This window comes from Rutidosis leptorrhynchoides, chromosome 8 (assembly GCF_046630445.1).
Source record: "Rutidosis leptorrhynchoides isolate AG116_Rl617_1_P2 chromosome 8, CSIRO_AGI_Rlap_v1, whole genome shotgun sequence".
NCBI classification, from domain to species: Eukaryota; Viridiplantae; Streptophyta; class Magnoliopsida; order Asterales; family Asteraceae; genus Rutidosis; species Rutidosis leptorrhynchoides.
The window spans coordinates 126705231-126777319 of NC_092340.1; the positions used below are offsets into that span (position 1 = coordinate 126705231).

General features: G+C 33.1%; 1 protein-coding gene across 1 annotated transcript; it reads right to left on the reverse strand.

Annotated features, from left to right (window-relative positions):
* Positions 1–24618: 24618 nt before the first annotated feature.
* LOC139864772 (anthocyanidin 3-O-glucosyltransferase 5-like) lies at positions 24619–26209 on the reverse strand. Its single transcript, XM_071853340.1, has one exon. It carries the CDS (start codon positions 26189–26191, stop codon positions 24770–24772), a length of 1422 nt encoding a protein of 473 aa, XP_071709441.1. The 5' UTR covers positions 26192–26209; the 3' UTR covers positions 24619–24769.
* Positions 26210–72089: the final 45880 nt, after the last annotated feature.

The following is a 72089-nucleotide window of genomic DNA, read 5'->3' on the forward strand; positions in this document are numbered from 1 at the left end:
GTACAGTTTTTATTTTTGTTTTTATTTTTGTTTTTATTTATTGCTTTTAACCTTTTGATAATAAACGCTGAATCGTTCGCTATAAAGTATTAAATTGATTTCAATAAAATTAGGTATGCGTAACCGAAATTATTGATATCATACAAAAATTTATTACATCACTGCGAAATTTACCGTTTATTCTTAAGGTATAAATATCTTTAATCAATTAACCCAAAATATTTCAGAAATTCGTCAGGAGTAAAACTAGGTTATGGAACCGAAATTACTTTACCGAAAAGAGGGGTGTATATTTTTGATAATATTTGATTGATTAAAGTGGGATAAAAGACCAAAAAGATTTTTAATTTTAATTTTTACCTTGTTTTTAAAATTAATATATAAATATTAAATTAATATTGTAAACTTTTTAAAATCAATATATTTAAGTTTGTAAATATTTGAAAAATTAATATTTTTAATATAAGTTTGTATGTATAAAAATATGAATGATATTTATATGAATTTTTAATTTTATGCATTTAAGTTTGGTGTGAATTTAAAAACAAAAATGTACTTTATTTCATTAAGTTAAAAATGTGATTTCTAAAAATTCTTCGTGAGTTGAAAACTAGGTCGTTGAACCGAAATTGCTTTACCCGAGGGCGGGACGAGAAATTTTATTATCATTATTTTTAATCTTATTGAATTAAAGTATGCCAAAAAAAAAAACCCAAAAATCTTTGCTTTTAAAACCACGCTTAAAAATGACAAATTTTAAAATTTTGTCGAGGGCCCTAGGACAACGATCCGAAACGCCCTCATTCTAAAAGAAACAAAATTTTAAATAAAATTAATTATTTGTTTTAAAAGTATAAGGTTTTTATAAAAAAAAAAAATTATCAGACCCCATGCGATCGCATGGGGTTTCCTTGCAAAATTCATGCGGTCGCATGAGGCTCAAAAACTGAGCAGGAACAAAAGTCCATCGAGCTGCTCTGCCTTCTCACAAAATATACACACACATACGAGCAAACACACAAAAATCACCCTAAAATCATCAAATTTTAACCAAATTCAACCAAATCTCTTGCTATAATCCGCTTTAATCAGGAATTTGTTAAGAAGTTTTTCAAGAAAGGTAACAATTACATCTCTAAAACTCTTTAAATTTGAATTTTAGTGTTTTTGGGCTAATTTTTACCTAATTTAATTTTGATAATTTCTATTGTAATTAGAGTTAAATTGTTAGTATATTATGCATGTATAACCTAGATTGATGCTATTTAACATGATTTAAAGCCAAAAACTTCAAAAATTTTAAAAATCTAGGGTTTGCGTTCTTGAGCAATTTGGGGCTTTTTGATACAAACAGGTTATGACCGATTTTTGTCATGAATTATTGCTAAATTAAGTAGTGTAACATGTTTCGGGAGCTAAATGATCCAAACTATGATCCTAAACATAATTTTTGAGAATTAAAGTGGACTTTTTAAGTCTAAAATTCATGAACTTGATTAAATTGATGTAAATGTCATTTGAAACTTGTTTAATTGCTAGTAATGGTTATTTTAACATGTTATTTGAGTTGAATGCTTATGAACTTTGTAAACATTTTCATAAATGCTTATTTGAAAAAGTGTAGAATTGTTAAAATTGTGAAAATATGTATAAGTTTAATTTTGATTGAACATGTTATTGTAATTGTTTCAAGTTGTTATTTTGCTAACACTAATGCATATTTGGATGCACAAATTTTGTGTTTAATGTGTTTTGTAGAGATATACCGATACTGATTGTGCATCATCATCATCTAGGCAACCTACTCCGGAACCTGAACCAGAAATGCAATATGAACCAGAACCTAAACAGGAACAACAACAGGAACAACAATATCATAATGATCAACACATACCATATTATGATCCGCAGCAAGAATATGTTAATGCCTACGTACAATTTCTGATTCATCCAATAATAGAACACCCAACGATTCATGAAGAACAGTTGAATCCTAATTTGAGATTTGATCGAAGCTGGAGAGATTACCCAACGTACCAAAGTAATAAATTTAAACTGGTAACGAAAAATGTAGAAGTACCGAGGGTAATTGATTGGGAGCCTTTAGAAAGGATCCAACTAGTTAACTCAGTTAAACAGCATCTGATCCAAAGGTATGGCAACTCTTCTTTTCCCGATTGGGAACGTTTATTCACCATTCGTAGGCCTGTTTATAAGGAATGGTGTGTTGAGCTTATGAGTACTATAGCGTTAGATACGGATGTAGTTAGGTTAGATGATAGGAATTTTCTTAGATTTTTACTTGGCCGTAGGATGTATAGGATGTCCATGTTGGACATGGCCAGGGCTTTACAGATTTACACTCCTGGTGAATTACTACTACCTGATTGTACAAATCTGATTTATCATGGTGAAAGGGTAGATAGGAATTTTGACGCTGACACCGTCTGGAGACGTATGTCAAATTATAATGATTTTACGCTGGGAGGAAGACACTCCTATTTAGATATTAACAAAGCAGAGATTCGTATTATACATAGATTTTTAGCTAATTCGATTACACAAAGAGGTAAAAACAAGGAGAAGGTGACCTTACATGATTTATTTTACCTTAAGTGTATTCGAAACACTAGAAGCTTTGTTAATATCCCCTACTGTGTTGGTTTTTATTTGTCCAAAATGGTGGCAGGAATACAGGACGGGGGAATAATAGGAGGGGGTATTTTTAGTTACTCTCATTGGAGAGTATTTGGGTGTAGATAGGGATCAAGGGGGTCTACTGATGGTGTGTAGGGAACAGGTTGACACTTTAGGATTGAAGGTCTATCAGGGTGCAAAGGTATTAAAAAGCAGACACAATCAGGTAGTACCATATGATGGTCGTCATCCTCAGGTAGAGAGAGGTTCAGATGAGGAAATGGAGGAAGCGGATGACATTAGGGATGTCATTAGGGAGGCTATGACTAACGTTTACCAGTGTATAGATGTGGTAGAAATGACAAACGAGGCTTGACATAGTCGGTACGAGCAGTGGCAAGCCGAGAATGTTTACGAGCATTTCAGGCAACGACAGCATGATAGATGGCACTATCATCAGCATTAGATCATGAGCCAGCTATCACCTCAGGTACCAAATAACTATGTACCGACCCGACCTGCTTACTATCCTCCACACCAGCCCGATATGCGACCACCGTTTACTCTCTACGACCCCAACCAGGCCTATCAGTACACCTATAACCAACCGTGGAACCCGACCGATGACATGAACTGGAACCCCTATCCAGCTTGATACAATTCCCGTTGGTGATTTCTATGATTTTTATATTTTTATTATTTTTATTTATTTATGTTTAAACATATAATATTGTGATACTTTTATGTAAGTTTTAACATTTTTATTATGTTGTACTAATATTTCATATTTGATTTGAAAGTGGGATGTTAAGTACCATTTCAAATTACCATGCATGTTATTATTTGTATGTATGTATATTGTCAATTGTACACAACAGGGTAAAACAGCGAACTTTTAAAGACTGGCATTAAGTTCAGCAAAAGCTACTAATTTTGACGACAAAATGAAAAACAAATGTGATGTAACAACAAGACGAAATGAACAAATGATGTGCACCATTTATCATTCAACAAACAAACGCCAATATGTTTGGAAACTTTGGTAAAATTTAATCATTTTTCTACGCTAATCACCCTCAATAATTTAAATTGTACTGATTTCTTGCAAATGAGGGCATTGCAAGATCTTAAGTGTGGGAAGGGGTTAAATTCTTTCGAATTTTTAAAAAAATTTTAAATTTAAACACTTGGTTACCATTAAAAATACTAGTAACACATTAGTTGTATTAGAATCTAGTGCTCTCTGATAATAAAGAACAGCCCTAGTCTTATATACTGACTACCCAATTCTAGTAAAAAATTTTCAAAATTTTCAAATAAATGAACTCAAAATCATGTTTATACATATTTATGAGCGATAAAACTAGGTGTTAACACCGAAATTAAAGAACATAAATTGAGAAACAACTTAAAATGTTAGAATTCATTTAAAATATAATAGAGGAAAATAAAAAGGCAAAGAAAGGAAAATAAAAGCCAAGTGTGGGAAAAATTTACCAAGTTATTTAGAACATATGACACATATTTTTGTACAAATAATTGAAAATATTTTTGTTTTGGACAAAATTAACTGTTTTACCCGGTAAATTGTAATATATTTGAAAGAAAGATGGATCTACACGATGAATCAATTCCATCATTAAAAGGAAGTAAAGTCTTTCGAAAAAGACACGTGCTTCTTGATTTAGGTCAGGAAGTTATCGTCCAGACCAGTTGTAGAGTCTACGAAAAACCTTGAAAAGTTTTCTCGAAAATCAGCTGGAAATCCACGGACCTCAGCATAAAACAGGGTCGCCAAGTGGTCAGACTTATCCTAACCATGAGAGGATCTGTCTCGTATAATGGGGGGCACCGTGCAAATTATCTTATAAGACTAATGAATCAGATCCCAGAAAGGATAATCTCCTTAAAGATCAAAAATAAGCTTTTAAGACTGATATTACTCAATCCTTGAGATTGACCTTAAAGATTGAGAATTCAAACTCATGGAATTCGATGATATCTAAACTCGAGCTTGAACGAGAAAATATTTTGATCAAATTACAAACCGATTTGTTTTCTGAAAACCCTATTTTCAATACGTTCATTACCATTGAACGTAAAATCCTAGGAATTCACCTGGAATTCATTAGGTCACCTGAACCAAATCGGGTGTCAACCGTAAGAACCGTGGTTGCATGGTCGAAGACAGGACCTTGTGCCAGACAAAAAAAAACTATAGGGTGATCTTTACTATTGCTCCTAAAAAGGATAGTAATTGCATCCGACACGTTATAGACCATAATCAAAAGTATGTCACGGGACATTGCCTTAACAGTTGCTTGTTCAACGCTTTCCTTTACAACCGGACGGTAGTTTACCGAAAGGTAATATACGGAGCAAGTAAATTGGACGTGTTGCTTTCCCAATACAAGGTTAGCAAGTGGCTGACACAAAACCGCAAGCTTTGAGCTAAAATTTTAAATATGAAACCCACACAACCCACAAAAAAAATTTGCAAACACCGGTGAAGGGTTATTCCGGAAAACTTATTTAGAGTAAAAGCTAGATTAAATTTTCAAAAGATCAAATGTTTTCATAAAGATCCAATTTCCTAAAGGATCTAAATTTTTATAGTCATGTGGGACTGTAAACCACAACGTTACTATCATTGTTTATACCGCCGTATAGAAATCACGGATGTACAAAGTGTGAAGAATATAGAAGTGATTATAGTATTTTTATTTCAAGACTATATTGCTTGAGGACAAGCAACGCTCAAATGTGGAATATTTGATAATGCTAAAAACGAACATATATTTCATAGCATTATCCCTCAAGAAAGACAAGCTTTTAGTTGCAATTGTTCTATTTACAAGTGATATTCGTTTAAATAATAAAAGGTGAAGACAAAAGACAGATTCGACGATTTGAAGACGCAAACAACCAAAAAGCTAAAAAGTACAAAATACAATCAAAGTGGTTCAAATAATTGATGAGAAACGTCTAAAAGTTACAAGAATACGAGCCGTAAAACGCAAAGTACAAGATATTAAATTGTACGCAAGTGTGATGACCCAGGAATTTCCGACCAAATTTAAACTTAAATCTTTATATGTTTCCGACACGATAAGCAAAGTCTGTAATGTTGAGTCACAAAATTTTTGAACTGTTTACATAAACTCATTAACCTTTGACTATTCTCGACGATTCACGAACGATTGTTGTAAATATGTATATATATATATATATATATATATATATATATATATATATATATATATATATATATATATATATATATATATATATATATATATATATATATATATATATATATATCAGTTATATAATAAATCGAAATAATAAAATAAAACTTAATCAATTGAGTTAAATATGTAAAATAAAATGCAAGATAAGAAAAGTAATATTAAAATAAACCTATGAATAGATATATATGATTTTCTGTAATAATTATTATCATTTGGATATTGGAAAAATATACATATATATATAAATTATAAATACTATATGTTTAAATTTATTTCTATGATGCAAAAATATTATATATATATATATATATATATATATATATATATATATATATATATATATATATATATATATACATATATATAAGACAAGTACATATTCACATTTAATATGCATACACATATTATATACAACACATGTTATCATATAATATATAAGGTATAATTATAATATATAATCTAAAGATGTGAATTTGATATATATATATATATATATATATATATATATATATATATATATATATATATATATATATATATATATATATATATATATATATATATTAATAAAGTAACATTATTATTAATATTATAATTATTAATAATATTAGTATTATTAGTATTATTGATATTTATAATATTATTGTAATACATTTTATAGTAATTTTTATCATTATCATTAACAATATTATTATTATTATTATATCATTAAAGAACTGTGTTATTATTATTAGTATTATTATTATTATTAGAATTATATTTATAAGATAAATTATAATCTATAAAACTATATATATATTTTATAAAAATAAGGAGTATATAAATATGGAAATAAATACAGAAGTATTAGAGAAACAGTATTAATATTTTTATTTAGTGATATTACAACCTAATATTATTAATGTATTATTGTTTTTATAGATTATTAATTATATATATATATATAAAATAATTATATAAACTGTTAAAAATTGTCAAGTAAACTTTATCTGATTTTGTTCTCATCTAAACTCTGTTATAAGTCGACTTCAGCTTCCAGACAGGATCCAAAAATTCATATACTTCGATTTCCAAATTTCTTAACCTCATCCGAATCAGTTATGGGTCTTCATCGAATTTTATTTTTATATTTGTTTTTCTGTCCTTTTTATTCTTGCTGTCGACGTTTACTTGTTACAAAATTGAACAAATTAGTGGAAAACGAAATCAAAACGAGTCACCATATCAATTATCAGTCGCCAACTCCCTTAACAAATTCCAATTAAATCGAATTTAAACTGAAACGATTCAAAAGACAGGAAGAACTCTGTTTTCTTATCCATTTTTCAAAAACTTCAAAAACAAATTAGATTTCAAAATCCACTAATGCCATCTTGTTAGGAACCTTTTGTTTAAACTATCTGTAAACTATCATGGTTCAATTATTCCTATCAATCGAGAATTTTGGAGTCAATGTTATTTTTTCAAAGAGTCAAACAAGTGTTCTAGGATCGAATTGAAGTAATAGAGGAGGTTTCTGATGAAATAAATGATTTCAAAAGTTTCCATGAGTGATTTATAAACTTTTTCGTGTAGAGATCAGAACCTAAAACGATCTAGATTTTTTAAATTGATGTGGTGTTCTTCTTCTTCATTGCATCGAACAGTATATTTGTAATTCCATTTTTTTTTGTTTATCGAATTGAACAAAAGAATTCAACAGGTTATTTAAAAATTACAATTCAAGTTTTAATTCAGTTGCAATGAGTTGATATGATTGCTGTTTCATCTCGGGTCGATTTATGTTTGAAGAAGATAAAGAACATAAATAAATACGGGTTATATAAATTTAGAATAGGGATTCTAACAGAAAAATCGAAGCAGCTGAGTGGTATGGTAGGTGTTCGGGTTAACGAGAGGTCGCGAGTTCGAGTCCCGGCACAGGCGGTTTACTATTTTTTTAGCATTTTAAAGGTAGTTCTTTTATTAACTTCTTTATTATTATTATTATTATTATTATTATTATTATTATTATTATTATTATTATTATTATTATTATTATTATTATTATTATTGTTACTAATATTATTAAATATTGCTATTGTTATGTTAATTGTTATAAGTAATAATCTAAATTCAAATTATTATTATTAATAGAATTAATATCACTATATAATTAAAATACCATGGTGATTAGCATTATTATGAATATTACTATAATTAATATTAATGCGATTAATAAGATTATTGTTATTATTATCATTTTAATTATTATTATGTAATGTCATTAAGTATTAATAGTATTATTGATATAAGCGTGATTATTATGAATATGATTATTATGAATATTGTTATTACGAAAATAACGCAAGGTATTATTATTAACATTATAAGTATCAATATTATAATTTCATTAAAAACTAAGTAGTCATCATCATTAACAAAAGAAATATTATTAAACTTGTAATATTATATAAAAATTTCATTTTTATTAAATCTGATAGTATTATTACCCATATCTTAATATTCACATTAAAATAACTAACAAATGATATTCATATAACAATATATTTACTACACAAAAGTAAACTATATTAATATATTATTTATTAAAAATGAATAAAATGAATATAATGAAACATATAAGTATTGATATTAAAATTTATATTACTAATAATATACATACTTGTTCGATTACGATTAAATATTTTAATACATATACAAATGATATAGGTTCGTGAATCCAAGGTCAACCCTATACTTGTTCAATGTCGTCCTATGTATTTTTACTACAAAATACAGTATGGTGAGTTTCATTTGCCTTTTTACCCTTTATATTTTTGGGCTGAGAATACATGCGCTGCTTTTATAAATGTTTTACAAAATAGACACGAGTAAATGAAACTACATTCTATGGCTGGATTATTAAACCGAATATGCCCCTTTTTAGTCTGGTAATCTAAGAATTAGGGAACAGACACCCTAATTGACGCGAATCCTAAAGATAGATCTATCGGGCTCAACAAGCCCCATCCAAAGTACCGGATGCTTTAGTACTTCGAAATTTATATCATGTCCGAAGAAGGATCCCGGAATGATGGGGATATTCTTATATGCATCTTGTTAATGTCGGTTACCAGGTGTTCAATCCATGTGAATGATATTTTTGTCTCTATGCATGGGACGTATATTTATGAGAACTGGAAATACAATTCTTGTGGTCTATTAAAATGATGGAAATGAATATTTATGTTAAACTAATGAACTCACCAACCTTTTGGTTTACACTTTAAAGCATGTTTATTCTCAGATATGAAACATGTATGCCTTTGTTATTTTTATATATAGAATATCGCAAATCGCTATCCTCCTTCCGCGTTGCACAAGGGCGCTTGTTTTGTGGAAACGTGTTAAATATTTGAAATCAATTTTCGAAACAAATAATGAATCAACCTTGATATTCTTATGTGAACAATGTATCATAAAAATGATAAGTTTGTGTAAAATATGTTGTTAAAGAATAATCTGTGTGTTTAGCTTGTCGCGCTTAGGCATTGTGCGGCTTCCAAAATACACTTGTATTTTTACATTTGCATTTAGACGGATTTATGCAATTGAGATAAACTATTTTGTATGTCATGACATTTAAGAGATATCATATTTTTGCTTGGTGCTCTCTAGCTCATGCTAGCTGATCCCTTGTATCTATAATGTTGACACAAGAGCCTCTACCATCGGGGAAAAAAATGCCTTGCTTTATGTGGGTTGGTAAGAATGCCATGTCTACATTTATAACACGTATCGCTTTGCGTGTAGAAAAAAGAGAAAATATCATTCATGTTTAACTGTTGCACTTATAGTATTTTTGTGTAACATTTTCTTATTGATAGGGTGATCAAGCCTATCCAGAAAACTACAAAAAATTGCACTGTATTTATTTGAACTGATAAGATAAAAAACATGCTTAACAAACTGTGTTGCACTATTCATGTTAACAGTATGTTCTCCGCGCAGCGTCTTGCATCATGCCTCTAAGGCTCCCACATTTTGTGTGATTTGAAATACCCAGTCACATCATTTCTGCTAAATAACTGCCTTGACGATCCTCCCATAACAAAGTTCTCCTGTGCCTCACAAACAACTGATCTTTCTCTTATCAGTCCTATGTATTCTGAGTGCACCACAACGATACCATTTGTAGTTGGAAATCGCAATTTTGCATGTAGTATTGAAGTAATTGCTCCAAATTTTTGTAGAGTTCGTCTACCAAACAAAGCATTAAACCTCGATCTGCCATCAAGCACTGTGAAGTATACAATTTCTGTTTGAGTCAGACGGTATGTTCCCATCATTACATCCAATTTTACCTTACCAATTGCCTTTATCGGTTCTCCCGTGATGCCAGCAATCTTCAAGTTTGTGCAGCGAAGTTTGTCCTTTACGCTGAACGGATAATCTTGAAAACAATGCAAATAAAAGATATGTGCTTCACTACCTGTATCAGTATAGATTCTGGTGGTGTTCTTGTTTGCAATTACAGCTGAGATAACCACAGGCTCTTCTGACAGACACCAATTTGGAATAGTATGAAATACAATGGGAGCATACATCCATTACTCTGTCCTGCATTCTCCGTCTGACTCATACTCGTTCCCCTCATTCTAAATAACCGTGATGTGTTTTTCAGGGTTTGGATCCCTTTCATCTTTTCTCTTCTCTCTTCTGTTCCAATCACGCCGTCCACCGTGACGCACCCTTCCTTGCCAAGCAAAATGCTTATTTGGATCATTCCTCCTGTATTGCTTTCCTAGCAATAAGTGATTCAGTTCTCCTGCTTGGATCTTAACAATATTCTCCCTCATCAATGACTTGCAATTGTCAGTGTCATGTCTGTATGCCTCATTGAAATCACACCATCTATCACTCTGTGGTCCTTGTCGCTCCTCCATTGGTGGTGGAGGATTAAAGGTTTCTTTAATAGGCTCGGTGAATAAGATCTCTTTTGGAGTTTTTGTTAAAGCCATGATGAGTGGATGCTTGTCTAATGGTTTTCGATAATGGTAATTGTCGTTCGGGTGATTATTGCCCCGCCAACCATGTTGTTTCCTTTGATAACTGTTGTCAAACTCCCGTTGTCTGTTAGGTCCGATTATGTATGAATACCGTGTATATTGATATGAATGTTGAGAGAATTAGTCAAAGAGTCAAGATTGACTAATTCCACAACTCTCTTGAACTCACTTATGTACTTTGGCTATATGTGATGGCTTACATCTAAGGTTGCCTTATGGGATATTTATAGCCCTCTTCAATATCCCACCATTCTAAGGCTTGGCACACTATCTATGCAATTCCTGGGGTCCTAACAATCTCCCCCTTTGCATTGATAGTGTGCCAAGCCTTAGAATAGTGGAATATTGAAGAGGGCTATAAATATCCCACAAGGCAACCTTAGATGTAAGCCATCACACATAGCCAAAGTACCTATGTGAGTTCAAGAGAGTTGTGGAATTAGTCAATCTTGACGCTCTGACTAATTCTCTCAACATTCATATCAATATACACGATATTCATACATAATACACGTGGTATCAGAGCTGGACCTTCAACGAAACGAAGGAGATCCCTACGAATATCGTGTGTATCTTTAAACCATCTTCATACTCATCTTTGAATATTCATCAAATCTTCATACTCATCTTCGAATCTTCATCCAATCTTCATACACATCTTTGAATATTCATACCGAATCTTCGAATCTTCAACTCAAAATTTACCGAATCCGAATTTACCGAATCTTATAAAAATACTTTTCATATTTCATTTTCACAAAAATAAAAAACTCTTTTACCGAATCTCACACTGACACCTACAGTACATCAACAAATCTGTCTCTATCCTCTAAACAAAAACACATGCTCGCATTTTTCTTAAACTACTGTACATCTGTCAGCTACAATTTAAAAAAAAAAAAAAAAAGAATACCGAGTCTTCTTCTTCTCTTTCCTATAGCTACAATAAACTTACCTATGTCTATCTACATCGATCTGTATCTCCTTCTTCAACCTCATATTCAACATAAATTCATCAACAAGACCTAGTATTAGAAACGCATTCATCTTCATCATCAATTTGTCATCGAACATCAAATAACATAAACAATAATAATCTCAGATTCATCAAGCTTAAATTTCAACTTCTTTTGCGATGATTGTTACAAGGAATTAAAGCTAGATCCACGATCGGCAACCTTAATCTAAAACTCGACAACTTTTGGATTTAGTTTATCCTTCAGATTCATCAATAATTCATAACAGTTTGACTTTAATGAAAAGTCAAAGATCTTACAATTGATGAGATCGAACTGATTTCAGATTGTAATGATGCTTGTCGAGTGTTTATGTGATGATTATGAGTAATTTTGTTGAAGGAATTGCGGCCTAACAGTGACTAAAAATGTGAGATTGATTATCGTGATCATTCATCTTTTTCGGTCACTGTTCATCAGATTCATCACAATTTTCTGTTGTTTTGGAGCTTAATCTTCATGAAATTTGTTAATCGCTGCCTAATGAAGGTAGCTAAATCAATTTTAATCATTAATTTGATCAAATTGATAGTTTGAAAAATCTCAGAGGAAGAACATATTCGGTATTCATTCGATATATTCTGGAATTGGATACACATTCGGTATCTAAACTTGATTCACACTCGGTATTGGTTACACGGTATATCATTCAGTATTGATCTCGGTATATCATTTTGTGTTAATCTAGGCTTGGTCAACCGAGTCTTATTTGCAAAGGAAAATTAAGGCTTACTAGCTTCGGTATATTTGATTGGACTAACAGCTTACTCGTTGGGCCAACCGAATCTAGTTTCCTGATTCATACAATTCACTCATTGGGCCTATATACCAAATCTGCCTAAGGCCCAACCGAATTTTGATAGTGGACATAATAAATCATAAAGCCCAAATCTTACCAAATCTGAGCCTACTTAGTAATCAGGAGACAAAGTTTCAGTTTCAGCCCCTGATAGTTTCAGACTTTTGCAAGACAAGTCCCATACCGAATCTGAGGAATTATTTGACACTTTTGGTCCCTGACAGAATCTGATTCCTTGCAAGCTTAGTCCTTACCGAATCTGGACTAACGAAAACTTAACGAAAGTCAACGAAACGTTTAAAAATAAAATTTGATTCACCGGAATCATATTTTGAGGGGGAGAAAAGGCGATAATACTTCATATTATTCAACATTTCGTGATGATGAAGCATGTTACACAAGATTTACCTTTGAAACCCGATTTCATTGAACGATTCAATCATCGAGACAAGAGATGTTCTTGTTATTACAACACTCCCAGAAAATGTGCTTTTATCAAATATGTAGAAGCAACAAAAGCTACTCCACTTGAGTTGATTGCTTTGTTAATGACTCTACGAGAACCATCCAATGTTGAAGAAACTGCACATTATGAATATGGTTGTTCATGCCACAAAGGAAGTACACGTTCCAATTGTATCTTTATACAACACAAACTTCATCAACAACTTCAAACAGAACTTCAACAAATGAGAGAACAAGAAGATCAAACGCCATCTTCAGAAATTTCAAGGTTATAAGCTCAAATCAAAGAATTGGAATCTCTTGTTGCGTGTAGTAAATCTGAATATGAAAAGCTTTAAAAGAAAGTGACTACTCTTCAAAGTGACTTAGAGAGTCAAGCAAAGACTTACAAAGAAAAAGATGAGAGTACCGCTCACATCATTCAGGATCTTCGTTCACAGGTTGTTGAAAAACTAATACTTTAGAAGGAACGTGAGCTTGATTCAAAGATCATTACTCAACTTCGCAATGATCTTGATCATGCTCGGATTCAAAATGGAACATTAACTCGTGACCTTGAGAAACGCATCTCTGAGTTACCAAAGGAGTTAGATGTTAAATCAAGACCAATTCTGAAACCCAAAATGGTGTCACTAGGAGTTAATACTGATCTGATATCAATAGTGGATAAATCAACGACTACGATTTCAGATTCTCCTCAAACGGTTGAGAAGAAGGTCATCAAGACGGAATCCACTCCTCCTACAGTTTCCAAACCAAAGAAAACATTTTCCTCAAGCAAAAAGATTTATTCCGGTTACGAAACCAACATGAATCGTCCTTTTCTGAAAACCATATATGGGGAGAATGGAGAGATTACGGGTTATCGCGATCAATATGGTTGGTTTCCACACAAAACTAAGAAGTCATCCATAGGTTCGAGAAAAACCGCTCGTACCAAAGTTGACCTAGTTTCTCAAACCTCAAAGCTTCAGTTTTCAAAACAAGTGTCAATCAAAGCTGACACCACACCCATTTCTTCAACAACAAACAAATACTCTTTTCAAGAGTTACTCAAGTTTAAGCCAAGATCCGTGAATATGGCTAAAACTTCATTCCCTTCAGTACCACCAGAATTATTCTCAATAGCTAAACCAAGTGTCCCAATAAATTGGAGTGAAAAATCCATAAATGTAATTGATAATACCTACCAGTGGTATTTCAAACGAAGATGATTTGACTTCACTACAGTTTCCATATACTTCTGTATGGGACCCGGTCTTTAAAGAGATGTTAAACATCATACCATGACTGATGTAACTTGTCAAGGGGGAGAAAGTGTTCTTACTTCCTGGGGGAGTACCGATTATTCTTTCCAGGGGGAGTGAACACATGCTTACCACTATTCCTGACTCTGATACCTTGATTAAGTTTCTGCATTAGTCAAGGGGGAGCTATGCATGAAGATTCAACGTCAATTATCTTTGCGTAGGCTCTGATACCCTTTCCCTCTCTTATCAAAATATGCTTAAGAGTCAATCACATTTTGAGGGGGAGATATAAGGGAAAGTACGAGGTCTTCAGCAATTTGCAAATTCGAAGAAGATTATCAAGAAGTCCGTTGAAGTTCCAAGAATTCAAGAAATTCAAGATCGTCAACAAAGGAAATATACATAAATCGAAAACTAGACTAGTAGTTTTAGATTTTTTGTATGTAATTAGTAAGGTTGCTAAATTTTTGCACACTATCAATGCAAAGGGGAAGATTGTTAGGACCCCATGAATTGAATAGATAGTGTGCCAAGCCTTAGAATAGTAGGATATTGAAGAGGGCTATAAAAATCCCACAAGGAAACCTTAGATGTAAGCCATCACACATAGCCAAAGTACCTAAGTGAGTTCAAGAGAGTTGTGGAATTAGTCAATATTGACTCTTTGACTAATTCTCTCAACATTCATATCAATATACATAGTATTCATACATAATCGGACCTACATTGTCTCTGACAATTGTCATTCGTGTTTCGTCCTCCGCTCTGCTGCCTATAATTTCACTGGTAATTATCAACTCTTGGATGTCCCATTTCACCAGCCCTTAAATGCTTTTGTGCAACAATCAATGCTTGGTGCAATGTTTTTGGGACATCATATTTGAACGCATGAATCAAGCTTGCAAAGCGGCGCTGATCAAGGCAAAAAATGAAACCTGAAACAAGCTGAGATTCTGGTATATCAGGTATTTTTTGACACTCTATGGTATAGCGTTTCATAAAATTGCTTAGTGATTCATTATGATGCATTGTGATTTCATGTGCATCAAGATGTGACAGCGTGCAACTTCTCAGACATTGGTATTGCATCACAAACTTTGCTCTTAAATCAAGGAAACTGGTAATACTCCTAGGTGGAAGACTTGCAAACCACTCTCGTGCCATTTTCTGCAGCACCATAGGAAACATATGACATGCAGTTTTATCTTCCCAATGTTGCAATTACATAACACCCTCAAACATATTAAGAAAATCCTCTGGATCAGTTGTTCGATCATAAACATCAATTGACGGAATCTCCAAATTTCTTGGTAATTGATATTCTGCAATTTGAGTGATAAAACATTGAGTTGACTCCGCCATTGCCGGCAGTTTGATAGCTTCTTCTCCTGTAATCAAAGCAAAAAAATTGTACACAGCCATTGCACGGATAGCGGGTTGTGCCAACTTCTATTTATACTTTGATGGCGCCGTTTTGGTTAAAATTCCATCTAATAACTTTCCTGCCATTTCTTCAGTCATAAAGAATTGCTCTTCTTCATCTCCATAGTCCCATTCATTCTCCACAAAACCTTCATCATTACGTTCATGCTCAGTATCATCCGCCAAAGTGTTCAACTGATTGAATAGTTTGAACAATTTATGTTTAGAAATTGACTTTCCTTTACTAGTATGCTTCACATCAAATGTTCTCTTAAAAGAAACATTATGCGTTCCTCGCTTAGCTTTCCACATTCTTCCATTTGAATTCTCAAACAATGGTTTCTTCAATCGCGGTATAGTTTCATTCACTTGTTCTTCTGCTGCACCAGTATTCAATTGATCTTCTTCTTCGACTGAAGTTTCTTCCAAGGTTAATTGATCCACTGGTATATATTTTCAATGAGAGTTTCATTGATTAGTTCGAGTGTTGTTCGTGCTGAAGTCATGTCAGTTTGCTTTGCGTTCTTGGTATTCTTGGTGGTCTTTGAAACGGATGGCACCATATGTTGGTACGATTTTCCGTATAGCGGGTGTAAGGTACCAGTACAGAACAATATCCGCCTAGCGTAGAGTGATTGTATGTTGATTGATGTTTTCCCTCGGGAAATAATCCCTGCCGACCCGAAACACGGATAGGAGATCCGTGGGGTGGCCTCAATCAATCTGTGGATCAATCTGTATTTTATCCGTCTAGCATTCTGTTGCTAAGCGGTTAATGTTTTAGAGTGAGAAAGAACTGTGTGAGAGAGAAAGTGTACTTCTCTCTGACTGAAGTTTAGATTAGATGATCTGAAATGTGGGGACCCAGGGGTCTATTCATAGGCGTAGAATGTCCGAAATTCTCGGGATACACATGTCAATCGCTGATTAATTCAGTTATGCAAAATATCCGGAATGTCGATTGCATGTGCTGACGTGGGTACGTGCTGCTCACGCGCCTAGTAAAAGGGCTTTAGTATAGAAGCTGCCTGCAGGGCTTACGCATGACGCTGAGTGGCCTGCTGTACGCAGGACGACAAATGCTAAAAACCGCCAAATATTGTTATCTTTTATGCTCTTTGATCCATTTTTCTGTATAAAAATGGTGTTTTTATGCGTGTATCCCCTAGGATACACCATTAAGACTGAAGAAATGCACACTAGATTTGCGAGTTAGCAATAGAAATCAAGCTTCGGTTGAAGCCATTAGTCACTATGTGCTTACTCTTCCAAGTGGTCTTATTGTTTTGTTGGAATAATGCTATTATGCTCCTAGTATTAAGAGCAATATAGTTTGAAAGATGTTGGTTTTGAATTTGCATTTGCGCACTTTCATTTTTCAGTTTCTAAGGATAATATTTTTTATCTGAATGCATATCCATGTGATGGTATTTTTGAAATTGATATACATGATGTGATTTCAAATGATAAATTCTGTGTATACCTGTACCGCCAAATAATTCAAGAAAGACTTGAATAAAACCTATCTATGACATTGTCATCTTGGTCATATAAACAATGCATTTCAAAAATCCATTCTGTTGAATTTTTGGTATCATCTGGCTATGAATCATTTGATGTATGCGAGTCATGTTAATATGGAAGATGACAAAGGCTCATTTATCCAGTTTAGATGAAAGAGCTAAAAATCTTTTAGGACTAATACATACTGATGTATGTGGCCCTTTTAGAACAATGTCTAGAAATGGTGAATCTTACTTCATTACATAAACTGCTTCTTATAGTAGATATGGTTGTGTTTACATGCTGAAACATAAACATGAAGTATTTGAAAGGTTCAAAGTCTTTCAAAATGAAGTAAAGAATCATCTTGGAAAGACCATTAAATCACTTAACTCCGATGGAGGAGGTGAGTATATGAGTCAAGAGTTTTTAGACTACATAATGAATCATGTGATTATCTCACAATTCACTCCACCTTACACACCGCTACCCAATGGTGAGTCTGAACGAAGGAATCGAACTTTGCTTGACATGGTTCGATCTATGATGAGTCTAACTACTCTATCACAGTATTTTGGGATATGAATTTGAGTCTGCTGCAGGCATACTCATTATGGTTCCAACCAATAAGGTATAAAAGACACCATATGAGCAATGGCATGGGAAGATTTCCAAGTTGTCTTATTTAAATGTCCGAGGTTGTGAAGCGATGCGAAACATGACATTTCAAACAAAATAAAACCCAGAAGTATCAATGTCACTTTTGTGATACCCAAAGGAAACAATGGGTTACTACTTTCACTGCCAGTCTAAAACACAATGTGTTTACTGCTTGGTCTACTTAGTTCTTTTAAGGAGATCTTCTCTTACAAGAATTTAGTGGAGGTAAAGTAGATCTTGAAGAAATTCAAGAACTACATAGTAACATACCTTCTATAAGCACTAGCTATCCACCTGTTGAATTTGAACGCATCATTGGTGAGCGAAAACGTGTTACACCTGCACTTCAAAAATGTAATAGAACTCCTCATGGGCATAAGAGGGTTGATTATCTCATTAATTCAGATGAACCTCACCTAGAGGATTATGATGAACCATCTAGCTACCGTGAGGCCATATGAGATCCTTAATCTAAAAAAATGAGACTAGATTGATCTTCCACCCAATTATGAGACAATGGGGTATAAATGGGTCTTCAAAGGAAGACTGATATGGACGGTAATGTAAACATTTTTAAGGTTCGGTTGGTGGCAAAAGGTTATGATGAAACTTTTTCACCAGTTGTGAGCATTAAATCAATTAAGATACTTATTGTCATTGATGTTTTTCATGATTATGAAATATGGCAAATGGATGTCAAAACCTCTTTTCTAAATGGCGACTTAAGCGAGGACGTATATATGGTTCAGCCGAAAGAGTTTGTGAATCTTAAGAATCTTAGTAAAGTATGCAAGATTCTAAAATCCAATTATGGATAAAAGCACAATGGAGCTGGAATCTTATGTTTGATGAGAAAATCAAAGAGTTTGGTTTCTCTCAAAACCAATATGAGCTATGTGTTTACATTAAATCTAGTGGGGGCAAAGTAGTCTTCTTGATCTTTTATGTTGATGACATACTGCTTATTGAAAATAACATTTTTAACTTGCGAGATGTCAAGTCTTGGCTTAAAAAATATTTTTTCATAAAGGATCTTGGAGAAGATACTTATATACTTGGAATCATGATCTATAGGAATAGATTCAAATGGCTTATTGGTTTAAATTAATGCACATATCTTATCTTGCAGAGATTTAGCATGCATTACTCCAACCTTGGAGCATTGCCTGTGCAAAGGTCATAACCTTGAGCAAGTCTCAAAGTCATATCACATCTGATGAGATAAGACGAATGAAATGTATCCCGTATGCTTCGGTTATAGGAACCAAAGTTATGTGCTAAAATGATGTCTCGTTATCTTTAAGTTTGACGAGTCATTGTCAACAGAGTCTAGGTAAAGAACTTTGTATTTTTGTTGAGAATATTCTAAGGTATTTGCACAGTACTAAGGATATGTTCGTGATTTACGGTGGTTTGGTAGAAGAGTTGAGTATTAAGTTTTATATTGATGCTAGTTTCTAAACTGATCAAGATGATTCTCGATCCAGTCACGTTGTTTCTTTTTCATGATGGGCAAGACAGTTAATTGGAAGAGCTCCAAGAAGAGCACGGTTGAACAATGTACAACAAAAGCAGAATACATTGTTGCCTGAGAAGCTGCTCAGGAAGCTGTATGGATTAGAAAGTTTGTTGTTCAACCCGTAGTAGTTCACAACATTAAATCTTCTATGAAAATGTAGCATGATAGTTCGAGTGTTATTATACTTACGAAAGAATCACATGTACATAAAAATATGTGACACATTCTTCGAAAGTTGACTACATTCATGAAGTCGTTAAGAAGAATAATATTAGTATTCTTAAGATTCTTACAGATGATAATGTGACTAACCTGTTCACGAAGCCCATGATGCACAAAAAGTATGATGATCATGCTATTAGTTTTAGAGTTCGTTACGCTACATCTTTTTCATATGTAATTTAGTATTTGGATATTTCAGGAACATTAAGCAGTTTTATTTAAGTGAATTGAGATATTCGGTATCGTTGTTTTTATTTATATCATTGTGTTCTATATTAGCATGTTTAATCCATGAATAATTGTCGATTATTCAAAATCTCCATAGTCGGTCATGTTATGGGAATAACATGAATTAAGATTATTGTGAATGCTTGGTTATATTCATTAATGATGAATAGTTAACTTGTTGAAGCCAAAATTCATATGTATTCATTGATGATGAATATTGGAATGACCCAATCATGAGATGTTACTTCATGGATCATCGTCAATAGTGAATCTCATAATGGTTATGTCTTTATGTCCTTAGACCTGAGATGTATATATTTGTTTTGATTGTATGACATATTATACTTTGATATGGTTAAACACTATCCTGAACAAGGTAGTTATAAAGGCCATCATTGAGTATGATGTGAAGTATATGAGGAACGAATATAATCAAAATGTGATTTATTCCTCTATGTGAGAGTATGTTACTACAAGGTGCCTCGATGAAAGTGAATGGATATTTACACAGTCGTGTCCAAGCTATATTGATTGATGATCAATTCTAACTTGGTGATCGCATTCAAATTTTCTAGATTGAGAAACAGATTTAGTTGACAAATGAGAATGACTAGACCATGTGTCATGTCAACTCGGTATCTGGAATAAAGGGACAATAGACACTCAATCATTAAATCATTTTTAATAATAATGATAGTTCATTTAGCTGAAACAAACACTTGTATATTTTCGGAGGCATTGACGTGTTGCTAGACGTCAATATATGTCTGTATAGTAATCTAGATGTTATGTAATGCACAAGTGGGAGTTTATTGATTTAGTGTGTACGTCATAACACAAATCTATATTACCGTTTATATACAAGCCTATGTGGTCACACACAATAAGCATTTAGACACCAATTATTATATATTGTTGATATATAATTATAACCTATAGTTCAAAAAATAAGTTTAATTAAATATAAAATGCTCAATGAGCCGTTGAATCATTAAATATTATATGGACTTATTAGGGTTGATTAAAATAAATTTTATATTATATATAAATCATCCCATATGTTAACTCTGGCCCCAGGTAACAAAAATATACCATCAAAAACTTAACAGCGGCAATTCATACTTTTTCTTTTGATAATTTGCGAAAAGAAGAAGAAAAAAAAACTTAAGAAGTAATAAAAGCTCTTTTTGATTGTTGCTCATATGCAACAAATATATAAATGAGTTTGGCTGTAGAGAACATTGAAAAAGTCGGGATTTAGCTTTACGGTTTTTATTAAGGTGCAAGAAATAACAGAAAACATTTTTGATGCTGTTGGTTGTCGCAAGAATTTAAGAAAACAAGAGGTTATTGACCTCTTGTGTCACCTACGAACTAGAATAAAAAGAGTTTCCTTTTTATCCTTTTTCGTTTTCTTTGAGCATCAATCAACTAAATAATACTAGATATTATATTGGGTTATATTCGGAGTAGCATCCGATTGATGTTGTCTGACGTGCAGATCAACCATAGAGATGTTCATACACTTTGAATATATGTTTCAATCTAGACGTGAATAATTTTTCTACCGTTCTTGCATCACTCGCGAAGATATATCTAAACTTTACTTTGTGAATTTATTATTTGACAATTATTAGTGGTGTAATTGGATCTTGTTGGGAACCGTTAAAGTTTATAATAAAATAAATGATGTTTATTTTAATGTTAATAAAAGATGTTAATGAATGAAAATATATTTATTTTTATCGTTCCGCTGCGTTTATAAAATTTAGAAGTATACACGGTTTTCCATCACTTTATAGAATTGCCTCGTTATATAAATTTTGCAGTTCAAAAAAAAAAAAAAAAAAAAAAAAAAAAAAAAAAAAACTCGACGAATTAGAACCTACAATAGCAAAATTAATTCTGTCCAAGACCTTCTAGAGGATGCACACCCAAGGACAAAACAAATAAGGGAATATATGAATTCACTGATAAAAGGATCTGTACCCATATTGTAAAAATTCACATAGAAGGAATGCCGAGTGTCGAGGAAACAAAAAGTGACCGCGACGCATCCAAGTTGAGTGGTGTTTCAACGAGGTATATGACGGATAGAAGGAAAGTAATCTATGAAAATCGAAGAGAAACATAGAACATGAATAGTTTATAAATTTTTGTACGGATCTTTATGTTTGATTTGACTCTCGCTTTGTGAACTTCCAGGCATTTGAATGATTGATATCGCTCAAAAAGTCAGTTACGTTACGGGAACACGTCTTCTTTGAATGAAAGTACATACTCTGGTAATTTAAGCCATTACAATAACCAACATCACGACCTAAATCGGACGAGATACCTAAACAATTATCATTTTGAACGCTTTCAAAGAACTCTTAAGTCGCCTCCCCAAACGAGAGGTCATATTCATCATCCGTAAACAAAAAGGATACAATACCCGCCGCCTTGTTCATGTTCTTCCTTGACGCCTTGCTCCCACTCCTTTGCCACCATTATAACTTACACCCTTGGAAGAAACCAAAGAAGTCCAATCTTTACGCTATTGTTCCAAATCTTGCGACATGAGTCATCATAAGGCCACTTGCAGTGGACCGTTAGCCACTTCCGTGACCCACCGCCACCAGCTCATGGCTACCACCAGCAAATTGCCACCTGGTTCGCCAGTGGTACCTGCAACGAGCTTAACGGCTGGAAAAGTGGGCCCACTTGTTTTTTGTTTTTCTAACGGCTAGTATGCAGTTTTTTTTCCTTTTAATACACTTTACTTATACTATATATATTATTACTTTACACAAACAAAAGTCACACACTCAATAACAAACACTCTCAATATCATACACTCTCAATCTTCCATTCTTTCAATTCAAACAAATGTCTCAACCAAATAACAACGATTTCTTCAACCATATGTTAAACAATCCAATTCCGTCACCGAATCATTCATCATCGATCCAAGCTAGCAATTCGTCTCCAAGTCAAACTAGTTTTTCTCAACAACATCAATTTATTCCATCACAACTACCACAATTTCAACAACAATTACAATTTGTTCAACCACCTCCACTACCATTTCAACAACAATTACAATATCAAAACATGAATACATATTATTCACAACAACAATTTCCCATTAACCAACAACAATTCTTTTCACAATCACAAAAACAACAACTTCCATACATACAACAACATTTCACACAACCGAGTCTTGAAAGCGTACCCAAAACACAACCCGAGACCGAAAAACCAAAAGCTAAAAGAAAGGAAAAAGGTAAATTAGTCGAAGGAAGTGAAAAGCCGAAACGTCAAATTATGCATTGGACTCCCGAAGAAGGAGAAATTTTTGCCAAACGTTGGCTCGATGTGACGAAAAATTCGAAAATAGGAACCTCACAATCGGCCGATTCGTTTTCAAATATATGGTTGTAGCCAACTATAATCAACTCGCTGATCGCAAAAGGAACAATGATCAAATAACCGGGAAATGGGCGAAAATGTCAAGAGATATCAAAGTTTTTATTGGTGTTTACAATCAACTAAAAAGAAATTTTCGAAGTGGAACTAATGACTCGGTGTCATTGAAGCAGCGCGTGAAGAATAACGGAGGCGTCAAGGTGTTCCTTTTACGCATTACAAAGCATGGCAAGTACTTCGTAATTGTCCGAAGTTTTGTACCCCAGAAGGCGTATTGGCATCTCGGAGGCGTCCACAACCGGAGCCACCGACCACTTTGGTGGACGATGAACCTTTAAGGGTTGATCCAAACCCTGATCACGCTTCTTTATTCAGGGACGACCCAATCCGACGTCCAACTGGTCGACTAGCTTGTAGAAAAAGCCAAAAGAATTCGGGTTCGTCCGACGCTGCCTCATCTTGTTCATCCGAAGAAGTTCGTTCTTAAATCATGCTCGCCCAACAAGAAATTGCTTTAACTCAAAAACAAAAATGTGAGTCGTCTTTAATGAAAGTAATGAATCGCGCCTTTCGAATTTTCAACACAACCGTCAACCCGAGTTTGCCAAAGAAAGACCAAAAAATTCTTCAAAAGGTTCGACAAAAAATGAAGACGATCTTGTTATCCGACGAAGACGCAAAAAACGAAGACGAACAACACAACGAAGACGAAGACGACGACCCGACACCACTCGAGTAGTTTTATTTTTATAATACTAAGTTTAATTTTTTTATTTAATTATGTAACGTTTTTATTTAATTATGTAATGTCTTTTATTTTTAATTATGTAATGTTTTTATTTTTAATAATGTAATGTTTTTATTTTATTTAATAAAAGGTTATTTGTTTTATTTAATAATTTTAAATTGGTTAAAGTTTGAAATGGAGTATAAGATAGTGAGGGTTTAGTGCAAGGAATGTGAAAAAAAATGTTAAAGTGTTTGTGCGAATATAACGCTGTGGAGGAGAAACTTTGTGTTAAAGTTTACTACCATTGCAAGTGGCCTAACCCTTTTCTAAGCATGGAGGTCATAAAACTCTGTGGAAACTAATTGTAAGTTACTCTATTAAAAACCAACATGTTACTATTAATAGTTTACTTTGTTACATATAGATTCCAACAAAATTTCAGTACCACCGATTTTCTTTAACTTTGATTCAATACAAGTACTTACTCTGATTAAGTAAGAAACAAAAGAAAAACTAATTAATATATAGTGATAATTTGATTCTTCGTACGTATTTCTAAATACGAGAGAAAATGTCCAACTTTCACACAGAATGACTAATAATCAAATTCGTGACCAACAATCCTCGATAAACTTGCGAATCGAAATGCCTGACGAACCTTTTATAGCCTTGTCTGAACTTTCTTGTAACATCTTCGCGTTGTCTCTTATTGTCTTCCCTTTTCTGCTCTCCATTAAAACCCTAATCATTTTCTCTATCTCTTCTCTCCCAACCACTTTCTTCGTTGGCAACACAGCTGGTCCCACCGCCACCTCCAACTCGTCCGTCAACATGGTTGCGTTCATCCTCTGCTCTGCATACAACGGCCACACTATCATTGGTACCCCACTTGTAATGCTCTCCAACGTTGAATTCCATCCACAATGTGTTAAAAACCCTCCAACCGATTTATGGTTCAATATCTCCACTTGTGGGGCCCATGATGACACCAAAAACCCCAACTTTTGGGTTCGCGTCATAAATCCATCAGGAAAATAATCGGGTGGAACTGGTGTTCCACCCATTTGACTAAAATAAGACCCGTCCGAACCTTTCCCCGTAGGCGGTTTCACCACCCAAACAAATCTTTGTTGGCTCATTTCCAACCCCCATGCCAACTCTTTTGTTTGCTCATGGGATATCGTTCCGCCACTTCCAAACGACACGTATAAAACTGAATTTTCCGGTTGTTTCTCGAGCCACTCAATCACCCCACTCTTCACATCAACCGGTTCACTCCTCCTACTTATCGGTCCAACTGTGTAAACCGGTTTATTATTCACAACAGACCTCAAAATATCATTATTTCGTAAAGCATCAAGAGACTGAGGCTCAAGATCCTCCCATGTGTTAATCAACATGCCATCTGTCAACGTCACACGAACCGCCTGATCCAAATAAGCCCGATACGAATCATCAGCCCGGTCCATCATGGGATCAACCACATCATCCGGGCTGACATGTCTACAACCAGGTATCTCAAACCCCTGAGTCTGGTCAACGTATTGACCAACTACTTTTTTATCAAGCACAGGGGAGTAAACAAACAATCCAGTAAACCACGCATTACTAGTTACAAATACAAACTTTTGCATCCCAAATTCTTCAGCAACAACCCAGGACTCGTAAGCGAATATATCGCCAATTAGGACATGTGGACGATGTTGATCCATGGCTGATATGACTGAACGAATTGATGGAACTGTTTCCTTCATCATGACACAAAGTTGTGTTACGATTTTCGCGTCTGGAGCAACGATGGAAGAGATGTCTGCAGCGGGGATTTGGATGACTGAAAGGTGGTTGTTGGTGGTGATAGAAGAAATTAGTTGGGATTGGGCTGCTGACGTGGAGGTGGTGACAGCGATGACGGTGACATGGAGGTTGTGGTTGTTGACTAGACGATCAGCGAGTAACAATACCGGGCTTAAATGGCCGATGCCGGGACTAGATACTATTGCTATATGAAGTTTGTTTGTAGCCATGATGACAAATTGTGTAGTATGTACGTGTTTTTTGTTTGGTTAATTAAATTTGAATTAGAATAAATAGTGGAGTACCACACACACGTATATATAGTTATACATGGCCACACTATTCTATGGCCACTCTATTCTATAGTTTTTATTTGGGTGGAAAGGAATCTAGTTGAGCGGCTTAAAAATTAATAGCTATTCTCTAGTTTTTATTTCAAAAAGTGAAAAGGAAATAATATGAGAGTATTAAAGGATACGGAGTACTACATATGGTTTTGCAAACAACTCTTTCTATCTATTTAACCGAGTCATTTTTCTTTACTGTTTCTCGTGTTGAATAATATAATTATCATAACATATTCAAAACTAAGAATTAAATACTGCTAGATGTTATATACTGATCATATAATTTATTTATAAATTAATTTAGCTTAAATATTGCATATAATATAATCGCAAAAAATGTTTATTTTTTGCATATATTTTTTCTTCATTCTTTTACTATGATTTCAATTTAAGAATACATATATCGTATTCTATATTACATTATTTTTCATCATTTTTCACTTTTTTCCTTAAAAAAAAAAAGTTTGAGAACACAAGTGGCACTAAAAGTGATTCGGAATGATATCCCAAAAAAGTCCCTTGAAGTGTCGTGATACCAATGGAAAAATAAATTATTTTAACAGTATATATTATACCTAACATACGAGCTAGTTGAATCGGTTTGGACCAAAAATTAAATTGGTTTGAGTCGAAACTGATCAACAAGTCTTATCAATTTCGCATCTCTATGTTCAATTTCACATTTTGCAATTTAGTTTTATTTCACGTTCCAGTTTTCATTTTCACGTTCCAGTTTTCATTTCTCATTTCAACTTCACGTTTCGATTTTCAATTTCACGTTTTAGTTTTCATATTTGTGTTTCAGTTTTTAGATTCACGTTTAACTTTTCAAATTTGTGTTTCAGTTTTTAGGTTCACGTTTTAGATTTCATTTACGCGTTTCAGATTTCAGTTCTGCCTTTCAAATCTTAGTTCCGTGTTTCTGATTTTTGTTTCAGTTTCAATATTAACTTATTAACTCAAAAATAAAAAAATATATTATTTTTATAAATGCTTTGAATATAATTATAATAAGATTGATATTGATGGAAACAAATGTATTGAATGGCTAAGAGACTATCTTACCTCCGAAAATTCAGCACACAGTTCAAAATCATTTTCTTTCTAACATTACTAACAAACGCACTGAATTGACCAATTAAGACGCAATCAAGTGCACCCTTAATGAGTTATATTCTATTAGAAAGATAACTAAATTGTAAAAAATGACAAAATTGTATAGAGATACAGTCGATCATAAAAGTTATATCTTGAGGGAAGCAATTACTATGATGGATGACACACACGCTGGTCACGTTATACATACACGTATGACGTACTGAGATACGTTCAATCACGCCAGTTAAATCTTATTAAAGGTGCGGGCAGTTATATGATTTCTTATTTTTGTATGCGTTGATGTTATGTTTTTATCAGAATAAAATAGAATGAGGAATCTATGAGTAACATGTTGCGACTTAATATGTTTTGTCTCGTATCGGGTTTAAAAATAAAAGTCAACAAATCCAATGTGTATTGGATTGATACGTCTCATCTCAAACTTGAGGTTATTGCAAATTGTTTGGGCCGTGGTTGTTGGTACTATTTTTCATCTAACGGCTAAAAGATAACAGTACAATACTAAAACTGCTCAACGTGGTGAGATGTGTTGCCGACTGATGTTTGCCCTCGGGATAAGATCCCTGCAGACCCGGAACACGGACGAGATCTCCGTGGGGTGGCCATATCAGTCTTCTGGGACTAGACTGTGAGCTGTTCCATCTAGCGTGGTGTTGCTAAGCGGTGAATTTCTAGAGTGAGAAAGTATTGTGCGAGAGATAAAGTGTGTTCTCTGTCACAAGTGACTGAACTGGTAAATGTGGTGACCCGGGGGATCTATTTATAGGCGTAGATCCTCCGAATTTTTCGAAAACACGTGTCAGATGCCGATTAATTTGATTATGCGAAATATCCGCAACCAACTTTGGCTTGGGCTGACGTGGTTGTGTTTCGCTCACGCGCCTATTCAAGGGCTTAAGCATAGAAGCTGCCTACAGGGCTTACGCATAACGCTGGGCGACATGACTGAATGCTGAATGGCTGTTAATAAAAACTGGTATATTGTTGTCTTTTATGCGTTTCGAGCCTCTCTTTTGTGTACAAACGATACTTTTATGCGTGTATCATCTAGGATACACCATTAAGTCCCCCAGTTTAATGTCTTTATTTTTGCAGAAAATAAAGTCATTAATTAAACTATAAAAATAAGAAGTGTCTTTTTCCTCGGGAACTTAAATCTGTTGTAGCTGTCTGTGTCTCTGAATTGTCAGTTACCTTTTGATGATTACCTCCAAAGTTTACCTTTTTACATTTTGAATATCGTTTTTAATTTTTTCAATTGCCGCATATTCTTTTAACCTTACACGTGGCTATTTATCAACCGCTTGATTTTCATCAACTATTCAACTTCTCATCTGTATTTAAACCCCCTTTTCACTGTGTTGTATTTACTTCAAACCCTAATTACTTCATCTACCTTAATTTCTGCAAAAAAAAAATTACTTTATTGTACGATCATGCCTCCCTTAAATGTAGAAAACATTCGTAGTGGTGTCATATTAACGTATTTAGATCAAGTCAGAAAATTTTTCCCTAAATTTTTTGGGGCTGACGCTGTTATACCCTTACCTCATAAACGTGCTTCAAAGCCTCCACCTGGTAAAGTCGCCATTTATGGTCATGCCCTGTTTTATTCTCATCTCCGTATCCCTTTTACAGATTTCTATTTGAAGGTTTGCAGTTATCATGGTGTTAGCGTTGGCCAATTTGAACCATCATCCATTCGAAAATTATGCTTTTCGAGATGTACTGTCATGCTCGTAAATTAACCCCGTCAATTCGCATTCTTTCCCATCTTGTCCAAGTTAAATCCTGCGATAGAGGTTGGTTTTATTTTCATAAGTTTGAGGTTGGTTTTATTTTGATAAGTTTCACGGACTATTTCGTACTGCCAGTGACTCTCCAGGCGAGTGGCATAACTCCTTTTTTTTTTTATCAATAGTGATGTAATCCCTAATACCTCAACCAAAGCCCGATACTGGCGTACTTCTATTGAGCATCCTACTATTACCCATGGGAGATTGTTACCGGATGAGCGAAAGCTGTTGAACGCTATTATTAACGAGAAAATTTTTGACCGACGATATCCAGAGCATATGTTATCCATGTGCTCTGTGAACGATGAATAGGATGAAGCGGGTCGTGGTGTCCCCATCGTTATGCTGAGAAATAGAGGTATGTTTAGTATAATAATTGCTTTTTGTTATATAATATGTATGCTGCTGATAATTGTATAATTTTGTTTTTTTAGAGATTAGTCCGCTCTCCGCTTTACGCCATGAAAAGTTTGAAGATTTGAAATTTTCATCAGAAATACTTGTTGATGAAAAACTTGAGGAAAATATTTTTGTTGGTTAATGCACTAAACGATAAACTTAAGTATGATTAACCAAAGAATATATTTTGATGATGACACATACATATGCATAAGTAATGATTGACATCTTAACATAAAAAACGCAAGATCACTAATCCATACTTTATCTTGCAAACGACCAAGTCAAACATAGGTTAAAGAATGAAATTAAAAGTTCAGCTAAACACACGGTCGAGGTACGATCGACCGTATAGTCAACCGTGAAACCCCATACTGAATTGCAACGCAGTTTTGTGAAAACAAGTTGCACGGTCGCCACCACGGTCAACCGCAGTGCGACCGCAGTTTTCTCTGTTACCATTTTCGACCAAATAAAGTTTGACTAGTTCCCGACATCTATAATTCATGAAACCTTTCTCAACATGCTTAGAATAGATGCCTTCTCCATACTCAATTGAGTTTTGGTCATAAAAACACTAATTGTGATTAATTACGCCTAATGACACTTTAATGACAAATTAACCAAGATTAGGCATAACAGATAAGTGTTAATCAACAACTTGTAATCTTAATTCTTATCTAGATATTCTTAGTATGATCATCAAGTACCAACACACTTAAGCCAATGTCACTAGAACAATAATTGCTATTAGAAATGACTTAGTGATTAATTAAGGCTAAATGAAAACAATGCTCTCAAGGTTAACTAGTAATGACTTGTAATCCTAAAACACACTTAGATACATTTAGGATGGTAACCAAGTCCCAACTAGAGATTGCTCTTCTCTTGTACATGTGTTGGACATTAATGTGTGCTTACACATTAATCAAGCAATATGTTATATTGCACTTAAACTTGTTAAATCTTGAATTATAGGTTGTGCAAGTATCTATATGATTGATCCTAGAATAACTATCTCTTGCTATGTGAGTATTACTTGCTACTTGCCAATATGATTAATACTCATAAACTTGTCAACTTGATTAATATGTTTGCTATGTGCTCACTAGTTAGGATTCAAGTAACTAACCTACTCAAATACATTAAGTGTAAAGTGGTTCACAATGAAAGTATAGTCAATTGTCTATGTGGTCTAGTCTAAGTAACTAAGGATGATTACTTAACACTTAACTTTGATGTCTCTACATATTTCATGATTATCTTATAGAGACATTATTCAATTAATCTCTAAACTAAACTAAAAAAGAACATGACTTGTGATTAATTGAAACTAGGAAGTTAATGACATAGTGACTAGTCTTTAGAATTGAACCAAGGGCATTAAAGTGACTAACTAAGTCTTGATCAAACTGAAATTTCCCAAAATATCAATCAAGACACTTCTCCAAGAATGTTGGGTTTGCCACTTTTGGAATGATTAGTCACTTTCATGCATTAAGACCAAATCTCACATACTTAATGCATATAGTACTTGTATAGGATGTTTGGTTTCTTTTGCAGATGCTAGAAGGAGTAAAGGTGCCAAAATGTGGTGTTCAAATTTGAGTTAAACGGCTATACAACGGATACTAAATTTGGACTTAAGCACGCACGGTCGCACCACGGTCGACCGTGATAACAACTGTGTGTCAACGGCTACTTTTTAAATCCCACTATAAAAGGAAAACATTTAAGAGCATTTGAAGCTGACCCTCTTGCGTATTTCAAAAGCTTATTTACAGTGATCACAAGTGAAACGACTCGTCCATATTACTATAAACGTGGTACGTTATTCATTGGTCCTATAGCGAGGTATTTGACCTATATATGATACGTTTTAGAAAATATTGCATTCGTTTCATAAAAAGGACACTATTATTATACATAATGCATGTTTTAAACAAGTGGGCGATTATTTAAGAAATAATTCCCATAATACATCGGTTTCCAAATACTACACACGTGACATAACAGTCGAATATAATACATGACAAAAGTTTTATTGAATGGAACACTTCATTTAAACAAAATCATGAGACTCCATACACAGCTTGGTCAGATAATGCAACAACGAAAGACTTTCTTAAGGACCCGAGAATAAACATGCTTAAACAGTCAACACAAAGGTTGGTGAGATATATATGTTTAAAGCTAGCATCGATATAAATATAGACCACAAGATTTCATAGTTATAAATATTTCAATAAAGATATTCTATAAATTGTTGAGCGCTTCGGTAACCATACTTAACCATTAATGTGGCATATTCCCTTTATTATGAAATCTCCCTACACTATACCAAGTGTAGTAAAAATAAAGTACTATGCAACCGTTTACGAAACAAGAGCGACTAGCCCGGTTGGGGTTATCAAACCCGATAGATCTATCAATAGGATTCACGCTTACATGTTCTTACAACATGTAAATATTAGTTACCAAGCTATTAGGGAAGATATGCAATGTGGTACAACTCAACGTAGAATATATTTTAAGTACTTGTGTCCATGATGTAAAACATAAAATGCATGTATTCTCATCCCAAAATATTTTTAGAGTTTAAAAATGGGACTATATACTCACTTTCACAGATTTTCACTTCGTCGAAAAATAAGACTTGGCCACGGGTCGATTCACGAACCTATAACAAATATATACATATATATATCAAAGTATGATCGAAATATATTCACAACATTTTTATTACGTGTTGACGTTTTAAGTTGTTAAGTTAGCAATCCAACGTTAGTAGTCCACAATTAGTAGTCCACAGTTAGTAGTACATAAATAAATCAATATATTATCTCGAATCAATCCACGACCCAGCGTATACAAGTCTCAGACTCGATCACAACTCAAAGTATATATATTATTTTAGAATCAACCTCAACCCTGTATAGCTAACTCGAGCATTACTGCATATAGAGTGTCTATGGTTATTCCAAATAATATATATATATATATATATGACGTCGATATGATATGTCAAAACATTGTATACGTGTCTATGGTCTATCAAGATTACATAATATATGTATAATACAATATAAGTTAGTTGAGTTATGGTTAGTATAGATTTGTTATAAAATTTACGTAGCTAAAACTAGTAATTTTAACCAATTTTGTTTTACCCATCATTTCTTCGTTTTAAATCCGTTTTGAGTGAATCAAGTTGCTATGGTTTCGTATCGAACTTAAATTTATGAAACTAAACAGAAAAAGTGATGGTTTATAGTCGGAGTTACAGGTTACGAGTCGTTTTTGTAAGAGGTAGTCATTTCAGTCGAAAGAACGAGAGTTTAACCATGATTTTTGGATATAGTTTCATGTTCATAAGAAATATCAATTACCCAGAAGAAAAACTTTTAAATCAAAGTTTTTCATAGTTTTTAATTATCTAACCCAAAACAGCCCCCGGTGTTACTACGACGGCGTATGCCCGGTTTTACGGTGTTCTTCGTGTTTCCAGGTTTTAAATCATTAAGTTAGCATATCATATACATATAGAAAATGTGTTTAGTTGATTTTAAAAGTCAAGTTAGAAGGATTAACTTTGTTTGCGAATAAGTTTAGAATTAACTAAACTATGTTCTAGTGATTACAAGTTTAAAACTTCGAATAAGATAATTATATATATATATGAATCGAATGATGTTATGAACATCATTACTACCTCAAGTATAGTAGGTAAACCTGCTAAAAGTGACAAGAAATGATCTAGATTCAAAGGATTCTTGGATGGCTTGAAAGTTCTTGAAGTAGAATCATGTCACGAAAACAAGTTCAAGTAAGATTTCTATTCGAATTAAGATTGTTATAGTTATAGAAATCGAATCAAAGCTTGAATATGAATATTACCTTGATTTAGGATGATAACCTACTGTAAATAACAAAGATTTAGTGAGGTTGGATGATCACTTGAAATGGATTTGCAATATTGGAAGTAAGTTAACGAACTTGGAAGTGTTCTTGATTTTATGAAACTAGAACTTATAGAATTTATGAAGAACACTTAGAACTTGAAGATAGAAGATCAATTAGATGAAGAAAATTGAAGAATGAAAGTGTTTGTAGGTGTTTTTGGTCGTGGATAATGGGTTAGATATAAAGGATGTGTAAGTTTGTTTTCTTGTAAATAATTCATGAATGATTAGTAATATTTTTGTAATCTTGCTAAATAATTCATGCTACTTGACAAATGGTTGGTTCCACATGTTCCTTAATCATTTAAAGCTGCTAAAGAGTAGATTTTTATTGGTATATACCAATAGTAAATACATCTAGAAGCTGGGTATAATACGAGTGGAAATACCGAGCGAATACGAGTAGAATTCTTGATGAAAACAAATGAGAATACAATTGTGATTATTTTTGTTAAGTACAATTATTTTGATATATGTACTTAAGCCTTTCAAAAGTGTATTAATACATCTTAATACACTTCATATATATACATTTTAATTAAGTCGTTAACTCGTCGTTAGTCGTTATATGTATGAGTTGTTTTGAAGCCTATAAGTTAACGATCTCGTTTAATGTAATTAACCTATTGTTATTATATCTAATGAGAATGATATGTTAAATTGTTATATTATCATAATAACATAGTGTATTAATATATCTTAATACGATATATATATATATATATATATATATATATATATATATATATATATATATATATATATATATATATATATATATATATATATATATATATATATATATATTAAGACGTTAATGCAACGATAATCGTTACATATATATCGTTTCGAAATTCTTAAGTTAGTAGTCTCATTTTATGTATATAACTTATTGTTAATATATTGAATGAGGTACTTAGTTATCATTTCATCATGTTAAACATATATATATGTTCATATATATATTATCATGTCATTTACAAGTTATAGCGTTCGTGAATCATCGGTCAAACTGGGTGATCAAACATTTACATAAATTCCTTTTCAATTAATCAAGTCTTAACAAGTTTGATTGCTTAACATGTTGGAAACATTTAATTATGTAAATATTAATCTTATATATATTAACGAAAAAATCCGGGTCGTTACATTACACACCCGTTAAATTAAATTTCGTCCCAAAATTTGGAATAGTACCTATTCAATGGGCGGTGTTTGTAAATAGATGTGGATACTTCTGTTTCATCTGGTCCTCTCTTTCCCAAGTGAACTTAGGACCTCTTCGAGCATTCCAACGAACCCTAACTAAAGGTATGTTGCTTTGTTTGAGCCGTTTGACTTCACGATCCATTATTTCTACAGGCTCTTCTATAAAATGCAGTTTCTCGTCGATTTGGATTTCTTCAATAGGAACAGTGAGGTCTTCTTTTGCAAGGCATTTCCTTAGGTTCGAGATGTGAAAGGTATTGTGTACTCCAGCAAGTTGTTGTGGTAGCTTAAGTCGATAAGCCACCGGTCCAATACGTTCGATGATCTTGAATGGTCCTACGTATCTTGGGTTTAATTTACCCTTCTTACCAAAGCGTATCACACCTTTCCATGGTGACACCTTTAACATAACCATGTCATCAACCTAAAATTCTAACGGCTTCCTTCGAACATCAGCATAGCTCTTTTGATGACTTTGGGCTGTCTTCAATCTCTCCTTGATTTGCACAATCTTTTCAGTGGTCTCCTGTATGATCTCGGGACCAGTTAGTTGTCTGTCACCTACTTCGTTCCAACAGATAGGGGATCTACACTTTCTTCCATAAAGTGCTTCGAATGGTACAACATTAATACTCGTATGATAACTGTTGTTATACGAGAATTCTGCCAATGGTAAATATTTATCCCATCCGTTTCCGAAATTGATCACACATGCTCTAAGCATGTGTTCAAGAGTCTGAATGGTCCTTTCACTTTGCCCATCGGTCTGAGGATGATATGCAGTGCTCATATCCAGACGAGTCCCTAGAGCGTCATGTAGTGATTGCCAAAACTTTGACGTAAACCGACTGTCGCGATCGGATATAATGGAGATATGTACTCTATGTCTTGAAACAACTTCCTTCATGTATAATCATACCAATTTCTCCATCTTATCCATTTCCTTCATAGGTAGGAAATGTGCAAATTTGGTGAGACGATCGACAATTACCCTAATGGTGTCATAACCCCATGCAGTCTTTAGTAGCTTCGTGATGAAATCCATAGTAATACATTTCCATTTCCATTCCGGGATTTCTGGTTGTTGAAGCAAACCTGATGGTTTCTGATGTTCTGCCTTTACTTTGGAGCAAGTCAAACATTCTCTAATGTATGTTGCAATGTCACCCTTCAAATTCTGCCACTAAAAGTGTGCTTTTAGATCTTGATACATCTTTCCTGCTCCTGGATGTATCGAGTATCTCGTCGTATGTGCCTCATCCAAAACCAATTTTCTTAACCCTTTAAACTTCGGTACCCAAATGTGTCCAGCGAAGTATCGGGTTCCGTCTTCCCGTGTAACGAGCTGTTTATCTAACCCTTTAAGCATCTCATTTCCAAAGTTTTCTTCAAAAAGAGCTCCTTGTTGAGCCTCCTTAATTTGGGTAGTGAGGTTCGTACGAATCTTCATATTCATTGCTCGTACTCGAATCGGCTCTCTTTCCTTCCTGCTTAAAGTATCTGCTACTACATTTGTTTTCCCGGGATGATAGCGAATTTCACGATCATAGTCGTTTATCAGCTCGACCCACCTACGTTGCCTCATGTTAAGTTGTTTTTGATTGAAGATACGTTGAAGGCTTTTATGATCGATATACACAGTACATTTAACCCCGTACAAGTAGTGTCTCCAAATCTTTAATGCAAACACCACTGCTCCCAATTCTAGATCATGAGTCATATTGTGATGACCCAGAAATTTCTGACCAAATTTAAACTTAATCTTTAACGTTTCCGACACGATAAGCAAAGTCTATGAAGTTGAATCTCAAAATTTTGAACTATTCAATTACCCTTCGATTGTTCTCAACGATTCGCGAACAATTATATGTAAATAGATACATATACTATAACTTGAAAACATAACAAAGTGTTAAGTAAATGATACTGTGCATTAAACTTATAGGTTGGATTATCTGATTGATATATTCAACTACGGAGTTAAAAGATTTTGACAAACGATTCAAGTAAAAGATATTTACCGAGTCTCTTAAGGATTATGATATTATTACGGGTCTCTGTTGAGAGGTCCACGTTGATTTGAGAAATTATTCATATTTAACGGTATTCGGAAAATGGTAAAGTGTTAGATAATGAAAGTTAGATAAAAGTTAATGGAGAACTAAACTGCATAATATTAAATTGGTTTTGTTTCAAACGTGCGAGAACGTGTTTTGATATAATAAGATTGGTTAATTAAGTGTACTTGTTTAAATAACACATACGATAAATAAGGAATATTAACTGTTAGAATTAGTTATATGAATAATGTGCGATGTGCATTTTATAACATGTTTATTAATATTGAAATTATATATAAAATAATACGATAAAATATAATATTAACTTGGTCATAAAACGAATTGTTATTATATATATATTAACAAATAGCGAGACGATGATTTATAGAAGTAAATGACCAAAATACTCAAATGTATAAGTTGTACTTTGAGTGGTATAGTTATGGATAATTTAAGTTTATATTTTGACAAAGGTACGAGTCACGAAACGAAAAGTACTAGTTTTCTCAGCGTACGAAAGGGCGTTCGAAAAACCGGAACCGGGACATAAGTCGAGTGACAACGTACGACTTATCGGAACAAAAATTACAAGTCAACTATGCACGTGAATTTAATATAATATATAATTAATTATATAATTTAAATATATTATATTTATATTATTAAAACATGTCGACAAACAAGAAAACAAAAATTTGTGAGCTGGAATCTGAGGCCATGCGATTGCATGGCCACAAGCTTAGAAATCCATGCGATCGTATGGAGGCAAAAATCTGGCCTGATGCTATAAAATGGCATTTTGCTCGACACTTATCACACATATATTCTTATTATTACTCCGTATGAAATATATATATATATATATATATATATATATATATATATATATATATATATATATATATATATATATATATATTATTATTATTATTATTATTATTTATATTATTATTAAGATTAATATTATTATTAATCTTATTATTATTATTAATCTTATTATTATTAGTAGTATTAGTACATAAAATACTACGACGAGGTCATGAGCGTGTCACTTTCAAAATGGGTTTCGAGCGAGATAGAGCTAAGGAAATTATGGGTTATAACTATGGAAGTTATGGGTAATGTTCATGGGTATTATTTCGCAAGTCAAACCTAGTGTTTATCATCTCCGTTACGTCTACGTACTTTTCTGAAATATTGAATCACAATATTGATACGTAAGCATTTATATTTTATCTTTTATAAATTAATAGTGTATACATGTCTAGTGCTCGAGTATATATATTTATACATGTTTGTATGCTAAATTTTGTCGTTAAACAGTTTATAATGAATCCCGAATTAAATACAAATATTACTGGTAAAAGGTATATGATATACATGTTTTTGAAAAGCTGGCGAAAAATCAGTAACTTTTCATTTAGACACCGAATAGCTTCGATGAACGGATTAAAAGATATGATCAACTGAATTATGACGGACGTTAATTGAAATTGCTTTTGAATCTGCAATTAAGATTTAAACAACTTGTTTACGAGATTGATAAAATGGATTTTTGAATATTACCAACCGAGTAAATGAATCCTTATACAAGTTACGTCTCGTTTTGTTGAACTATTGTCAAAAATGACTTTTTGAAATGACTTTTGATAAACTTTTGTATGTCGATCTCGAGCATTAGGATTATGATACACTATGACCTGACCTAGCTTGATAGACATTTATTGACCAACATATGTTCTCTAGGTTGAGATCTACGATTATTTGATATTTCGAGTTTCGGTCACATTACGATGAACAACTTTATGTGCTGCTAATGTGAGTTTCATTTGCTCCCTTTTTAATTGCTTTTACAATACATTTTTGGGCTGAGAATACATGCAATTTATTCTAAACGCAATGGATACAAGTACATACTTAATTCTACACTGAGTTTAAACTGAAAATCCCTTAGCTTTGGTAACTAGTAACTGCCGGTACATAGGATATGGACTGGTGGGCGCGAATAACAGTATATGGATCCATAGGGCTTGACATCCCCGTCTGAGCTAGAGTGCTAGCCTTTTAACGGACGTGTGTTATTTGAGTTTAGGACACGTTGGTTTGCTTGTATTAAAATGAATGGGGTATTTATCATTATAACGTTAAAGTTTAGTTACCATGGTGCTCTGTTATGTAGAATCTTTTGATAAACGTTTCTGAATGAAACAACTGAAATCTTGTGATCCACTTTTATATACAGATTATGCGAAACACTAAAACTATGAACTCACCAACCTTTGTGTTGACACTTGTTAGCATGTTTATTCTCAGGTTTCCTAGAAGTCTTCCTCTGTTTGCTTATATGTTAGACAAGCTATGTGCATGGTGTCTTATATGGCATATTTTTCAAGGAAACGTTGCATTCACCAAATCATCACCATCTATCTTATTTTGACTGCATGGTCAACGGAAGTATTGTTGTAAACTATTATATTACGGTGATTGTCTATATGTAGAAATCATCAGATGTCGAAAACCTTTGATTTAAATATTCATTTATGGTGTGCCTTTTCAAAAGAATGCAATGTTTACAAAGCGTATCATATAGAGGTCAAATACCTCGCAATGAAATCGATGAATGACGTGTTCGTCCATATGGATTTAGAGCGATCGTCACACGTATAATTTTGTTCATGAATCTTCAGCTGTCAGGATGCATATGCAATAACCTTCTTTTGTTGCATGAGGACATAACCAAAACCTTGTCGTGAAGCGTCACAATAAATTACAAAATCATCGTTTCCTTCAGGTAACGATAGAATAGGAGATGTAGTCAACTTCTTCTTCAATAATTGAAATGCGGCTTCCTGCTCAGAAGTCCATTCGTACTTCTTCCCTTTGTGTGCTAATGCTGTCAATGGTTTGGCTACCCGTGAAAAATCTTGAATAAACCTTCTGTAATAGCCAGCAAGACCCAAAAAATGGCGAATTTGCGTCGGAGTCTTTGGGGTTTCCCATTTTTCAATGGCTTCGACCTTTGCGGGATAGACCTGAATTCCTTGACTGCTAATGATGTGACCAAGGAATTGTACTTCCTTTAACCAAAAGGCACACTTAGAAAACTTTGCGTATAACTGTTCTTTCTTCAACAGTTCCAGCACCAACCTTAAATGTTGCTCATGTTCTTGTTCATTTTTGGAATAAATAAGAATATCATCAATAAAGACAATAACAAACTTATCCAAATACGGACTGCATACCCGATTCATGAGGTTCATGAATATAGCTGGTGCGTTTGTCCGCCTGAACGGCATGACTAAAAATTCATAATGACCGTAGCGTGTCAGAAATGCGGTTTTTGGAATATCTTCTTCTTTGACACGCAACTGATGATAACCCGATCTTAGATCGATTTTGGAGTAAACACGTGATCCTTGCAGCTGATCAAACAAGTCATCAATTCTCAGTAATGGGTTCCGATTCTTGATAGTTAACTTGTTTAATTCGCGATAATCTATACACATTTGGAAGGATCCATCTTTCTTCTTGACGAATAAAATCGGAGCTCCCCACGGTGAAGTGCTCGGTCGAATGAATCCACGGTCCAGTAATTATTGTAACTGGCTTTGTAACTCTTTCATCTCAGACGGTGCAAGTCTGTATGGAGCGCGAGCCACTGGCACAGCTCCTGGTACTAGATCTATTTGAAATTCTACAGATCTAAATGGAGGTAATCCCGGCAACTCTTCCGGAAAGACTTCAGGAAAATCTCTTGCCACAGGCACGTCGTTGATGCTCTTCTCTTTTTCCTTCATTTTTGCTTTATTAACATGTGCTAAGATAGCATAGCACCCTTTCTTCAAGCACTTTTGGACTTTCAAGCAGCTAATGAGTTTTAGCTTTGAGTTACCCTTCTCTCCATATATCATTACTGTCATTTTATCCTTACGAGGAATGAAAATTCCCTTCTTGGCACACACAACTTCAGCTCCTATTTTGGACATCTAGTCCATGCCTAATATTACATCAAAACTTCCTAATTCTACGGGTATCAAATCAATTTTAAATGTTTCTCCGGCTAACTTTATTTTACAATCACGAAAAATTTTATCGGCTTTAATTAGTTTACCATTAGCTAACTCAATCATGTACTTAGCATCTAGAGGTAATGATGAACAATTCAATTTAGCGTAAAAGTCTCTACACATGTAACTTCTATCGGCACCAATATCAAATATAATAGATCCTGATAAGTCATTAATGGTAAACGTACCCGTGACAAGCTCCGGGTCTTCATACACCTCTCTAGTATTAATATTAAACGCTCTTCCACGTGCAGGTCCGTTGTTCTTCTCTGGATTCGGGCACTGGCTCTTAATGTGACCCTGTTTCCCACACCCGTAACAAGTAACAGTAGCCAAGGCAGTTCTATTTGCATTGGTGGCAGGAGTCTTGGTGCCATTTGTATTTGTAACGGGAACCCAACAATCTTCAGCAAGATGACCCCTTCGATTACATTTACTGCACACCACATTGCAAAAACCAGTGTGATGTTTGTGGCATCTGTTACATAAGGGATTTCGTCCTTTGTAACCTGAACTTGAACCACTACCAGCACCTTGTGTTGTTTTCTGTTTCTTGAGAGATTGTTGTTGGTGACCTCGATCACGGTTTCCATCCCACTTTCTTTTGTTATCCGATACCTTGGCATCGGTATTTGATGCGTTCTTATCCAGGATGATCTGATCCATTAGCTCATTTGCCATGGTGATAGCTTCATGAATTATCTTGGGTTTGGATGCTGTAACATTGGCCTTGATGTTCTTTGGCAGACCATCTTTGTACAATTCAATCTTTCACTCCTCCGTTGGTACCAATTCAGGACATATCAAGGCTAATTCCATGAATCGCCTGTTATAGTTGGTAAGTTCCGTTTTGACAACTTTCAGATTTCGTAACTCGGCTTCCATTTTTCTAACCTCGTTCCTTGGGCAGTATTCATTGATTAGCATATTTTTCATCTCTTCCCAAGGAGTATCATATGCTTCATCACCCCCTACAGCTTTTACATAGTTTTTTCACCATGTAAGTGCACCATCCTGTAATGTGCATGAAGCATACTTCTTCCTATCCCCTTCTGCACAACCACTAATTTTAAATACGGACTCCAGCTTTTCGAACCATCGGGTTAAACCGACTGGTCCTTCTGTTCCGCTGAATGTTGAAGGTTTGCAACCTTGAAATGCTTTATATGAGCATCCAACACGAGGGTTTGTGTTGTTTGCTGGTGCCCTTGTTGCTTCGACCCACATCATTCGGTCGTTTATGCGTTGGTTGATAAGCTCCTCAATTTCTTGTTCCGTCATTCGATTTAATCGAGCCATGTTTCTTCAATAAACATATAAGATAATTAATCACATAGAATATTATAGATGTAGCAAGTAATTAATGGTATATCGTGGCATATTAATAATATGAACCAATTATTGTAAAAGTCTTTTCTTCTTATTAGCACTTTATAATTATATCCAGGGTAGTACCTACCCGTTAAAGTTCATACTTAATAGCTTAGTACAAAAATTAACTACTACAATCTAGATAATATTCTATTATGAAAAATTTAAAGTAAAATCATATAATCATTTCACGCCTATTCATGATATAGCAATACAATACCAGTATTTCACATAGATATATTTTACATAATACATATGTAGGATAAAATAAAGCCCACTACATAATATTATACATGGCGTGAAATGTTATCATAGCGGGAGGTGATTCAAAAACGACGGGGCCTTTTAGTTGTTTGTGAATCAATTTGTTTAGGTGGAATGAGGGATAGACGCACAATGTATTTTGTTGTTGGTCGGGGGTTAGAGGTACTTGATATCTCGGTGGGATTATCAAGGAGATTTATACGGTAAGGGTAGTTTGGTGGTAAAAGGTGTCGGTTTTCAAGCCCTACTACAATAGGAAGTTTAACATCGGGTCTTTTTGTTGCGTTAATCCATTTCTGTTTAGAAATTTCTTTGACTTCCTCCTCCTCCTCCTCAGGATCGTTTTCAGGTTCTTTCACTTCCTGTTCCTCCAAAAATTGTGAATCTCCCAAGAATGGGTCCTCTTTCGGGTCTTCATCATCATCAGACAAATTGATGATCGGCACTTTTGCTGAAGATTCCTCTTCGGAGTCGCTGATTATGATAATGAGATTGGTGCTAGAAGTAGACATCTATCACACATTAACTTCCACATTGGAAATACATCACATAATATTTATATGTTATAATATTCAATTTTCGACCAAAAATGATAAGCGATGGTTTTCAAAAACAAGTTCGGTCAAAGTCCAGACTCACTAATGCATCCTAACAAATAGCGGTTAGACACACTAATGCAATTTCTGATTTGCTAAGACCTCTGCTCTGATGCCAACTGAAACGACTCGTCCATATTACTATAAATGTGGTACATTATTCATTGGTCCCATAGCGAGGTATTTGACCTCTATATGATACGTTTTAGAAAATATTGCATTCGTTTCATAAAAAGGACACTATTATTATACATAATGCATGTTTTAAACAAGTGGGCGATTATTTAAGAAATAATTCCCATAATACATCGGTTTCCAAATACTACACACGTGACATAACAGTCGAATATAATACATGACAAAGGTTTTATTGAATGGAACACTTCATTTAAACAAAAGCATGAGACTCCATACACAGCTTGCTCAAATAATGCAACAGCGAAAGACTTTCTTAAGGAGCTGAGAATAAACATGCTTAAACAGTCAACACAAAGGTTGGTGAGATATATAGGTTTAAAGCTAGCATCGATATAAATATAGACCACAAGATTTCATAGTTATAAATATTTCAATAAAGATATTCTATAAGTTGTTGAGCGCTTCGGTAACCATACTTAACCATTAATGTGGCATATTCCCTTTATTATGAAATCTCCCTACACTGTACCAAGTGTAGTAAAAACGAAGTACTATGCAACCGTTTACGATACTAGAGCGACTAGCCTGGTTGGGGTTGTCAAACTCGATAGATCTATCAATAGGATTCGCGCTTACATGTTCTTACAACATGTAAATATTAGTTACCAAGCTATTAGGGAAGATATGCAATGTGGTACAACTCAACGCAGAATATATTTTAAGTACTTGTGTCCATGATGTAAAACATAAAATGCATGTATTCTCATCCCAAAATATTTTTAGAGTTTAAAAATGGGACTATATACTCACTTTCACAGATTTTCACTTCGTCGGAAAATAAGACTTGGCCACAGGTCCATTCACGAACCTATAACAAATATATACATATATATATCAAAGTATGATTGAAATATATTCACAACATTTTTATTACGTGTTGACGTTTTAAGTTGTTAAGTTAGCAGTCCAACGTTAGTAGTCCACAATTAGTAGTCCACAGTTAGTAGTACATAAATAAATCAATATATTATCTCGAATCAATCCATGACCTAGTGTATACAAGTCTCAGACTCGATCACAACTCAAAGTATATATATTATTTTAGAATCAACCTCAACCATGTATAGCTAACTCGAGCATTACTGCATATAGAGTGTCTATGGTTATTCCAAATAATATATATAGATGACGTCGATATGATATGTCAAAACATTATATACGTGTCTATGGTCTATCAAGATTACATAATACATGTATAATACACTATAAGTTAGTTGAGTTATGGTTAGTATAGATTTGTTATAAAATTTACGTAGCTAAAACTAGTAATTTTTACCAATTTTGTTTTACCCATCATTTCTTCGTTTTAAATCCATTTTAAGTGAATCAAGTTGCTATGGCTTCATATCGAACTTAACTTTATGAAACTAAGCATAAAAAGTAATGGTTTATAGTTGGAGTTATAGGTTACAAGTCGTTTTTGTAAGAGGTAGTCATTTCAGTCGAAAGAACGACGTCTTGATGACCATTTTGAAAAACATACTTTCACTTTGAGTTTAACCATGATTTTTGGATATAGTTTTATGTTCATAAGAAATATATTTTTCCCAGAAGAATAACTTTTAAATCAAAGTTTTTCATAGTTTTTAATTATCTAACCCAAAACAGCCCCCGGTGTTACTACGACGGCGTATGTTCGGTTTAACGGTGTTCTTCGTGTTTCCAGGTTTTAAATAATTAAGTTAGCATATCATATAGATATAGAACATGTGTTTAGTTAATTTTAAAAGTTAATTTAGAAGGATTAACTTTGTTTGCGAACAAGTTTAGAATTAACTAAACTATGTTCTAGTGATTACAAGTTTAAAACTTCGAATAAGATAGTTATATATATATATATATATATATATATATATATATATATATATATATATATATATATATATATATATATATATATATATATATATATATATATATATATAAATCGAATGATGTTATGAATATAATTACTACCTCAAGTATAGTAGGTAAACCTACTGGAAGTGATAAGAAATGATCTAGCTTTAAAGGATTCTTGGATGGCTTGAAAGTTCTTGAAGTAGAATCATGTCACGAAAACAAGTTCAAGTAAGATTTCTACTCGAATTAAGATTTTTATAATTATAGAAATCGAATCAAAGCTTGAATATGAATATTACCTTGATTTAGGATGATAACCTACTATAAATAACAAAGATTTAGTGAGGTTGGATGATCACTTGAAATGGATTTGCAATATTGGAAGTAAGTTAACGAACTTGGAAGTGTTCTTTATTTTATAAAACTAGAACTTATAGAATTTATGAAGAACACTTAGAAATTGAAAATAGAAGATCAATTAGATGAAGAAAATTGAAGAATGAAAGTGTTTGTAGATTTTTTTGGTCGTGGATAATGGGTTAGATATAAAGGATGTGTAAGTTTGTTTTCTTGTAAATAATTCATGAATGATCAGTAATATTTTTGTAATCTTGCTAAATAATTCATGCTACTTGACAAATGGTTGGTTCCACATGTTCCTTAATCATTTAAGGCTGCTAAAGAGCAGATTTTTATTGGTATATACCAATAGTAAATACATCTAGAAGCTGGGTATAATACGAGTGCAAATACCGAGCGAATACGAGTAGAATTCTTGATGAAAACAAATGGGAATACAATTGTGATTATTTTTGTTAAGTACAAGTATTTTGATATATGTACTTAAGCCTTTCAAAAGTGTATTAATGCATCTTAATACACTTCATATATATATACATTTTAATTATGTCGTCAACTCATCGTTAGTCATTATATGTATGAGTTGTTTCGAAGCCTATAAGTTAACGATCTAGTTTAATGTAATTAACCTATTGTTATTATATCTAATGAGATGTTAAATTGTTATATTATCATAATAACATAGTGTATTAATATATCTTAATACGATATATATATATATATATATATATATATATATATATATATATATATATATATATATATATATTAAGACGTTAATGCAACGATAATCGTTACATATATATCGTTTCGAAATTCTTAAGTTAGTAGTCTCATTTTATGTATATAACTTATTGTTAATATATTGAATGAGATACTTAGTTATCATTTCATCATGTTAAACATATATATATATATATATATATATATATATATATATATATATATATATATATATATATATATATATATATATATATATATATATATATATATATATATATTATCATGTCATTTATAAGTTATAACGTTCGTGAATCATCGGTCAAACTGGGTGATCAAACGTTTACATAAATTCCGTTTCAATTAATCAAGTCTTAACAAGTTTGATTGCTTAACATGTTGGAAACATTTAATTATGTAAATATTAATCTTATATATATTAACGGAAAAATCCGGGTCGTTACAACAAGTGCATCAATTACTACTCAAATGTGATCAAGCAAGAGAAGATTCTATGATCTTATAGATATAGAATTGGGTTGTTGTAAACTTACTAATCATAATCATTTATCTTGTGAGTTTACTTAATGTGATGTATATCCTAGTATTGTGTTAGGTTCATCATTTCAAAGTGTATAAGTCTTGTAACTTCAATTAGTAGAAGCATAGGCTAGCTTAGTGATCTACTTCCTGAAAGGGACTTAGGAAGTTGATTAATCTTATTTGGAGATCAATACTTGTCCAAGGTGAAGACAAGTTGATCTAGGTTGGAGTTGATCTTTCGAAGGGATAGAAAGATTAGGTTTGTTGTCTACCAAAGAAGTTGAAGACTTGTAAATCGGATCTCTACAGGGTTTGGAGAAAAGTGCTTAGTGAAGTAACAAATCCCGATTAGTGTAATCGGGGAGTGGATTAAGGCGGATTAGTTAACATCCACCCGAACCACTATAAATCCTTGTGTCTATGTTCTTTACATTACTTCATTTATCATTTTGAACATATACACTACACACATCAAGTTTGAGTTGAATTGGTTGATCAAAGTTAAATCAAATTTGGTGATCAATCGAAAAAGTGTTAAAAACGTATCAAGTAACTATTCACCCCCTCTAGTTACTTACAGCTGGTATCAGAGCGGTTGCTCAAATCATTGCTCTACAAACGTTTTTGAAAGTGTCAAAATTTGTTTTGTGCAAAAACTTTAGTCATCGATTCTCGGATCAACTCAAACTATGGGATACTTGGAAGAATTGGTGAAAGAAGCACCAATCTTTGAGAAGATTAATATTGATATGTGGAAATTAAGATTTGAGTCTTATCTCAAATCCAAGGATTACTACTTGTGGAAAATAATCAAAGTAGGAGACTTTGTACCACAAGCTAGTTCAAGACTAGCGAAGTCAACATTTCAAAACAATGATGTTTTGAAACAATTTGATGCAATTTCACTACTTCATGGAATTCTTCCTAGTGAAGAAAGATTAAAGATAATCTCATGTGAAAGTGCAAAAGAATATTAGGATTCACTATGTTCTCAAGAAGATTTAAACTCTACGAGTTTAAAGGGTAAAAGAATAGAGAAAGGTTTGGAAAAGGTTGGTGATTTTCAAGCAAAAGGGTTGAATGGAAATAAAGACTTTTGTCTCATGAGTTCTTGGAATGATTTAGATCAAGATGATCAAAGTGAAGAAGAGGTTGAATCTCCATTCAAAGAAGATGATGTCTCAAGCATGGATTGTAATGAGGTACATGTATTCTATCCTTCTAGTTATGAAGAATTGTTAGATGATTACAAGACTATTAAATTTATGTATGATAGTAGTCGTGACAAAGTAAAACTTTTGAAGAAAGAATTACATAAAGTTAGACAACTTAACAAAGTTTTAATTGATGAAAATAACACCTTGAAGAGAAAACTTGAAAGGATAACTATTTGTGATTCATCAAGAGGTAAACATGAAATGAATATATGTCACGAATCTAGCAAACACAAATCTTGTAATCAAAGTCCATTGTCTATTATTAGGAAAATTGAAAATATGGGAAAAATGGACCAAGCTAGCAATTCTATGGTAGGGATAAGTCAAGGATTGGGTAACCTTAAAATCAATCAAAATCAATGATCAAAATGCTAATGAGAATAACCTTCTGAAAAAGACTTTGTATTAATAAATGGTTTTTCTTATAAATGCAAAATTGTTTTTGAAAAGTGATTTTAAAAGATTGGTGTAGGAAGCTTACTTGCCTTAGGATTGTGTGTTTATGTGAAAATATGTATTACATGCTAAATACTATATTGATGCGTTTTGTGTATACTATGTGAATGATTGAATATGAATATATATATATATATATATATATATATATATATATATATATATATATATATATATATATACATACATACATACATATAGATATAGTATATTACGTGTCATTGATGATTAAACATTAGGAGGATGTAATCATTCAATGTTAGGTAAAGAAAACTTGTCCTCAAGTATTCTATAGAACCTAAGAATCGTCAAAACGCACTCGAAGAAAGAAGTGAAGAAATAAGTGATCAGAAGGATCCACGGCAGCACCACGGCTGACCATATACTCGACCGCAGACTCCTGTCCTGTACGTATACAAATTCATGCACGGCTAACACCACGGTCGACCGTGCTTTGACCGTGCGTGGTCTGATTCTATTTTAAATTAAACTAAACCCTCACTTTTATTTCTTTTCAACCCACTTCAAAACACACACAATTACACACAGCTGAGGAGATCTACCGTACGAAAAAGAACATTCGTTCCTTCAGATTTAATTCCTACTTTGGGTATGATTAATCTTTGCTTTCCTAGCATTCAATTGTGTTTGTATGATGAATTAGGGTTATGAAGAAACCCTAACTAGAATGAATCAAAACTTAAATTGATTCAAACAATTGAAATTGTTCTTGAAGAATAATTTAGAAACGATTGTAGTAATGATTGTAGTATATCTATGCATTGATTTAACTTTGGACAATTCTAGGGTTCATTATACATCTAGGTTAGATTTTCATAGAAGCATTGTTCATAGGATATGAATGACATTGTTGCTAATTGAGTCTAATAATGTTGAATGTCAAAACATGTGTTGATGATGATCTCAAAAGTCTAGAACACATATGAACTTTGTGAAAATCTTAATCTAGTTGCAAACTCATTGACACTAATGAAGAGTGAAAATATGAAGAATATTAACATCAAAACTTCTAAGTATTGATGATAATTAAAGTTTGCAAAACTCGTTGCCTAAAATTGAATTATACACTTTGAATTAATTTAAAATATCATTGTGTAGAAAAATGGCAAGGACCAGGGACGCTCAATCTAGAGGAGGAGAGAATAGATATAATCCTCCAACTGATGCGAGACAACGTACAACATATAACAAGAAATGGCTCAAAGCAAAAGCAATAGCAGAAGGAAGAATCATAAGCCTTGAAGCATTCCCTGAAGTAATTGACAAGCTGTTTGAAAAGAATCTAGCTTCGTTCGTACTAATCAATGGACCTATATATCCCGAGTTGATAAGAGAGTTCTATGCCAACTATAGCTTCAACACAGAAACTAAGATGGTAAGATTTCATCTTAACAAAAGATGGTGGGAATTTCCTCTCAAAACTTTTGGTGAAATTATGGGTGTTCCTACTAAAGGAATGGAGTTCTACAGTAGACGACACAAACTAGAACATTTTCCTGAGTTTATTTAAGCTACCGATGTATTAACCTTGCTTTGCAAACCTAACACCAATCACTCAGAAACTTATCCAAGGGATTAACCGGAAAGGATCTCCGATTAGATCTGCATATTCTGAACAAAATCATTAACCACAACATCTACTATAGTTTGGGGAACCACTCACACATTCATGTCACCCAAATTTTTGTCATGTGGGCAATTGAATTAAATATGGAGATTAATGTGGCATTTTTGATGGCATCACGAATGAGCAATCTGATGACTGAATCAACTAGATCTCTTCCGTATGGAATGCATCTAAACAGTCTGTTCAACTATCTCAAGGTAACACACGCTATTGTTCAACAACCTTCATTCGAGCCACTAGACAAGTCAACTATCATTCGAAGTGGTTATATAGGAGAATCCTCTCGTGGAAGAAGATCGAATCTTCAAGAGGATATCGAAGAGATTGAGAACTATCAACCAGAGGAAGAATCGAATGAAGAGGAGATAGAATATGAGGAGGTGAACTTACAGGAACATCAAGAGTTCGTGAATTCGAATTTCGAAACCAAGATTGATAGGATTCTGAAGCGAGAGGAAGATATTAGCGAAAATCACTCTAGGTTCAAGAAGGCGTTGAAAGGATTTGTGAAAACAATTTCTTGCAGTAGGTCATAACTTGTATGTCTGGGATAATGATATTTATTTGTGTACTATGTGGAGTGCTTAAATGTTGGCACTAAACAATTATGTGTAAGATAATTAATAATGTTGTGTTTATTGTGTGCTTAAGTTGATTTTGCTTGTATACCCATGCAAAAATAGAAATCTGTACGGCTGCTTCCACGGTCGACCGTGATTCGACTGCAGAACACCTGACAGAATTAATTTGTCCTAGCACTCTTACACAAATTCAATGATCAATAGATTGCAAAAGGACAAATTGATATCTCTGACAAAGTGCTCTCAATTTAGCTACCTACCCCATTAAAAGTTTGCTAGACACCATTCATCATTTGTCTATTAAAGCAAATACATTCAACAAATTCACACCTCCATCAACTACTCCAAACATCTCTTTGCAAAATAAAGGTTCTTCACAATGAGATCCAATGTTGAAGGGAGAGAAGTTCTTACACATCATCTTACTACCTACTCTCTTGAAAGCTTCTCAAACATCAAGTGGGATGTCTTTCTTAATCTAAGAGGTTCACTCTATCCCCTTCACATCAATGAATTCTATGAGAATTTTCAATTCTCACACAATAATGAGAAAATCTCATTTTCTCTTTATGGAAGAAGTTATTCATTAACGCTAAAAGAATTTGTAAATATTATGGATGTTCCGAGTGAAGGTCGAACATTTTTTCTAGAACCAAATTCGTTCAATGAATTTCCTAAATGGGTAAAGAAAGACAATGCACTAGATATTATGTGCAATGGAACTCTTAGACCCGAATACATCAAAAAAGATGGATTCCTTTGTCAACATCTTGCATCGACATATGATCTTTGGCAACAGATCATCACTGTAAATATGTACGGAAAGGGGGAACTAATGGATAGACTGGATGCAAATGAAGTCACATTCATATGGTGTCTTCTAAAATCCACGAAAGTAAATGTTGCACACTTCATGGCATCAAGAATGCAACATGCAAGTCAACATTCCCATGTGTCACTTCCGTATGGTCTCCATTTGACCAAACTTTTTGAATATATTGGAATGACATCTCCGTTTCACCATTCCATTCAAGTCTCTTCATATCCAATATGCAAAGCTTCAACCAAGCATATCCAAGAACCTCCTCTTGAAAATCCACCCAACTTTTGTTCTCTTTCCACACAGGGACAAAACAGTGTAATTCATGAAAACATTCTAAAACTTGGTCGAAGATTATCACGACTTGAGGACAAGGACAAGGGTCACTCCTCTCATCATGATAATTGAACTTTTTTTGACTATCATGTATTATCTATGTATGAATTATCTATGCTTAGTACGTGCTTTGAATAAAATATGTGCTTGTTATGTTTTAATATATGTTTTCTAATGTGCACAATTTAAGAGGGAGTTTTGCTCTAAGGGCGAGCTTAGTTCTAGGGGGAGCTAACCTTTTTGCTTCGAAAAAAGGGGGAGAAAGATGGATACAAGTGATTGTTAACACTTGCGTATTTATAGAAAAATGTCCCTCATCACTTGTATGTTTGTCATCATCAAAAAGGGGGAGAATGTTGATTGAATGTTGGTTAATGCACTAAACTATAAACTTAAGTATGATTAACCAAAGAATATATTTTGATGATGACACATACATATGCATAAGTAATGACTGAAATCTTAACATAAAACACGCAAGGTCACTAATCCATACATAATCTTGCAAACGACCAAGTCAAACATAGGTTAACGAATGAAATTAAAAGTTCAGCTAAACACACGATCGAGGTACGGTCGACCGCATAATCAACCGTGAAACCTGATGTTGCGCGAGGTGTATATAAAATAGTTTATATTTTACTAGGAAAAACTATTAAATGCGATACAATTTTACACAAGATATTTATTTATTTATAGAATGGATATACTTAAACCTTGCTACAACACTTATTGGCAGTGTACCTAATCGTACAGTAGTGTAGTTTTTAGTAAGTCCGGTTCGTTCCACAGGGAAATCTTTAAACAAAGCTCAACGCTATATTAGTTTACTTTTATAAAAATACAAACATATATATAAGTAATATTATTATTATAAAGGGGGGTTTTTACCGTTTAATGACCGGTTTGTCGATTTTAAGATTTTAGTCGCAGTTAAAACCTAATGTAAAATATAAAATAAATACAAGACTTAAATTAAAGCGTAAAGTAAATAACGATAATGAAATTGCGAATAATAAAAATGCGATAAAATAAAATTGCGATAATTAAAAAGTACGATAATTAAAAGTGCGATTAAATAACAATAAATAAAAGTGCGATAATTAGAAGTGCAATTAAATATAAAATAAAGGAAATTAAATATGAAATAAAAGAATTATGCTTATTTAAACTTCCGTAATCATGATGTTTGACGTGTTGATTTTAGTTTTATGCCCATGGGTTAATTGTCCTTTGTCCTGAATTATTTAATATGTCCGTCTGGTTTTTGTCCATAACAGTCCATCAGTCATAAATATAAAGTGCGAGTGTCCTCATCAAATTATTCTTATACCCGAAGTTAAATATTCCAACTAATTGGGGATTCGAATTGTAACAAGGTTTTAATACTTTGTTTAATGAATACACCAGGTTATCGACTGCGTGTAAACCAAGGTTTTACTACTTTGTTAACAATTACACCAATTACCCTTGAATGTAATTTCACCCCTGTTTTAATTATTCTAGTGGCTATTAATCCATTCCCGTGTCCGGTTAAATGAACGATTATTCGTACATATAAATGCCCCGCCCATCGTGTCCGATTGAGTGTATATGGTAATTTATAGGGACGCCCAATTGTAAATCTTTATATTAACATTAACAAACTTTCATTTAGTTAAACAAATATAAAGCCCATTAATAGCCCATAGTCTAATTTCCACAAGTGTCGTTCTTTTGTCCAAACCCCAATTATGGTACAAAGCCCAATTACCCAATTTTAGTAATTAGCCCAACATCATGATTACTTCGTTTTAAATAAGCATAATAATAACTTAACTACGAGACATTAATATAAAAAGGTTGAACATAACTTACAATGATTAAAAATAGCGTAGCGTTACACGGACAGAATTTCGACTTACACCCTTACAACATTCGCTAACATACCCTTATTATTAGAATTATAATTAAAATTAAAATTAAAATATAAATTATATATATATATTTTTCGTATATATGAGAGAAGAGAGATTATAGAATATTTTTTTGTGTTTTTGTTGGTTTTTAAAACTCGGCAGAAAACTGGCTTTATATAGGACCTGACCAGCATTTTCACTCCATGCGACTCGCATGGATTTTGTGCCTCTGGCCATGCGAGTCGCATGGCCACCCTGGATCCAGCCAAATTGGTTTGTTTTCTTCTTGCCGACGTAATATAATAATAATATATAATATAATATATAATTATATATAATTATATATATATTATATTATATTCTTGTGCATAGTAGACTAGATATTTTTGGTCCGTTGCGTCGGGCGTTTCTTCTTGGCTCAGGTCCCGGTTCCGGATTTTCGGACGTCTTTGCGTATTATTTTATATCGTGTACTTTACGTCTTGTAACTTGTACTCTTGTCATTTTGAGATGTTCCTCATCAATATTTTGAACCTTTTTAGTTGTATCTTGTACTTTTTAGCTCTTTGGACCTTTTTGTCTTCAATTTGTCGAATCTGCCTTTTGTCTTCACTTTTTAATATTTAAACGAATATTGCTTGTAAATTGAACAATACCAACTAAAATCTTGTCTTTCTTGGGGAATAATGCTATAAAATATATGTTCCTTTTTAGCCTTATCAATATCCCCACACTTGAGCGTTGCTTGTCCTCAAGCAATACAGTCTTGAAATAAAAACATACAAATCACTTCTTTATTCTTCACACTTTATACATCAGTGATTTTGATATGGCGGTATAAACAATGATAGTAACGATGTGGTTAAGGTGGGTGTGTCTTTTATAGTTGCCTCGGGTTTAGGTCAACGACACTGGCAATCAAATAGCCGATTTACTTTCGGTTTCCAAAGCAAAGTGCACATTTGAAAGGTGGTTTACAGTCCCACATGACTTATAAAAATGTAGATCCTTAAGAAAATTGGATCTTTATGAAAACATTTGATCTTTTGAAAATTCAAGCTAGATTTTATCCTAGACAAGTTTTCTGATTTAATCCATTCTTTGGTGTTGCAAAATATATTTGTGGATCAATATTTTGGCTAAAACTTTTAGGTTTGTGTAATCCACTGCTATCCCTGTATCGGAAAGCACACATCCAGTTTACTTGTTCCGTATATTAACTTTCGGTAAACTACCGTCCGGTTGTAAAGGAAAGCGATGAACAAGAAACTGTTAAGGCAATGTCCCGTGACATGCAGATGATTATGGTCTTTTAACGTGTCGGATGCTAGAACTATCCTTGGTAGGAGCAATAGTAAAGATCATCCTATGATTTTTCGGTCTGGCACAAGGTCCTGTCTCCGCCCATGCTATGCAACTACCGTTCTTACGGTTGACACCTGATTTGGTTCAGGTGACCTAATGAATTCCAGGTGAATTCCTAGGATTTTACGTTCAATGGTAATGAACGCATTGAAAATGGGTTTTCAGAAAACAAATCGGTTTGTATTTTTGATCAAAATATTTTCTCGTTCAAGCTCGAGTTTAGATATCATTGAATTCCATGAGTTTGAATTCTCAATCTTTAAGGTCAATCTCAAGGATTGAGTAATATCAGGCTTAAAAGCTGATTTTTAATCTTTAAGGAGATTATCCTTTCTGGGGATCTGATTCATTAGTCTTATCCAGCTAATTTGCACGGTGCCTCCCCATTGTACGAGATAAATCCTTCTCATGGTTAGGATAAATCTGACCACTTGGCGACCCTGTTTGATGCTGAGGTCCGTGGATTTCCAGCCGATTTTAGTGATGACTTTTCTAGATTTTTCGTCAACCTACAGCTGGTCTGGACGACAACTTCATGACCTAAATCAAGAAGCGCGTGTCTTTTTTGGAAGACTTTACTTCCTTCTAATGATGGAATTGATTCATCGTGTAGATCCATCTCTTCTTTTCTTTTATCGGGTAAAACATTTGATTATTGTTCAAAACAAAAGTATTTTCAATTGTTTGTACAAAAATATGTGATATGTTTTGAATAACTTGGCAAACTTTTCCCACACTTGGCTTTTATTTATATTTTTCTTTGCCTTTTTCTCTTCTATTCCATTCTTAATAAATGAATTCTAACGTTTTGGTTGTTTCTCAATTTATGTCCTTTCCGAGGTAACGATAATTTCGGCTCAATGACCTAGTTTTAATCGTTCATAAATATGTATAAACATGATTTTGAATCCATTTTGTTAAAAATTTTGAAAAATTTACTAGAAGTGGGTAGTCAGTATATAAGACTAGGGCTGTTCCTTGTTATCGGAGAGCACTAGATTCTAACACAACTACTGCGTTACTAGCATTTTTAATGGTAACCAAGTGTTTAAAAAAAAAATTTAAAATCCGAAAGAATTTAACCCCTTCCCACACTTAAGATCTTGCAATGCCCTCATTTGCAAGAAATCAGAAATAATTTAAATTATTGAGGGTGATTATCGCAGAAAAATGATTAAATTTTACTAAAGTTTCAAACATATTGTCGTTTGATTGTTTGAATGATAAATGGTGCACGTCATTTGTTCATTCCGTCTTGTTGTTATTTCACATATATTTTGCATCATTGTCGTCAAAATTACTTGCTTTTGCTGAACTTAATGCCAGTCTTTGAAAACGCGTTGTTTTATCCTGTTTTGTGCATAACATAAAATACATACAATACAAATATAATCATACATGCAATTTGAAATGGAACTTTGGCATCCCACTTTCAAACTATAAGAAAAATATTAGTACATAATAATAATAAGAATATCAAACATTACATAAACGTAATAAAATGTTAAGTGTTTAAAATAAAAATAAAAATTATAAATTACCAACTTATCTCTACTGATCAGGAGGTGGGTTAGGAGTAAAATTAGGATATGGATCCCAATTCATGTTCGCGTCCGGGTTCCATGGCTGATTATAGGTGAACTGGTATGCTGCGTCATAATCATATAAATCATAGGGTGGTCTCATTTCTGGCTGATGTGCGGGATAGTATGCGGGTCGGGTCGGATAATACATCTCGCCAGGCTGCAACTGGCTTATAATTTGGCACTGATGATAATCCCATCGGCCATGCTCTCGTTGCCGGGAATGCTCGTAGTCATTCCGACGTTGCCATGCCTCGTACTGCATATGCCTATCATAGTTCGTCATGTATTCATCCTCCATACGAACGCCTAAATCAAGAGCAGTCTCTCGAACAACTCCTATAATGTTGTTCGCCTCTTCCATTTCGTCATCCGAACCTCTCTCTACCTGTCGCTGAGGTCCCTCGTATCGATATACCCGACCACGTCTCATCAATAATACCCTTGCACCGTGATAAAGGTTTGAACTTATAGTTTCACCTTTGTCCTCTATTTCGTTCATTGGACCCCCTTGGTGCTTATCCACACCTAAATACTCTCCAATGAGAGTAATGAAAATACCACCACCTATAATACTCCCCGATTTCATCCCCGAAACTACATTAGCGAGATAATAACCAACACAATAGGGAATGTTAACGAAACTCCTCGGGTCTCTAATACACTTGAGGTAGAACAAATCGTTTACGGTCAATTTCTCTTTATTCTTACCCCTTTGTGTAATTGTGTTTGCTAAGAATCTATGAATCACCCGGAGTTCAGCTCTATCTATATCTAAGTATGTATGATTTCCACTGGCGTGAAATTCATTAAAGTGGGACATACGCCTCCAGACGGCGTTAATATCAAATTCCCTATCTATCCTTTCTCCTTGGGCAATCAGGCTATTACAGTCGGGGCTCAAAAGTTCATCAGGGGTGTAAATCTGTAAGGCCCTGGCTAAATCTATCATGGACATTCTGTACATGCGTTCACCTAACAGAAATCTAATAAAGCTTCTATCATCTATCCTCCTAACATCACTGTTTAACTTAATAGTACTATGTAATTCTATACACCATTCCCTATATATGGTTCTACGAATGGAAAATAGGCGCATCCAATCGTTAAACTGAGAATTACCATACCTTTGCACCAATAATTCCCGAATCGGTTCGGCAAGGTCAACTGTTTCCAAAGGTACCCAGTCAATTGCCCTTGGCATTTCAACAACCTTAAAGTAGAGAATGTGCATGTTCTTTTGATAATCTGGATACTCTATCCAACATCGATCAAATCTCAGATTTGGGTGTAACTGATCTTCATTAATGTCTAAGCTCAGAATCATTTGATGTGGAGCGAATTGACGAAACTGATTCATGAATAATTGATCTTGATCGTGATATGGAATATGTTGATCCTCATGTTGTTCTTCTTCTTGTTGCATATGTTGTTCTTGTTCATAAAACATTTCCGGTTCGGGCTCTGGTTGTCTGGACGATGATGCACCGTCCGTATCTGTATTTCTCTGCAAAACACATTAAACACAAAATTTGTGCATCCAAATATGCATTAGTGTTAGCAAAATAATAACTTGAAACAATTATGATGACATGTTCAATTCATAACACATTTTATACACATTTTCTTAACAATAACAATTCTACACTTTTACATACGAAAATGTGTACAATGTTTTATCACATTTAAACTCTTAAACATGTCAACAATAATCATTATAGCAATTAAACACTTGTTACATGGCATTCAAATCAAACTAGTGCTCATTTTCATATTTTTGTCAAGTCTACACTTTGTCAAATAAGCATATACGAAAAATGTACATCAAGTTCATAAGCATTTATCTCAAATAACATGCCAAAATAATCACTACTAGCAATGAAACAAGTTTCAAATGGCCTTTATATCAAATTATCCAAGTTCATGAATTTTTAGACTTAAGAAGTCCACTTTAATTCTCAAAAACATGTTTAGGCTCAAAGTTTGGATCAATTAACTACCTAAACATGTTACACTACTTAATTTAGTAACAATTCATGACAAAAATCGGCCATAACCTGTTTATATCAAAAAGCCCCAAATTGCTCAAGAACACAAACCCTAGATTCTTAAAAATTTGAAGTTTTTAGCTTCAATCCATGTTAAATAGCTTCAAACTAGGATATACATGCATAATATAACATCAATTTAACACTAATTTCACTAAAAATTAACAAAAATTAAATTAGGTAAAATGGCTCAAGAACACACATAATTCGAATTTAAAGAGATTAGGGGTGAAATCTTTACCGTTCTCCTGAAGGGGTTGAGACTACTGAATCTAGGCATGATTGTTGTGAAGTTTTGCAAGAAATTTGGTGAATTTTGGTGAAAAATTGAGAGAGTTTTGAGAGATTTTCGTGTTTGTGTATGTGTGTTGTGAAAAAGAACAGCTCGACTGAATAAATTGATCCTGGCCAGTTTTTTGTAGCCATGCGAGTCGCATGGTTTTGTGCATACCCCCATGCGAGTCGCATGGGGTGTAATTTCTGGTATTTTTTTTTTTTTTTTATAATAAACCTTATACTTTTAAAACATAGAATTAAATAAAATTTTAAAAATTTTGTTTCTTTTTAGGACGAGGTCGTTTCGGGACGATGCCCTAGTCCGTCCCTCGACAAAATTTTAAAATTTTGTCATTTTCAAGCGATTGTTTTAAAAGCTTAGATTTTTGGATTTTTTAATTTTTTTGGCATACTTTAAATCAATAAGATTAAAAATAATGATAATAAAAGTTCTCGTCCCTCCCTTGGGTAAAGCAATTTCGGTTCAAAGACCTAGTCTTCAACTTACGACGAATTTTTAAAAAATCATATATTTAACTTAATGAGATAAAGTAAATTTTTGTTTTTAAATTCACACAACTTAAATATAAAATTCAAAATTTATATTAAAAATTCACACCAAACTTAAAAATTGAAATGCATAAAATTAAGAATTCATATTTTAAAAATTAAAAATTCACACCAAACTCAATTTTAAAAATTCATAAATTCATATCAAACTTATATTAATTTTTCAAATATTTACAATTTTAAATATATTGTTTTTACAAAATTTACAATATTAATTTAAGATTTAAATATTAATTTTAAAAACATGGTAAAAATAAAATTAAAAATCTTTTTGTCTTTTTATCCCACTTTAATCAATCAAATATTATCAAAAATATGCGCCCCTCTTTTCGGTAAAGTAATTTCGGTTCCAAGACCTAATTTAACTCATGACGAATTTTTGAAATATTTTGGGTTGATTGTTTAAAGATATTTATACCTTAAGAATAAACGTTAAATTTCGCAGTGATGTAATAAATTTTTGAATGATATCAATAATTTCGGTCGCCAAACCTAATTTTATTCAATACCAATTTAATACTTTTTAGCGAACAAATTAGCGTTTATTATCAAAAGGTTAAAAATAAAAATAAAAATAAAAACTGTACAGACATACCTGTGAAATAGATTTCTTAGTTATATGATCTATTCCATTCATAAGATAGTCGGTTTAATTGGTTTTCCATTGCTACATAAGCGTAACCTCGAGCATTCAGTGTCTTTTCTTCTAAACATATGAACGGTCCGTCTCTGCATAAAGTAACAAATTCGGTATTTGAATAGGTTTGATTATTTGAACATTTACCTCCATGTGACCATTTTCCGCATTTGTGACATCTTTCTAGGTGTCGTGCTCTTCTTTTTGCTGCGGATTTTGATTTTCCTTTACCAAATTGTAACTTATTATCTTCGCATCTGGATTCTTTTCTAACTCCGTCCATTCTTTCTCTGATTACTGATACTAATTCGCTCGGTAGTATGTCATTATTACGTTTAGTGATCAAAGCGTGTAGCATTAGACCATGGTTTAGTTCACAGGCAGTCTTCATTTTGTAAAAACCTAAAAAAAATAAAAATTCAGAATGGGGGGAGAAGACTAGTTCTTTAGGGTCTGCTAGGGAAAGACCATTCGGGTTCCATTTTCAAGAACTACACGAAAACAGACAATCTAACTCTAACAGAAATATATATTATCCTTTAAAGACTTGATTCTCCCCACACTTAGTTAGCTGTGGTGTCGAAATTGTGATTAACTTCGTTGTCGACTTCCATCGGACCATGTATGTAATGTTTAACTCTGTGACCATTAACTTTAAATTCAATCCCATTTGAATTTATCAATTCTATCATTCCGTATGGGAAAACTCTTTTGACTATGAATGGTCCAGACCATCTTGATTTCAATTTTCCAGGAAATAGCTTGAATCGTGAATTGAAAAGAAGAACTCTGTCTCCTTCTTTAAATTCTTTTGAACTTCTGATTCTTTTATCATGCCATTTCTTCGTTCTTTCTTTATAGATTAACGAATTTTCGTATGCTTCATGTCTTAATTCTTCTAATTCGTTTAGTTGACTTAATCGTAGACGTCCGGCTTCATGTAAATCAAGATTACATGTCTTCAAAGCCCAAAATGCTTTGTGTTCAATTTCTACTGGAAGATGACATGCTTTTCCATAAACAAGTCTAAAAGGTGTGGTTCCAATTGGAGTTTTGTAGGCTGTTCTAAAAGCCCAGAGTGCATCCTCCAATTTAATGGACCATTCCTTTGGATTTGATCCTACGGTTTTCTCTAGAATACGTTTTAAAGCTCGGTTGGTATTTTCAACTTGTCCACTTGTTTGTGGATGATATGCGGTGGAGATTTTATGAGTTACTCCATATCTTTTAAGAACTTTCTCAAGTTGATTATTACAGAAATGAGTACCCCGATCACTTATTAAAGCTTTCGGTGTTCCAAACCTTGCAAAAAGACGTTTTAAAAAGTTGACTACAACTCGTGCATCGTTAGTTGGGAGAGCTTGTGCTTCCGCCCATTTAGATACATAATCAATGGCTACGAGTATATATAGATTATTATGAGATTTTGGAAATGGACCCATAAAGTCAATACCCCAAATGTCAAATACTTCACATACTTGGATGACATTTTGTGGCATTTCATCACGTTGACTTATTTTTCCGGCCCTTTGACAAGCATCACAGGATTTGCAAAGAAAGTGTGCGTCTTTGTAAATTGTAGGCCAATAGAATCCAGCTTCATAAACTTTTCTTGCTGTTAGTTGAGGCCCATAATGCCCTCCTGTTGGTCCTGTGTGACAATGGTTTAAAATTTTACTAGCTTCATCTCCAAATACACATCGGCGTATTATTCCATCGGGACAACTTTTAAACAGATGTGGATCTTCCCAGAAATAGTGTTTTATATCACTGAAGAATTTCTTTCGTCTTTGGTACGATAATCCTTTTTCAAGGAATCCACAAACTAAGTAGTTTGCATAGTCTGCAAACCATGGGATTTCTTTATAATCTATCTTCAATAGATATTCATCAGGAAAGTTGTCTTGTATGGCCGATTTATTCAGAACTTCTAATTCGGGATTTTCAAGACGAGAAAGATGATCAGCGGCGAGATTTTCTGCTCCTTTTTTATCTCGGATTTCAATATCAAACTCTTGTAAGAGTAAGATCCAACGGATTAATCTTGGTTTAGCATCTTGTTTTGAAAATAGGTATCTAAGAGCAGAATGGTCGGTATAGACCACCGTTTTTGCTAGAACGAGATATGATCGAAATTTGTCAAAAGCAAAGACAATAGCAAGGAGTTCTTTTTCAGTAGTTGTATAGTTCGTTTGTGCTCCTTGTAATGTCTTACTAGCATAATATATAGGTTGAAATCGTTTTTCAATCCTTTGTCCTAAAACGGCTCCCATTGCAAAATCACTTGCATCGCACATTAGTTCAAATGGTAGATTCCAATTTGGTGTTATCATGATCGGTGCATTAGTGAGTTTTTCTTTAAGAATATTAAAAGATTTGATACATTCATCTGAAAAGATGAATGGAGCATCCTTTTCTAGGAGTTTATTCATAGGAGTGGCAATTTTAGAAAAATCTTTTATGAAACGTCGGTAAAAACCGGCATGCCCTAGAAAACTCCTAACTCCTCTAACATTGGTGGGATGTGGAAGTTTAGCAATTACATCTACTTTAGCTCTATCCACTTCAATTCCTTCTTTTGAAATTTTATATCCAAGAACGATGCCTTCTTTAACCATGAAATGGCATTTCTCCCAATTAAGTACTAGATTTGATTTTTCGCATCTAATTAGCATTCGTTCCAGATTAACTAGACATGATTTAAATGTATCACCGAAGACTGAAAAGTCATCCATGAATACTTCCATGCATTCTTCTATCATGTCATGAAAAATCGCCATCATACACCTTTGAAAGGTTGCAGGGGCGTTGCAAAGTCCAAATGGCATTCTTTTGTAAGCAAAAGTACCATAAGGGCACGTGAATGTGGTTTTCTCTTGATCTTCGGGTGCTATTGGAATTTGAAAATATCCGGAAAATCCATCTAGAAAACAATAGTAACTATTTCCGGCTAATCTTTCCAACATTTGATCTATGAAAGGTAAGGGAAAGTGATCTTTTCTGGTGGCGTCATTTAATTTTCTATAATCAATACACACACGCCATCCTGTTACAGTCCTAGTAGGAATAAGCTCATTTTTCTCATTTGTAATGACAGTCATGCCACCCTTCTTAGGCACGCATTGAACTGGGCTTACCCATGGACTATCAGAGATTGGATAAATTAAACCTGCATCTAGCAGTTTAATAATCTCTTTCTTAACTACATCTTACATATTAGGATTTAGTCTTCGTTGGCGTTGCACATACGTTTTATGACCTTCTTCCATAAGGATTTTATGTGTGCAATACGAAGGACTTATTCCTTTAATATCATGAATCTTCCATGCAATGGCTGGTTTATGAGCTTTCAACACAGAAATGAGTTGTGATTTCTCATCATTTGTGAGAGAAGACGATATTATTACCGGTAATTCAGATTCACCATGTAAATAAGCGTATTCCAAATGGGTTAGAAGTGGCTTTAACTCTAATTTCGGAGGTTCTTCTATCGATGATTTATATCGATATCTGTCTTCTTCTTTTAGCATTTGAATTTCTTCTGTTGTTGGTTCATATCCATTAGCTATAAGTGTAGCTAACATTTCAGCTTCATCAATTGGTTCATTACCTTCTCCTAAAGAACATTCTCCCGTTCCTTGTAATTTTGGAAATTCTTCTAATAATTCTGCATGTGCATCTATAGTTTGAATATAATAACATGTATCATCTGCAGATTGTGGTTGTTGCATTGCTCTATCAACTGAAAAGGTAACACACTCATCCTCTATACTTAGGGTCAATTTCTTACCGAACACGTCTATCATTGCTTTAGCCGTGTTTAAGAATGGTCTTCCTAATATGAGAGGAACTTGAGAATCTTCTTCCATGTCCAAAACAACAAAATCTACTGGAAATACTAAAGTACCAACTTTAACTAGCATGTTCTCCATTATCCCTCTAGGATATTTTATTGATCTATCGGCTAGTTGTATGCTTATTCTGGTTGGTTTCAATTCTCCAAGGTCTAGTTTAGCGTATAGTGAATACGGCATTAGATTTATACTAGCACCTAAGTCTGCCAATGCTTCTATTGAACTAAGACTACCCAGAAAACATGGAATTGTGAAACTTCCTGGATCAGATAGTTTTTCTGGTATCTTATTCAACAGCACTGCTGAACAATTAGCATTCATAGTAACAGCCGAGAGTTCTTCCATTTTCTTTATATTTGAGATTAGATCTTTCAAGAATTTAGCATATCTTGGCATTCCTGAAATCACATCAATGAAAGGAAGATTTACATTTATCTGTTTAAACATATCCAAGAATTTGGATTGCTCGGCTTCAAGTTTTTCTTTCTTCATTTTACTCGGGTAAGGAAGTGGTGGTTGGTATGGTTTAACATAAGGTTTATCCTTAACTGTGTTATCTTCATTAACCTTTTCAACTACCGGTTCTTTTTCCTTATCTTGATCAGGTTGTGGTTCTTGTGGAGTAGGAATAGTTTCATCAGAAGTTACAGGTATTTCCGGTGGTTTAAGTGTTGTAGCACTTCTTGTGGTAATGGCTTTAGCTGTTTCATTCCGGGGGTTAGCATTTGTATCACTAGGTAGACTTCCCGGTTTTCTTTCACCTATCAACCTTGCTAGGTTACTCACTTCTTGTTCCAGATTTTGAATAGAAGCTTGTTGATTTCTAAATGCTTGAGCATTTTGTTCATTTGTTTGTTTTTGAGATGTGAAAAATTGCGTTTGAGTTTCAACTAGTTTCGTCATCATATCTTCTAAATTCGGCTTTTTATCATCGGTTTGTTGTGGTGGTTTGTTTTGAAAATTAGGTCTTTGCTGATTGTAAGTATTATTGGATACTTGTTGATTGCTAGGACCTTGTTGGTTGTTGTATGGAATATTTCGGTTATAATTCTGGTTTTGATTGTAAATCGGTCTTGGCGGTTGATAATTATTCTGATAATTATTTCCAGGCCTTTGGTTTATGTATGAAATATTCTCTCTTTGTTCCATTGTTAATTCAATACTGAGACAATCTTTTGTCAAATGTGGTCCTCCACACTGCTCACAACTAATTCGTATTGAGTGAATATCTTTAGTCATCTTTTCCATTCGTCTTTCCACAGCATCTATCTTTGCGGAAATGGAATCTAAGTCATGGCTAGAATCGGCTCTAGCTGCTTTAGATGATCTAATGATGTCTTTTTCTTGGTGCCACTCATGTGAGTGGGAAGCAGTGTTATCAATAATTTTGTAAGCATCAGTTTCGGTTTTCTTCATAATAGAACCACCAGCTGCTATATCTATGTCTTTTCTTGTAGTGATGTCGCATCCTTGGTAGAATATTTGTACTATTTAACAGGTGTCTAAACCATGTTGCGGACATCCTCTTAACAACTTTCCATATCTTGTCCACGCCTCATATAGAGTTTCATTTGGCTTTTGTGTGAACGTAACAATTTCTGCTTGAAGTCTTACGGCTTTAGATGCAGGAAAGAATTGTTTAAGAAATTTGTCAATTAAAACGTCCCATGTATCGATCGCCCCTTCAGGTAACGATTCCAACCAATCTTTGGCTTCTCCCTTTAAAGTCCAGGGAAATAACATGAGATATATCTATTCATCCTCCACTTCTCGTATTTTAAATAGTGTGCAGATCCTATTAAAGGTACGTAGATGTTCATTTGGATCTTCCTTCGGCGCACCACTAAATTGGCATTGATTAGTCACCATGTGTAGAATTTGTCCTTTGATTTCATAATCTGGCGCATTAATGTCTGGATGAGTAATTGCGTGACCTTGGCCAGTGCGTTTAGCTCTCATTCGGTCTTCCATACTTAAAGGTTCCAGATTCTCCATAATTGAATTTGTTGAATCGGTATCACTAGATGATTCTGATTTAATAGTTCGTTCCTCAACAATCTCTGTTTGAATGATTGGTGGCTCCGGAGGAAAGTTTAGTGGTTCAGGATCTACGAACCGTTCCTGAATATTCTCCGGATTCTCAATTGTGAGGTCGGGTTCAAAAAATGGATTATCGGAAATTTGAACTGAAGTACTTGGTCTACTGGATGACGATTCTAAAGAAAAATCAACGGCGGTTATATTTGCTAAATGTCTTGATCTAGTTACAGGTGGTGAACGTACAAAAGGTGATGAACGTCTTGCTCGGTGCATTCACTGAATATCCTATTAGTTTTTAAAAGGAAAGAAAAATTATAATAAGTTATCCAATCAATAGACTTTTCTGATTTTGCCCACGTTTCGAATAGCCAAAAGATGCAGCAGAGGGGCAGGATTCGTTTGGTCTCAATATAATTGAGGACTGTTTGGCTCCAATAACCCGGTCCACGTACAAATCCAACTATTACTACGAACCAGAAAATTTTGATGTCTATTAATTTAACCACTTAAAATAAATTTTCATAATTTTAAGAAATTTAGATAAGAAGTAGAAAAAATTCTATGTCCTAAAAACTAGAATGGCGAGAAATAAGAGAGAAAAAGAGTTCGTCGAAAAAGGTCGAAAAAGAAAAATGGTTGAAAAATAAAAGGTGACGGAAAAATAAAAGAAACTTATAAAAACTTAATTAACCTAACCTTATTACTACAACTAACTTAAAATTATAATCGCAAATTGAAATTACTAATTGGAATGATAATTGATACATAGTAAAAGGTCTAAAAATATTAAAGCTTACAGGAAAAACTAAATCCCAAATGGAAATAACTTAAAAAGAAACTAAAACTTAAAAAGGCGTCGAAAAATTCTAAAGCACCTAATACTTAATCTAAGGAATAAGCACTTAAGAGAGTTTACGGCAAAGCCTAAAAATCTAGGAGTAAAAATAACTATAGCAAAAACTAAGTTTAAAATTAAATATGAGCTAAAAATACAAAAGTTACGCTAAAACGATTAAAAAGTATAAAATATAAAAGTTATAAAAAGTTATAAAAATATTAGATTTTATAAAAATATTATTTTTATATTTTTTTATATTATAGTATTAAGTAAATAAATAATAAAACTAAACAAAAGTAAAAATAACTAAATAAATTAAAAACTTAATTATAATAATAATAATAGTTTTAGGGTTTAGAATAATAATAATTAAATAAACTCCGTAATTAATGCGTTATTAGGGTTTGTATGTGGCCTGACCTGGGTCATCAGGCGAGTCGCATGATTTTAGGGAGGGGGTCATGCGAGTCGCATGACCTTCCTTGCAGGTTCAAATCAGGGGGGTCAATGACAGGTTCAATCGTAATTTTTATTTAATATTTATTTTCTTTTTCTGTTTTATAATTAAATAAAATATATAAATAATAAAAACTTTTAAAATTTTAAAACTAAAAAGAAAATACTTTATAATTTTATAAATAAACTTAAAAATAGATTTTAAAATATTATATTTTTTTTTTTACTTTTTTAATTTTTTTAAACAAAAATATAAATTTTACAAAAACAAATTATAACTTAAAATTTAAAAATATGGCGTTTCGCTTCGGCGATCCCCGGCAGCGGCGCCAAAAATACTTGATGTTGCGCGAGGTGTATATAAAATAGTTTATATTTTACTAGGAAAAACTATTAAATACGATACAATTTTACACAAGATATTTATTTATTTATAGAATGGATATACTTAAACCTTGCTACAACACTTATAGGCAGTGTACCTAATCGTACAGTAGTGTAGTTTTTAGTAAGTCCGGTTCGTTCCACAGGGAAATCTTTAAACAAAGCTCAACGCTATATTAGTTTACTTTTATAAAAATACAAACATATATATAAGTAATATTATTATTATAAAGGGGGGTTTTTACCGTTTAATGACCGGTTTGTCGATTTTAAGATTTTAGTCGCAGTTAAAACCTAATGTAAAATATAAAATAAATACAAGACTTAAATTAAACCGTAAAGTAAATAACGATAATGAAATTGCGAATAATAAAAATGCGATAAAATAAAATTGCGATAATTAAAAAGTACGATAATTAAAAGTGCGATTAAATAACAATAAATAAAAGTGCGATAATTAGAAGTGCAATTAAATATAAAATAAAGGAAATTAAATATGAAATAAAAGAATTATGCTTATTTAAACTTCCGTAATCATGATGTTTGACGTGTTGATTTTAGTTTTATGCCCATGGGTTAATTGTCCTTTGTCCTGAATTATTTAATATGTCCGTCTGGTTTTTGTCCATAACAGTCCATCAGTCATAAATATAAAGTGCGAGTGTCCTCATCAAATTATTCTTATACCCGAAGTTAAATATTCCAACTAATTGGGGATTCGAATTGTAACAAGGTTTTAATACTTTATTTAATGAATACACCAGGTTATCGACTGCGTGTAAACCAAGGTTTTACTACTTTGTTAACAATTACACCAATTACCCTTGAATGTAATTTCACCCCTGTTTTAATTATTCTAGTGGCTATTAATCCATTCCCGTGTCCGGTTAAATGAACGATTATTCGTACATATAAATGCCCCGCCCATCGTGTCCGATTGAGTGTATATGGTAATTTATAGGGACGCCCAATTGTAAATCTTTATATTAACATTAACAAACTTTCATTTAGTTAAACAAATATAAAGCCCATTAATAGCCCATAGTCTAATTTCCACAAGTGTCGTTCTTTTGTCCAAACCCCAATTATGGTACAAAGCCCAATTACCCAATTTTAGTAATTAGCCCAACATCATGATTACTTCGTTTTAAATAAGCATAATAATAACTTAACTACGAGACATTAATATAAAAAGGTTGAACATAACTTACAATGATTAAAAATAGCGTAGCGTTACACGGACAGAATTTCGACTTACACCCTTACAACATTCGCTAACATACCCTTATTAATAGAATTATGATAAGGCTAAAAAGGAACATATATTTCATAGCATTATCCCCCAAGAAAGACAAGATTTTAGTTGCAATTGTTCCATTTTCAAGTGATATTCGTTTATATTAAATAAGTGCGAAGACAAAAGGCAGATTCGACAAATTGAAGACAAAAAGGTCCAAAAAGCTCAAAAGTACAAGATACAATTAAAAAGGTTCAAATTATTGATGAAGAACGTCTAAAAATGACAAGAGTACAAGTTACAAAACGCAAAGTACACGATATAAAATAGTACGCAAGGACGTTCGAAAATCCGGAACCGGGACATGAGTCAACTCTCAACGCTCGACGCAACGGTGTAAAAATTACGAGTCAACTATGCACAAGAATAAAATATAATATTTAAATAATTCATAATAAGAATAATATTAAATAATAAAAAGTTGTTAATTTAGCATAGTTCAGGGGTCGTAAATGAAAATTCAATTTCATATTTTGCCTATAAAAGGCGATGATTATCGATCAATTTAAAAGCATCCCTTTTTCTATCCTAAAAATCTATTATCAATATCAATATCTAAAAATCTCTATCATAATGTTAATGTAATAAGATATAACAATAATCTTAATTTTAATTTTAAATTATGATAATAATAAGATTTATGATAGAGATCGTTTGAGTGTGTAAGTCGAAATTCTGTCCGTGTAACGCTACGCTATTTTTAATCATTGTAAGTTATGTTCAACCTTTTTATATTAATGTCTCGTAGCTAAGTTATTATTATGCTTATTTAAAACGAAGTAATCATGATGTTGGGCTAATTACTAAAATTGGGTAATTGGGCTTTGTACCATAATTAAGGTTTGGGCAAAAGACCGACATTTGTGGAAATTGGACTATTGACTATTAATAGATGGGGGGTATCGTCTAATTGAGTGACAACTCATTGGAGTCTGTCGAACCTATCTTCAAATTAATTATCCTAATAATTAATAATGATTATGGTTGTCCTATTTAGTGACGTTCATATGGAATCTATTATAATCATTTAATTAATTATTCGGGTTGGGTAATTGATTATTCAAACTGATCAAGTGGGTAAATTAATATTCATATCTAATCAAAACAGGGGTAGATTACATACAGTGATAACTGGTGTAATTGTTGACAGAAGTGATAACTGCGTCACAGTTTAAATCCTTAATTAGTTGAAATATTTGACTTCGGGTATAAGGGTAATTTGACGAGGACACTCGCACTTTATATTTATGACCGATGGACTATTATGGATAAAAACCAGATAGGTATCAAATAAACCATGACAAATGACAATTAACCCGAGTAACAATTAATTAAAATCAAAACGTCAAACATCATGATTACGGAAGTTTAAATAAGCATAATCCTTTTATTTCATATTCTATCGCAATTTTATTTATTGTTATTTTATTTATCGTCATTTATTTATTTTACGCACTTTAATTATTGTCATTTATCTTTACGCTTAAAAATATAAAATCGACAAACCGGTCATTAAACGGTAAAAACCCCCCTTTTATAATAATATTACTACTTATATATATATATATTTATATAAATATAGTTTTATAAAAATATAGTACGTAATCACTAGCTCCCTGTGGAACGAACCGGACTTACTAAAAACTACACTACTCTACGATTAGGTACACTGCCTATAGTGTTGTAGCAAGGTTTAGGTATATCCCATCCGTAAATTAATAAAATTTGTGTCATATTTTGTAGTATTTTGTATTAAAAATAATACTATTTCGTACCCTCACGCTACATCATCAAGTTTTTGGCGCCGCTGCCGGGGAGCGCTAAAACGCTATATTTTTAATTATAATAATATTAAAATAAAATATAATAATATAATAATATTGAAATAGAATATAATAATATAATAATATTGAAATAGAATATAATAATATAATAATATTTTAGAATAAATTTGATACGTAAATTTTAAAAAAGTCGTATTTATTAAATACTTCAGGGGTATATTATGTAACTTATAATTAATAATTTCTATAATGTCGCTTTCATGTGAATAGTAAATTAATTAATTTCTTTTCATTTACTATTCATGAATAGTAAATGAGTTAAAAAAAAAATTTGTGTAAAAAAAAAGTTTTTTTTAAAGAAAAAAAAAATTCGTTTTTTATAAAAAAAAAAAAAATTGTAAAAAAAAAAAAAACGTTTTTTTAAAAAAAAAATTCGTTTTTAAAAAAAAAAAAAAAAATTCTAAAAAAAAAATCGTTTTTTTAAAAAAAAAAAAAATTTAAAAAAAATAATAAATAATAATATTTTTTTTTTTTAAGTTTTATTACCTTTAGATTTTTAGATTATAGTCGCAACTTTTAGTATTAAGTTTAGTTTTGCCATAGTTATTTTCATTTTTAGATTTTTAGGCTTTGCCGTAAAATCCCTTAAGTGCTTATTCCTTAGACTAAGTTTTAGGTGCTTTAAAATTTTGCGACGCCATTTTTCGCGCTATTTTCTTATTTTTATTTTTCGACGCGTTTACCTATGTATCAATTACAATTCCAATTAGTAATCTCTATTTGTAGTTTTAATTTTAAGATAGTGATAGTTATAAGGTTGGATTAACCGCGTGTTTACAAACCACTCTTCGTCTTTTTCATTTTTCGACACTTTTCGACGCGCAATCTTTTTCTCTCTTATTTCTCGCCATTCTAGTTTTTAGGACTTAGAATTTTTTCTACTTCTTCTCTAAATTTCTTAAAATTACGAAAATTTATTTTAAGTGGTTAAATTGATAGACATCAAAATTTTCTGGTTCGTAGTAATAGTTGGATTTGTACGTGGACCGGGTTATTGGAGCCAAACAGTACTCAATTATATTGAGACCAAACGAATCCTGCCCCTCTGCTGCATCTTTTGGCTATTCGAAACGTGGGCAAAATCAGAAAAGTCTATTAATTGGATAACTTATATAATTTTTCTT

What these genes read in the sequence shown, in the direction of transcription:
- LOC139864772 (XM_071853340.1), bottom strand. Translation starts at nt 26,191, where the DNA reads ATGGCTACAAACAAACTTCATATAGCAATAGTATCTAGTCCCGGCATC.